This window comes from Phycodurus eques, chromosome 21, assembly GCF_024500275.1.
Source record: "Phycodurus eques isolate BA_2022a chromosome 21, UOR_Pequ_1.1, whole genome shotgun sequence".
In the NCBI taxonomy this organism is placed as follows: domain Eukaryota; kingdom Metazoa; phylum Chordata; class Actinopteri; order Syngnathiformes; family Syngnathidae; genus Phycodurus; species Phycodurus eques.
In genome coordinates, this window is record NC_084545.1 from 6,484,964 (window position 1) to 6,557,052 (window position 72,089).

The following is a 72,089-nucleotide window of genomic DNA, read 5'->3' on the forward strand; positions in this document are numbered from 1 at the left end:
ATGTGCGACATCTGCTCGTGGCAGCGAGAGGCAAGTCGTGGTGAGCAGACAGCAAAGAGGCAAGGGCAGCCAGCGGTGACGTGTCGGCCATTCTGAGCCGAGGGCTGCTGGGTCGCACACTCCCCTGATGGAAGAAGTTTTGTGGACAGCTCAATGCTAATGGGAGCCTGGAGCCTTCATTTAAAAGTCCTACTGTCTATCATCAATGCAATGTGATCCATGATGTTTTGTTTGTGTATGCTAGGTGCTCACTAGGCGACCTCAGTCCTGCTGTACACTAAGCGATTCATCTACCAACACGCTGAAAGAGATAAACTGCATCCCTGTGTTGGATGTTGAGGCTCCACATACAATATTCTGTACAGGATGATTTTTATTGAAGCACAAAAACATGGCGCGATTGTCAAGGAAGAAACAGATGGCTTCAAAGAAAAGGAAATGGGCAAGAATGAAGACAGTCTGTGGATATTTTGGAAGGCTGTTGGCAGTGATCGATCGCCCCATTCACTTTCGACAACAGACTCTTCACACTTTGCTTTCCAGCCACGTGTACATATCGCTGGCATCGGGTCGAAACCTCCTACTCTATGTCCAAATTTGGTCAATTTCATACGTGAGTCTGTTATTTTTACAAGTTATTGACCAAATTAAAGTGTTGGAAATGGCTCGCTTTGACGATGGTAATGGTTCACACACCAAAAAATATGGCCCCAAACAAAATAGGTGAATTTGTGAATAGTAAACTAAACTGTGTTTATGCAGGGGATTACTGTAGAGCAGGGGTGTCCAAACTTTTTGCAAAGAGGGCCAGATTTGGTCAGATGAAAATGTATGGGGGCCGACCATTTGGCCTGACATTCCTCGAACCATTAACATTGTAAATTAACATGTAAATATTTAACTATATCACTTTGCTGTCTGCAGCTAGGTCGATATTGCAAATGAGAATCTGTTTTCAATTGCATTACCAGGATAGTTAAAGGTTAAAATAATAATAAATTAAATACAAATTAACTATTTTATAAAAGTTGACTGAAATTTTTTAGAAACATGTATTTATTGATTGTGTTTTAACAAATCACATCCCAGTGCATTTTGACAAAGAATAGTATAGTGACTATGCAGCTAGTATAGTGATTACAGTATTATTATAATGTATAATATAGTCATCTGATTTGACTATAGTATAGTCAAATCAGATGATATACTATAGTATATCTATAGTATATAGTATATAGTATATATATACTATAGTATATCATCTGATTTGACTATAGTATAGTCAAATCAGATGACAGAAATTTGACAAAACTGTGGATTGATCATCACAAAAAATCAATTCACTGAGACTCGTAGCTCGCCTTTGTAGAATTTTCATTTGAATCACGGGCTCTAGTGAAAAAGCGCTGCTGTGCTATCAAAACAGCTTCCAGTGGCTTCAGTTTTTCAGCGCGTTTGTTCTCCGGTAGCTTGTCGAAGTGAACATGTTTCGTCTGGTAATGCCTCTTAATATTAAATTCTTTGAAAACAGCCACAGCCTCTTGGCAAATTAGGCAGACACAGTTGTTTCGCATGTCAGTGAAGAAATCCACTTGTCCTCGACACTGCGGCCCTCGTTGTCAACTTTCCTCTTTTTAGTTTCAGTTGCCATTTTAGAAATGGGCTAAAAACATACCACAGGGGTAAAAGTTCACAAAGGGGTCACACAACGAGAGTGCGGCCACAGGTCTACTGCCACCCTCTGGTGAAATATAAAATGGCTTTTTTTTTTTTTTGTATGTCTGTATTGTTTACTGTGGTAAACTGTGCTGGCGGGCCACATATTATTGATTTTATGACATGATGCTTCGGGCCGGAGGAAATCTGGACACGGGCCGGATTTGGCCCGCGGGCCGGACTTTGGGCATGCCTGCTGTAGAGCATTCTTGTGTGGCCTTGACGGAGGTCTGCACTCCACTTAGTTGTATTCTAGTCGCCCGTTCTATTGAGGGGCAGAAAACAGCCTGAAAAAATAACACGAGACAGCAGCATGACAGGACGTTCATCGGGTTTGTCATCTATTCTGCTGAAGTGTTAATAATGACAGAGAATAGTTTCTGTCGTGATCTGTGTTTTTGTGGCAAGTGGAGCTATTTCTAATGAGCATGAAGCCGTAATGGCTGATCTGATGGATGGCTTTCATAAAGAAAAGATCTATGCACTTTCGGACATTTCCAAAAGGACAACAGTCGGATGAAAATGTCATAAACGGTTGCTCATATTTCAACGCCGGGTCAGGGAATCAGTCATTTTCCAATAATGATGACAACATGCATAAAGGGGTGTGGAAAACAAAACAAAACACTTAAGTGGGACATATTGTGGGAAATTGGCTTTTTAATGTTTGTACTCCAATAGTTGGGTCTCTTGAGTGTTTGGGAAAAATGCTGTAAAAATATTAAATGTCTATAATTCATGATCCCAGGGGTATTATGGCGAAATAAAATATGCCTGTGAGTATTGCTATATTTGTCTGTCTACATGCGTTGCTCCATTGTTTGTGTTCAAATATCAGATGCTTAAAGAGTTACATTACGACACCGATGCTATTCGTTAGTCCGTCTATGGCATTGTGCATTTTTTTTGTTAGTACTAAGATAAACACACTTATCTAATGCAAAGCTATATGGTTATTTTAAATACACATGTAATTTTCTTTGTTATACGTTTTGTTTGACAGTAAACTGGGAGTGGCAACAAACAGCTTAAAGCTCGTGTGTCGAAAAAAAAAAAGTTGGATCACTCGTTTCTCAAAGCACCACTGTTCCTCAGCTTCCTCCCACAATCCAAAAAGACACGTTAGGTTCATCGAAGATTCTAAATTGTCCATAGGCATAAATGTGAGTGTGAATGTGTGTTTGTCTGTATGTGCCCTGCAATTCAATTAAGTCAGCTGCGATTGGCTAACCGCGAACCTGTGACCCGAATAAAAACAAGAAAATGGAAAAATATTGTAAAATCAGCTTAATTTTGTCACTATACTTGATCTCCTGCAGTTCATTGTGACTATCACATTAATATGCACATTAACATTGATCTGCTTCCTTGCTCTGCACAATGTTCTTTTTTCTGCCAGGGATGTCGAGCGTGGCAATTTGCTGTCAAACAATGTGATGACCGCACGGGTCAGTCCACGCTGATAGTGACTGTTCCAAGCACACAAACAAGAAGACCCGGTTCCCGCCGCGTGTGACGCTAGTAATAAAGCGAGCAGCGGGTCAGCCAGACACCAATCAATGCGGACCCGGCCTCACGCAGCATGGCCTCCGATATCAGAGACGGCCCAGCGCCACCCACAGAGTGCCATCTGCTCTGCATTTCATGTCAAAGCGTCTTAACCGTCTATCTGCCTGTCCTCTGCGCTGTGGGGGGTGGTGGGCAGGAGGCTAAGTTCTGAGGGTCCGACCTACACTTGCCTTCACCGTCCGGCGTCGGTTGCAGGTGAGCATGTTGTGTTGCGTATAACACATGGACCATTTTTCCCCCCTCTGATTTGTATCACTGCCAGTGAAAAACATCACTTTTATAAAGTGTAAGAGTCACACTCTCTGCATGTATTGGAAAATTATTCATACATTTGCCCCGTCCCATATTTTATTCTGCTCACATTTATGTCGACCCATAGTCGCGGCCTCATTAGTACTCCTGTATCCCTTATTAAATTGGGATTTCATTTATTATACTGTTCGCTTTTCATTTTTCATTTTCACATCTATGGAAACTATGTTCTCTATTTTAAAAAAAACAACGTTTTGATTGTCTTTTATGCCTTAAAAAAAAAATGATCATGCTACTGTATACTGCTATAGGAAGGCTACAAGGCTTAGTTAGGACAAACTAGCCTGAGTTAGTGTGGAGAAACTCAACTATGTATGCTCCAAGTTGGTGGCACAGCCCAAATGTCTGTCCTAACTAAGCCTTGTCGCATCAGCTGATGAAGCCTGCGCTGATGAGAGGCGAAACGTCTTCTAAGACAACAAGAACAGTCCAGTTTTGGTGAGGACTGGACGTACAGAATTTGACGGTGTATGTTTGTAGGAATATATACTAATTAATGTAATATACAACCTAAATACATTTTAACCTTGAAATGACTTGGATATCATAATAACTAAGTGAAACACAGTCTGTAACAAAGTAAAGCTGAATCATTGGGAAATTGGGGCGACGAACGGTGATCAGACCATTTCAGAAATGGGTGGAAAAACACTAACAAATAGCTAAAGCTAATACAAAGAAACCCTCAATCCCCCCTACGATATTGCAGCTTTTGGTACAGTCCATTGAACTAAGCACTGCACAGTATAACACAAATCCTCGACTCTTTCCTGGGTTTTCTGGACTCAAACCAGGAAGTGTTTCTCCTACAACCAGGTAAACCTGAAAACAACTTGAATATAACACAAATAAGTAAACTGCACAAAATAATGTCAAACCTGTGGTGAAGGTTGATGAAATTTGGTGAATGTGTTTTATTTGTTGTTTTTTTTTTTTACCGCATTTCAACCCCAAATAATATTCATGGTGTCATTCAATTCAATTTTACTTTATTTATAGAGCACCAATTAGAATACCAATACAGGTTATCCCAAGGCAGGTTAAAAATGGAGCAGGTCTAGAAGCACACTCCTCACATATTCAGAGACCAAATGAAGCTCACATTAGCAAGCTCTTGGCGGCGGAGGCGAGTAAAAACTCACTCTTCCTGGACTTCTGTTCAAAGGTTCTATCGTATAAAACACTTCAAATGCAGGTGCAATTATGGCCCGGCTTGTGGCTAGTGGTATGCTTTGTGGATACAGATGTGATTAGCCCTACAAATATTGAAGCTGTTGTTTTAAAATGTCATTCCATCTGTTATTTTAAATTTTTATTTTTTTTAACATTTTGTTCCCTTACTGTACCAAATACGGCTGATTAGCCTGTCGAGGGTAATCGGTACAATACTCGAGTCTAAAACTATTCGATACTTCCAACCCTGATGCAAACACAATATCACCACAAGTGAGTGTTTTTTTTATTATTATTTTAACATAAGGGAGGACAGTGGACACTCCAACTTTCTGGTGTCGTGCTGCCCCCTTTTGATTCCGACCGAAGCGTGGAATATTCGCTTGTCTAAGTCAAACAAGGAATCCCAATTAAAACAAAGTGCACCCTTGAATGGCATGTTGGATCCGAGGCTCTATCCTGAGCACTTAGTTGTTAGCCTTTTAGCTGAAGCAACCGGATTGAGTCGGCTCTGACGCGCTGACATCACCTACCGTTTGAAACCTCAACAGAGAACACTTTTCTTTTGAATCTCTCCTCGCTCCTACACTCATACCACAGTGAGATATCAAGCTAGAGACAACTTCAAAGGCTACGCTCCCCCATCCCCTCCCAAAAAAAAAAAAAAAAAAAAAAAACACAAAATGAGAGAAGCTAATGTTTGGATCTGAAATCAATCTGCTCTCTTACATTCTATCCATAATGTACACGCCGTCTCAACACTCCATCTCTGTAAGATGTAGGTCTCGTGATGATTTCTTTGTGTGTGTGTGTGTGTGTGTGAGAGCCGTGTAGCTGCTTTTTTAAGAGCATTGATATTTTTCTCTTGTTCCGCCACACCGAGACGCTCGCTCTCGCTCGCATCTATTTTAGATGGATTTAACAGTGTAAATCCAGTCAGAGTGCACAAACAGTTGCAAGACGCACACTTGAAAGTGGCTCTTGAGCTACGTTTCCATTAAGCAGTATAGTTTTGTTTGGTGCAGTTCAGATGATATCATAGCACACTAGCGAGACGGCGTGTAATTCCAAAGAATTAAGCAGAAACCAAGAAACGTCAATCCACCCCTACGATATTGCAACTTTGAGTACAGTCTAACTAAGCACTGCACTACTGCCAGGTTTTGCCAGACTCAAACCAGGAAGTTTTTCTCCTGCACCCAGGCAAACCTAAAACCAACTCAAATAGGACACAAAAATAAGTAAACTACAGTGTGCTGACAGTCAACAACTGCAATGCCCTGGCTTCACCATGTCTAAAGACAAAAGCGTTATTTGTTCACATAAAACATGTAACAGCCTGCTCAAATTTTTTACACACATGCTAAGTTTAGCTTATCCTGTTGATTGTCAACATCAGGGGACACAGATACAGATTTTGACATCTAACTGATTTTTACAATGTGAAAGAGCCACACAGAATTAGAAGAATCTAACTTTTAGCTTACCTGCACACATTGCGTAAATCACATTGCATTTGCCAACTCTTCCCCTTATTATTATTTGGTTGTTGTTGTTGTAAATGACTTGTGAGACATGTTATACCAACACTCAACACATCCAGTTGCTCCACAATTTGTGTTCATCAACAGTGCGATCTTCAGGTCGCTTCCTGAGTGGCTATTGTTCGTTTCGCGTCAAAATCACGGCAGTCCGTAGCTCGGCCCAATTCTGTGTGTGATTAAGGATTTCGTATCGTAAATATTGAACGGGTTTAACATTTACAATTGTCGGCCCTGACCGTTTTTCCCCGATCTGCTCGGGGAGAAAAAAAATAATTACGCATAACAGACATCACGCCACAGGAAAATCGATGAGGATAATCTTCCACAGACATCTGCCAATCTGGCGCCAATTGTAATGAGAGAAAAAAAATCCTCAAATTCAGCTTGATTATCTGTATGTGTGTGCTCAGCTGTACTAATCATTATAATTGGAAAAGCGACCTGGTTGATCTCAGGCTATTTTGGTGCTTCCAAGTGGCCCACTCTTGGGTATCTTTATGAATGAATAAATTCATAATGACACTGCCTCATGGCCAGCCGTTAGTATCGTGATTCACACCGCAGTCTGCCCTCTCAAGCATCCAGACGTCCTTTTATTTTTTTTATATCCCTATTTATGTTTGTCGTTATTTCCCTGAGTCCGCTGAAAGGAACCACGAGAGTGTGAGGATAAATCACATCTGACTTTTTTTTTTTTTTTTTTTAATTTAAGGTGGCGAGTGAGCAGGACGCCACAGGTGAGGAGCAGCATAGGGAAACCGGAAAAGGGGCGGGGGTGTCGTTCCTCACAGAAGCGGACCACAGTGAGTTCATTCAAAACCTCATTGTCCGTAACCGTGGAGGAAAAGGAAAAGTCAGCCTCAAAGCGAGGACGTCGATACGGTTGCGTCTTTCATCATCGTTACGCACGGTCATGAAAAAACGGACGCGAGTGAAATGATTTTTGCAGGAACGCTGACAGAAGTATCATGATTTTTTTTTTTTTTTTTTTTTTTTTTTTTCCTCTTAGAGCTTCTCCTCCTGGGAAAATTTATTACCTCTAACAAATTTGTCTGTAGAAATTACTGTTATATTAAAGTTTTTATGGCAGCAACCTGGCGGAACGGTGGACGACTGGTTAGAGCGTCAGCCTCACAGTTCTGAGGACCCGGGTTCAATCCCCGGCCCCGCCTGTGTGGAGATTGCATGTTCTCCCCGTGCCTGCGTGGGTTTTCTCCGGGCACTCCGGTTTCCTCCCACATCCCAAAAACATGCACGTTAATTGAAAACTCTAAATTGCCCGTAGGTGTGAATGGTTGTTTGTTTGTATGCGCCCTGCGATTGGCTGGCAACCAGTTCAGGGTGTACCCCGCCTCCTGCCCGATGACAGCTGGGATAGGCTCCAGCACGCCCGCGACCCTACTGAGGAGAAGCGGCTCAGAAAATGGATGGATGGATGGATGGATGGCAGCAAACTGTTGGATGGTAAAAATGGAGACAGAAATAATTCAGTATTGCTGCAATTTATCGAACATGATTCTGACTGTCCGTGGCAGAAAATTTGAAATTTGAAGAAATTGGAGCTGTCAATAATTACACATTTTATCCGATATCCTGTGGCCTTTTAATGTTTAGTTTTTTTTCCCCTTAAATATATCTGCAATATTCACCATGTTGTGCTCTTTCTTTACCGCCCTACGATGCCACAAGATGCTGCCAAAGACCTAGCTATTAAGAAAGTAGTCATGGGTGTCAAGGAAGTATGTTGAAGTGATAGAGCTCGACTCTTCTCTGTATCTTTGAATGTCATGACGGAGTTAAGTTTAACCCGGGTTGTTAGCGAAAGTTACTGTTTTGGGTTCATAGTTTATAGTATATTTATGTATACTTGTATGATTATTAATAGTGGTAAAATGTAAAATTTAATCAGTTTGTATCATTGTTTTATTCCAAATTTGATTAATCTCAATGGGAAAATTCGTTGGTATTCAAATAAATCGGAGGGCGACCTGCATCAAAAGCCGGATCACGTTCAATTTTGGATTGGATTGCCCCAACCTGATTTTATACATCACTGTCATTTCATTTCACTAACACGCACATGGCCTTCTGCATAATATCAACCAGGTGATGTGGAACTGCTGAGCGATGAAAATATTGAATTCAAGGCACACTGACAACTTCTGTGCATTGTTTCAATAATTAGTATGCGTTACCTAACTGCAGCCTGACCTTTTACGACAGTGGTGCACAAGAAAGTCTGCAGCCAGACATGATTAATACATGAATTTATTAAAATACACCTTGATATCCAGTAGTTTGAGTGGTGAATAGCGCACTCAATGAACAGGGAATTCTGATTATTTTCATTTCATTCTGAGAGCCTTTGTGGTCTTGGGATTCTTTCTGTATTGTAATAGAAAATGGGTCAGTGTTCCCTTTGTTTCCGCCTGTTGGGTCAATCTGGTTTGATTCTTAAATATAATCAAGCTTGGTAGAAATGTGTGGACTAAAATTCTGCTTGAAGAATAACTGAGGAAAAACAAAACCCTTCAACCATCTTGTCTGATGTTTGAATGTAGGAAAGGTTCTCATATTGCAATTAGAACATGAACGCTGCGACAATGAACAATAATTACATTGCAGGCCAAAGTCGGATCAGTTGCGTGGAAACTGATTGCTGCAAGGCCCCAAGTAACCAATGATTAGCTGCTCTCGAACAGCAACTGATTGGCTGCAAATTGAGTCTGGCCATTCATACCAGACTAATGAGTTCACTGGAGAGAATGTAAGACTGTTTCAAAACTTTGTTCCATGTAATTTTGCATCTTGACTATTCTCTCTTCACGTCCAACAGGTTGTCAGCCTCTATGTGTTGCTATGTTGATCAAATCTGCCCAGGGCCTTCAGAATATGTAGTGCTGTAGTGCAAATGTAACTAAAACTATATTAGTAATGGGACTTTAAAACCTGTCAGATTTCAAATTGACCTCACAGGGCCCATTAGCTAGCCCACAATAACGTTAGCATTTGTTTCCGTCCCCTGATTGGTTGGTCAGGGCACAACCAAGTTCGACTAGCAAAAGATATCTCTGTGGCACCCAGAAATACATTTAATCATGAGCAGAAAGTACTGATTGTGAACTGCTCCAAATGGTGTGCATTTATTTTAACCACATTGTGAGTCTTCTCTGTGGAAAGCGCTCAATAAAATGTATTTACTTAGCCTACCTATTTACCATGTAAAAACATAAAATGTCTATGCATTTTGCCCTTATTTGCACATTGGATCCCTGAAAAGTGACCTTATAGAGGTTTTCTTTTTCTTTTCTTTTTTTAAGCGTGTTAATGGGATCTTTGTTTCATTTACCTTTTATACAGGTCCTTGATTCACCGTTGCTTTTATTGCCCCTTTTACTGAATTACTTTCTTCAGGATTTCAGATTTGATTGAAAATTAAAACCTAAGTAGAATGGCCTCACTATCAGGGGCATGTGCCTGAAGATTTTTGACAGTGGAAATTCATTTTAAAACATAACTAGTCTCATTGAGGCATAGTTTGAATACTTATGATTTTACAGGTAGCATCAATGTAAAAAAAAAAAAAAAAAACATCCTTTAAGCACTTTGTTCCTCTATTATCTTCAAAAGGTATTTTTATTCCAAGGACTGAATCATGCTGGCTTTTTACAGATGACCATTTAGATTTTTTTTTTTAAACTTCTCCCAAAATTGCCTGCTTGGCTGATTATCTTACATTTATGAAGCCATAACAGTTGTGCTTGAGGCTATGTTTGAGGTTACTGGTTTCATTGCACAAAAGCGAGTCGTGCTTTGGGGAGATTGTCTGCCTGCGAAATGCACGGAGGTGAGATCCAACATTTCGGCCGGTGAATACGACCAAAGTGCAAAACTGAAACGTGTTCCTTCTGCTCGCCTACCAACGGAGAACCTCATGCCCTGTATTTTCTTCACTGTGAATGGCAGAAATAATGACTTCCTAATTGGTATGCCTTTTTCTTGCCCCTCTCTGGTGGAACGTTGATTGTTGGGGCTGAGAGAGCCAGTGCACCGCCTCTCCCTTATTATGTCAGCTCTGTCTGTGTTCAGTATCATTTCACATACACAGGCAGGAAAAAATGAGCAAGCCGTTGATGTTAGATTGTCTGACTGAATGGTGAATATCAGGTGCATAATTTGCTTTCCCTGTTGGTGCGTCCCTCTTTTGTAATGTAAAGTGGTTGTGCACCTCAGAGAGAAGCTGCGGTGTTACTTCCGTAAACAACATTTCTCCCAACCGCTTCGAGGTTCTTGGTGGCATGAAACCAAAAAAAAACGAATCTTTGTGATTAAAAAAAATATATTGAACCATTGTTGAATACCGTAGCGCTCCTGAGGAAAAATACACACACACACACACACACACACAAGAATATCTACGGAAAAGCCTCAAGAGTAGGAGTAGGATTCACAGATTGCCTTGCCATTCGATATTGCAATATTTTGCCTGCCAAACAATAATTAAGGCTGAGCCATATTGTATTGCAGTATTATTGTGTATGAACAAGACTGCCAAATTGCAATGTTAACAATAAAACATGTTCCAACGTGTGCGCATGAGCCCAACCATGAGAGGAAGGAAATACAAAGGAAAGTTCCTCCCTGCTGGTGATGTGCGCCACTGCGCCCTGAAAGGTCAACAAATAAGTCAACAGAACATCACTGGAGTACTTCTCAGTCCACATGAAAAGAAGACCAAACAATAAATAACAGATTTTGTCACCTATTGTAGCGCTTCCACAACACAGAGGCTAGGTGACTATAGAGTGTTGACGCTTGGTGCTTTTAATGTTATTTTTAAAAACAATTGAATGAAACAAACTGGTGTTTGCACCGATCTGATCGGCCTGATCGGTATCGGCCGATATTTATCATTTTATGCTGATCGGCTGATCATTTTAATGTCATAATTCGCCGATCATTGATCGGCTCCGCAAAAGACATTTACTCCGTGTCGCCATCGTGCACAGTATATTTGAATCCAAAAGCTAGTTTATTTTTAGCCTTGTCGCATGTCTTTTGATGTAGTACTGTAAATATCTGACAGCCAATAAACGTCGGCGGTGTGTGACAGACAACACGTCTGAGACATGCACGCAACACTAAGATTTACTTATGTAAAGGGGTCTAAGGTTAACAATGGCTTACAGAGTTTCAAAGGTATGCACGCTAACTAGTTTCTGCAGCGGCTTAAGAATATGCTATCACGTATTATTTTTCACATTTTATTTAATTTTTTTACTTGCCTTGAAGTCTTTTGTACAGTAAATATGACTATGGTATTGCCTGAATCAAGGTTATAAGTTATAGCCATCGTAAATCGAAGACACTCTGTACACTGTTTCTCAAAATGTGAATAGGACTGATACATTATGAACAAAATATTACATTCACAAAAGAGAATTCAAGTCTACATTCTTGGACATCAGACAGCCATAATATTGGTAGATATGTCCAGAATATGTCCAAAAATTATAGTAGAGAATGGCTTTAGCTATATTTTATTTCCTCCCCGTACCGCTTTAATTAAACCTTGTGAGCTCTGAGATACTTAACGAATCAGCAAAGATCAATTATGCGCAGCAGAAATTCGAATTATTTCTTAATTATTATATCTCAAATGAACATTGATGTATGATTCAGCGGGAAATATGGCCCAGTGTTCACCCCGTCATCGTTGCAAATCCGGATTTGTAATGCTCAAACAGCAATGTCTGATTTCTTATATTGTTACTGCACAGCAACTTTGCAAGCGGCGGCACTATCATCTCTCCCGTGTTTGTTTTGATGCAACGCCGCTTCCCGCAGCACTTTTGATGAGACTGCAAAATCGAAGTACAGTATGTAAACAGTGGGGAAAAATTGAATACTTACGTTTCCCGTGTAATCTCTCACTGCTAAAGAACGTTCTCTGTATGCTGTACGTTTTTTTTTTTTTAATTATTAGAATTTTTTTAATCAGCAGTTACATTTTTCTCCTATTCTTAGAGTGAGTCATACAAATGCCAATGACTGGGATTCAGGAAGATTTCACTCTGAATACTCTGGTTATCATTAGCTCTAATTAAAAAAAATGTTTGGACGACTGGTTGGAGCGTCAGCCTCACAGTTCTGAGGGCCCGGGTTCAATCCGCGGCCCCGCCTGTGTGGAGTTTGCATGTTCTCCCCGTGCCTGCGTGGGTTTTTTTCCGGGCACTCCGGTTTCCTCCCACATCCCAAAAACATGCATTATTTGGAGACTCTAAATTGCCCGTAGGCATGACTGTGAGTGCGAATGGTTGTTTGTTTGTATGTGTCCTGCGATTGGCTGGCAACCAGTTCAGGGTGTACCCCGCCTCCTGCCCGATGACGGCTGGGATAGGCTCCAGCACGCCTGCGACCCAAGTGAGGAGAAGCGGCTCAGAAAATGGATGGATGGAAATTAAAATTTTAAAAAAAGGCATTTATGGAATCAATTGTATGAATAGTAGTGACATTATTTGCATATACAATATTTTCTTTTTTCTTTGTTTACTTCTAGCGCTCAACAAATTTCCTGTCCCGTGCCGTGTCGTTGCAAATTAGTCCGTCAGTGTCACAGTCATCGGGGTCTCTTAAGACTCTCTGTTTTTAAAGAATGCATTCCGAGCTGTCGTGTGGCTACGACGAGTGACAGTGCATTAAGGATGTTCGGTGCATGATTCATCTCTACTTGCCGTCTGTTAGAAACATACCAAGTAAAATACTCTTTGATGTAGTCCAACGTGAATCCAAAATACCCCACCCCCCAAAGTCCTGTTTAACTGGGTGAAAGGGACCTTGCTTGCCTCCCCGAAAGACGGTCAACCTCATTGCATTCGCAGTGTGATGCGGTGCAAACTGCAACCACAATGAATATAATCAATATATTGTGTACTGTGCAATAATAGCTCCTCATTGGTAAAGAAAATAGTGATCATACAATTGGCTTTTCTCATTGAATACAGTCCTGTGTTCTTTTAAAATTAACATATCAAGGTTTCTCAAGTTTCTGTTCATTATTATGGGATGCCAGCCAAGAAGGCCATAAGTGCTGGCCTTGGAGACTTTTTTGACCATTAAAAAAAATAGAGTTAAGGGTTTTATTTTCCATCAGTGAGTCAATCGTGGACTTAGCTTTGATGGTCATACTATCTGAGGCTAGCGAAACTCCAGAATATCTACCGGGACTCAACACAATTTCCTCCTCATTCACAGATAAACAGATGTAATTGAAAGCCTCAATGGTATTCATATCAACAGTCAACACAGTTTTTAAATTGGCAATATTCTAGGACATTGGCAATATTATCTCCTAATAAAGAGGTTGTCATGGGCATTTATTATTGTTGATGACTGTTGAAAATTGGTAACTGCGTCACCACTTGTTGTCATCTCCATAGCTTTTTTTGTTGTTGTTGTTTGCTGTTCCTGTTGCCTACTCTGGCTGAGATGAATTACTCCTGCAGCCAGCGCTGACAATGGCGCTTATGAAGGGATGAGTGCAGATATGGGTTTGTCTGTTATTGCTTATTTGTTTGGCTCCACCGCAGGAAAATCACACAGGAAGCATGATATAGGGATCGAGATGATGAAAGAGTCTGGCCTAGCGCGTGCAGGAAGTGGAACGTCTCAATCCGTGATCCATCTCCTATATTTCGTTTTGATATCTTTTGCCCTGCTGACGCCAATGATGTTTATTATTATTATTTTGGATTATCTGATGATTAAAATGGATTGCCCCATGAATTCAAGCAGACTTAGACACATATATAGAAAAAGAAAAGTGTCTGAACGGGCTTTACTGCCAACTGGGTTATTTCTACTGTGGTATTGCTTTGCAAAGCTTTTACAAAGACGTTCAAGGACAAATTTCAGCAAGGTAAAATTCAGAAACATCATGTTACTAGCAAACTATTCAGTTCTTTGTCAACGATCAAACAGACGTTCTCTCCAGTTAAGGTAGAATATTCATGTAAAAACATTTTGAAGATGACCTTTGCCCACTGGTGTTGTTGGCACTTCAATTTTAGAAAAGCGTTTCCAAACCTTGATTGAGTCACAGTGCATATTTTACATTGGAAAAATCCACACCACAACAAACAAGAATGATTCAGACAAGTTAATTGTAGCTTCTCGTCGATGTACCCCAAAAACAGTTTTCTTTCATTTCCAATTCATTTTATAACATTACAGGAATTTCTCGTTTTATCGTGGGGGCTAGGTTCTACTCCCGCAGTAGGTGAAATATGTGCAGTAGCGCCATTATTTCGGGAGAGAACGCCGTACTCTCAATAATAAATGGCTTTACAAATGATTTCACTCACTTTTTTCGAAGACCATACCCGAGTTTTTCATTCTGTTTGTTGCTGGGTTAACAAGCAAGACAACAAAAAAATACCTTAACCAATTTCCACAATGTGGGCAAATGAAGAACCAGTACATTTTGGTGTGAATGCGGCGTGTTTCGCTTCCCATGAATCCTAAACACAACATTCAGATACACGCGGGAAGTTAGCATCGTTTGTGCTGATATAAAGGAGGACTGTTCAGCCTTGTCTGAGGGCTGAGCTCTAGTCAGTGCCGTTCTAGTTTCAGGTTGTTGTTTCTTCCCCTGTTGCATGTATCATCTTCGGTGTCCACGTGAGTCAGTGTGCAGCATTCACAAGCTGCTATAATAATATGGCAGCGAAGAGCCTGTGGTGCCACCATAAATCAGACCCAAAGAGGAGCGGAGAGGCAATTCTATCCCTTTGCCACCTGAAGCTGCCTCCCAGGACCACAATGTTGGCAAATAAGCGTCCTCCTCCTCTTGGAGCAATGTGGAAGCCACCTTGAGAAGAATCCCTCACATCCTATTACGCCGCAGGCAACGCTTGGCGTCGCGTCACTGTTTCTGCAGCCATCCATCCATAACATCTCCCTGGTTGCAAAGCCCTTCCTCGACCGTTCATATCTTTTTACTCGCATAGTATCCTCCGGCTGTCTTTAAAGTCTGATGAGTAGTTATCGATCCGACTTCTCCGCCCCTTGTCTTTATTATCTTTTGAATTAACGTGTCGCAGATTGGAAACATGTCACCAAATGAGGCCTCTCCAGATAGTTTGGGGATTAAGGAAACCCAAAGCAAAAGAGAACACGAGTGAGTCCCAAGCGGTTCCTCATGAAAACATTTGTTTACGTTCCAGTTGAAGCTCAGTTGTGATCACGGATTCACTGAAGGCGCAGAAATCCACCCAGGCAGTCACATTCAAACTGTTTGCTGTTTGCCCCTCTCCGGCTCCCCCGTGCCCAACGCTCCCTCATCTCCCCACGACCCCCCTTTCAATCCTCCACTGGCGTTCTTGTACTCAGCTGATGAAAGAGATTGCTTGGGTATTGCACTAATGAATTGGCATTATTATTAAATGATGTTTATAAATTATGACCCAGTTTGCCCCCGATGAATGGAGCAGAAACTTTAAAACCCACATTGTCAATTAGGAAGCTCAGTTATTTGTAGAGTTGAAAGCGGCTTGGGAGTTTGGAAGAACTATTTGCAGCTCGTTGGCGCCTCCTCGTGTGCTACAGAGGAATGAGCGCTCCTGTATTATAGGATTAAACATTAAATGACTGCTTACTTTGAGCAATTACCATGTTTGCTGAAAAATGTTTACTGCACCTGTTGGGCAATCTGATTATCTGAAGCAGGGCCTCTCAGACTCTTTGGGTACAGGTAGCCCTTACATGTGTAATACTACTGCTAATTAAACATAACTACCATGTGCACATCTAAATCCATTAGGATTTATTCCTTCTTTGCAACATTTAAACCTAAATATTATTACCTGTTCAGTAAAGAAGGAACTGAATCAAATTCAGTCGAAATCAATACGTATCCTTCCTCTCTAACTGATGTGCACCGTTTACACTAACATGACTGCGAACAGATTTACAAAAGCACAGTCCGTGTTGACAATTCAGCGACTTTTTCAGCCCCTGAAGCGACAATTACAAAAAAAAAAAAAAAGTGAGTTGCTGCTTTAATTCCTGCTAGCAAAAAGACTACATGATGGCAATCATTTTCAAGAGCGTGAGAGGGCTGGAAATGCTGTGATATGTGTCATACAACGCAATCAGATTAGAGCTTTTAATTGGCCCAAAACTAAATCAGGGATAAGTAATTTGTTCAGTATATTTATTTTATTGTTTGGGCATCGTTCTTTTAAAAAAAAAAAAAAAAAAAAAAAAAAAATATATATATATATATATATATATATATATATATATAATACATGATACCACACTAATTTATTCCAAATTATTTTGCAGACCTCCATGTTACAACTCGCAGACCCCCGGGGGTCCAGGGACCCCAGATTGAGAACCTAAATGTCTGGCCACAAGGGGGCATACTAGCTGCAATACTCACACGGCCCCTTCTCATCTCACTCATCAAATATTTCATTTTCATTTGGAGTTCTGCTTTGTTGTTAATTATATTGACCACAACTTCACACCAAGCTTTTGAAGGCAAACTTGACTGAGTAAATGCTAATTAGACTACCGATTCAAACAATCTTTTTCAAAGCCTTTTTTTTCACGCCATGTTTTTTTTTGAATGTGTGGATTTCTAACATGCACAGGCAAAATTAGAGGGCTATCGAGTTGGTTTATAGGGAAATTTGTCGGCCGAGGATTGAACCCAATTTACTTGGCAGTTTTCACGCACTCATGTTCACACGAAGGCTGGCACCAGGTTTACATTGCTAAGCACACGAGTCATTAGCGTCATCTTATTTCTTTCCTTCACTTAGTTTGGGCAGCTGTGTTGATTCTTTGGGGTTGGAGGGTGCAGACGATGGTACGGCAGCAGGGAAATAATTGTGGCCCCATAAATGACAAGGGCCCTGAATTATGGGTATTTGTCTGCTTTGTTGGAGGGTGAGATCTGGAGGACTTGAAACTGAAACTTTGATAGACTGAATCATTTTTGTTCATTTTCATTGTAATCTGTAAGCAGGTAATACCAGCTATGTTCCATTTTTTCGCATTTGTTAGATGTGCTAAAATGAGGGCTAAAAAGTTGACAGGGTGAAGAGAAACTCCCCTCTCGATCGGTATTGAAAATGGATGTAGGACTTTATATCTAGGATAAGCAACTTTTGACTACCATAGTGTCTAAAAGAATTTCCTGGATGTCCGTAATATCTGATCCGTGGAGAGTGAGGGGATTGTCGCAGTCTCGCAAGATTGGCTGCCGTCCACCTCTGTTCTTCAACGACCAGATGTCTATCCCCCGTGATGACTACATTAGAGGCTCACACGTAGTTTCCAGCCACCTGGAGAGAGCTCCGTCTTGACTGATCGTCAACTAGTGAATCATGCTATGCAGTGCGTGCGTGTGAGTAACTGTGGATGATGTATATCACTTCACGTCATTTCAGTGATATATTCTGTTCTCCGTTCTGTCTCTGTGGGATGGCAGCGGTACTCCATCAGTTCACAGTAGTAACATCACCATTTTGGCATTTAGCTTAATGTTCCATCCGCGCTGGGACATAATGGAGGAAAAACACTCAGTCTGTTTTTGTGGGGCGCAGAGGAGGGCATTACCCTGCAATTTGACAAGGCTGACTTACAGCGCATTTCTGGAACACGCAGTCAAGAAAATCATCATTTTAAAAGGTCTTATTGTTCTTTTGTGCTGCTTTAAGTGTCTTAAGTACCATTAACTACACAACAAATTTCACTGAGAAACCTCTTGTAGATAAACTTTGAGGCTGACTTTCTGCAGATTATTTTCAAAGCCCCACCAAGACTTAAGTTTACGACTGGTGAGGGTGGGTGTGTGTTTAAGGGGGGCTGCATTCCAGACTTACTGTGGCTGACAGGATATGATGTCAGCCCTGCCCAGACTACCGTGACTCATTGTTATGTTCATGCCGTCTTTTCATGTTGGCCCACATTTTGGGGCATGGCCACAGCAGCCAGGAGATGCACTTTTTAAAAAAGAAATTGTTATTATGGGAAAGAAAAAAACCTTTCACTGGTCTAGAAGTCTTTTTGGGTTGCTATGGTTTGATGCGCTGCGATATTTAACTTGAAACGCAGTGGAAAGTAAACACATTCATGCACGATTGCTTGAAATGTTTCAGTGCTTTCCTACTCGTTTGATTGTTGATTGCTTTACCTGGTTACCATTAAACCAAAAACCTGTTTGAACCCTATTTATTTGACACAAATTATTAGAGTATGGATCTTTATGGTTCTTGCACTAGAATCGATCAACAATTCATGGAAAGTTTGAAGAAACTCTGTTGAAAATTGAGTCATGACATCCCGCGCAACATATGTGGTTTATCCTCAACAGTCACTTTCTCCCCTCATTATAAATGTAAATAACCACAAAAGAGATTAATACGCCTTAGGAGATAGTTTACTAAATAGTGTTTGGGTGGCTTGAAAAGGTATCAACAGAGCCTGGGCTATGTCAACAACTGTACATAGTTGGTGGCCACGTGCACGCGTGGCATTTTGACTGCTGCAAGTGAAAATGATCGGAGGTTGTGTGTGACTCACGCGCCGACCACAAACTGACCCCAGTTATTTCAGCTTCAAGACTAAATGAAATTAGTCCCTCGAAAGACTCTCAGGATATTTTTTACCTGGAAAATGTTTTGGCTCCAGGAGTATAGGGGGTACCAGACCCCTTAACAAGGGCTGTTCGATCCCTGTACGACCCATGTCAGAGTTTGGTCCGCATGGCCGGCGGTTTTTCGGATTTCTTTCCAATGAGGGTTGGACTCCGCCAAGGCTGCCCTTTGTCACCGATTTTGTTACTGACCTTAATGTACAGAATTTCTAGGTGCAGCCGAAGTGCTGAGGGGTCTGGTTTGGTGGCCTCAGCATTGCGTTTTTTGCAGATGTGGTTCATCCCAGGGATGACCCGATAAATGCAGAAAATGGATGGATGGATATTTTGATTTATATTACCATTAATGTGCCACAAAATGTCATTGTAAACTGATCTTTGATGCCTCAAGCTTTATTTTGAAGTGTCAGAATAATAGGGCGCTATCGAAAAAAAAAACTTTTCATCAGATTCCTGGGTTCATGTGGCTTAATATTGAGTATTTATATACAGATGCTTGGTTTGCAGTTAACAAGGTTTAGAGCAAATTAAGCCATAGTTCCAAAAGTGGAACCATATGTGTGACGGCATCTCTGATTTCCCTCAATAAATCATAGTTATGGAGGCACTTTGCCATGTAAATAAGTTCAAAGGGCTGCTATCAAAATATCAAAACAACACACAGGACCCCCTACAAACAAGTATGTATTTTAAAAATGTGCACATGTATGTTTGGTCTGTGAGAATCGTGGGTGGTAGAGCTACAGGAAGAAGAGGCTTGATTGAGCAGAGAGAGGGAGAATATTTGAGTTGCAAGCCAGTTTCAAGCTTTGCAATCCTGGGAGGTTGTGTTGCTTGAGAGGGCTGAGGGATTCCTCGTGCATCCTTTTGGTATCTAACCTCTGTAATTAAGTGTATGTGGAGGGAGGAAGTGGGGGAGAGTGCGGGGGTGGTCCTTGGTGCTCCATAATGACCAGCACTTGACTTTGGCACTGTACTCTGCACTTGCGTTCCCATCTTTACCTTCCAAGACTAAAGGTGGTCCCGGAAACCGGGTGAGATCCCACCTGGATATTACACAATGCAGCACCTTGTCGATATACTGCTGTAATTGCAGTGCGTCTCCTGACTCCTGCCATTTCAAACATCATGAAAAAATGCCCAGTGGAGTGATTTTGTAACACGAAGAAAAGTGATTACAATCACACACAAAGGAATTGTCCATTCAACTGTCCTTACAAAATGTACTCAAGGTATAGCCAGTGAATGTGTTCTCATTCAAATATGGCATTGTCTTATGCCTTTCTTGTAGGTGGGCTCTAGAAAGGGCAACCAAGTGCAGCCGGCATTAGCTAATTCAAATACTCTTCAAAGGTGTGACAAGAATCGATGCTCACAAGAAAAACATAATATCACACAAAATCATCAGTTAGGAGACACAACAATACAACAAGAAACATGTCAGGGAATCACTTGTAATTCTTGGTATTTTCTCTATGAATGTGCATTTTGTGTTCTGTCTCTTCCATTCCAAATTTCCCAGGATTCTTATTCAATCAGTCACTGGACGGCAGGATGTCGAGCCGCACCATACTGTACTATAAAAGGTGGGTTAAGGGTTGATTATTGCAGTAGCTGTACCTTCTACCTTGTGAGAAACACAAAAACATCATCATTTGCTTTTTTAAGAATGGGGCTCTGGAACTACGTACAGTAACTTAAGCATTATATAGCCATTGACCATGATCATAAATCATCCCTTCACGACAATCTGCCAAAGTAAAACAAAAAGCAGATACTTGGCAGGATGCCCTTTGTGGCGGAAAACTGGCTCAGCGTCGTGCTACGGACCACAGTGTCCAGCGCGGACGACTTTCTTCAGTAGACGTATCCAACAGAAAAATGCCACACTTGTGGTCTGTCTTAAGTCGGAGCCAGAGTGTCATTGAGGAGGATCAGGGTGGATCACCGGTGGTTTTGTCAAGATGGCTTGCGGTTAACGGATTGCTAGTTTGCCACTGCCGTTCTGGTTCTTTGGACTCCTCAGAGGGCAAAAGGTTCGATGAGAAAAACAACACAAAATAATTAGCCGCCCCTTCTGGGCAATTTCTCTTCAGAATTGGACGGACTTGTGGAAGAAGCGCCATCAGGAGCCAAAGAAGCGGAACGCAAAATTATAATGTAGCAATGAATAAACAGCTCTTCAGACAGAAGCCAATCCAGTGAGATTGTTACGTGGCATCAATGTTGAAACGGGTTCTTGGGTGAACCCTGCACGGACTGCAGCTTATGTGGTAATTTTGGATATTTGTTTGTTGGGAAGTTGAGTTCAATAATCCTTGTAACATTTGTACCCTCTTTCAATGTCACCTTCATTGCTCAGAAGGCTAAACTGGAAAAGCTAGCTGGAAAAATGTCCTGCTTTTGCAATTCCCCTTTTTCAAAGTGTTGAAAAACCCCCACTGTTGTTTGCTGTCAGCTTTCTTTGCTGTCATTTATTTCCAGTTACAGTTGGGGCCCCAGGTTTTCAAATGTCATTGTGTCTGCCAGTGCTGCGATTCCGATCAATCATGGTTTTGCTTAAGCAGTGGTTGACTGGAAAAAACATTCCTTCTGGCCAAACTTCACATTTGAAAGATCTCCACTACCTTCCCATACAGCATCCTAAAATGTCTCAATTTATTTAATCGGACAAAGAGCAAATCCATGTTGGATTATTTATCAAAAACATCAAACCCTAAGATAATGTTGTCTGGTACCATGCATTTGCTGATGAAATTATGTTTTGTCTTGTAATTAGAATCTATTTTTAGAATTAAATAACCTGGTTCCAGAGTGTTTGACTCCAAAATGTCTGTCCCCACCCTGCAGCTTTTTGTTCTCCATTGCTATTTCTATTACCCACACAAAGACCCTCAGACGCCCCCATTCTTTCGTCGGCAGACACGGGAACCAGACAAAACAGACTGAAGGATCATTAAAAGTGTCCAAAATAGCTCTTAAAAAAGCATTCAGTGTCACTAGCATTTTTTTTTTCTTGCTAGCTCTAAACAGAGGTTCTGTGGTTTTGGACAACCCCCATCGTTCCTTCATCCCGTCTTCATAAATCAATATCTGTCTCAGTGGGTGGAGTAGTTGATTAAAGCCGCTGTGTAATTTGACAAAGTAGTACTTTCACCTTTTTTACTGATGGTAAACAGTTTGGCTTGTGGGGATGGAAAAAAAAAAACACAAAAACACAAAAACCTCAGCTATATTTGATCTTGTACACTGTGATTGTGTTCTATCGCAAAGGCTCTCTGAAGACTGATGGGACGGTTATAATAAGTGCGGTTTTACATCACATCCACCGTATCACACGGCACCCATTATATAGTGTATATTTTATTCCCAGCACTAAATATCAATATCATTTACACAAGCCCAATAAAGCTTTCGAAGGAAAAAAATCTTTATGAAGTGTTGGAGTTTCTTCTTCTGCCAAACTCAATATGTTGACGTTAAAAGCATATTCTGGTACTTCACTTACAGCCCCTGTTTTAACATAAAAAAACCAAAAATAAAACTAGAAATGTATTTACAATGCTTTGTCACTGAATACAGGAAACAGCAGAAGGTCTTTGAACATTTTCATTTCATTTAAGGTGTTGAAAACTTAAAATGACTCCTTATAAACCCACATTTCCAAACATATGCAAAATTGACTGAAAGTGTGACGGTGCTCTACATTGTATAAATCTTGCAAATAGCCGTAGTTAGTTTGTAAATTAGGATTGCACCGATATTTCAGACTATGAGTACAAGTATTTCGATTTGCGTAGCCTACTCGTCGATACCGAGTACCAATAGCTGAAACCATTAGGTCTTTCAATTCTGATGACAATGTGTTTTTATTTCGATCAAACACACAACTCGAGCAAGTACAGATGTACAGTATCGCGGCACCAGTAACGGTATTGGTGCATCCCAATTGCTAAGCAACCTGTACTGTAATTGTTGATTTTTAGCAACGGTCTAAATGCGGTACAGATTTTGTGATTTTTATTGGCAACCTTGGTTTATTAGCCGTTCTGTTGTGAAAACATTTACTCAAACACTTCACGGAAAAGCTCGATACTCGTATTAAGCTTTATATTATGAGGAGCCCCCATACTTGACTCAGGTTGACATGTCTCAATTCTCACTCATGGACCACTGAAGATCCCGTTGACGATTATTTCAAGGTTGATATTTTTGCCTACTGTATTCGTGCATTGGTGGATATACTGTAATTGTCTAAGGACAGACATGCCCTTGGGGCAATATCACACATGATTGCATACACTTGATTTAAATCATATGTTTCGTCAGGAGTGTTTACCTCCTCATAGTTAGTGGTGGCCTTAAATCTGCATTGTAGAGAAGCATGTTTGGTTCCCATGGACCCCAGCATAGCTACCAGTTGAGTTTGCAGCCCTCGAAACGTTGACTGTGAAAATATTGTCTCCAGCTGGAGTCTCTGAAGCAAATGATCTCAGCATGCAATCATCTCATTTCAAACACCCGCCTGCTATAACTTAAGCAAGACTATTTCTTACTTGAAAAGCTTTTTTTTTTTTCCTCCTCCGTTTCTGTCGTTTGCTAAAAAGAACCTTGTGAGGATCAGCTAGTTGGGGAGGTACGCAGGTTTTTCTGCGATCAATGTCACCTTTGAGAGTGGCTGGATGCGAGGTATTCTGAGGGAAGTGATGACCACAAAGGGCTCTTTGAGGAAGAGGGAGCTGACCCAATCCTCCCCCTCACTCACCTTACTTAATAGTAGCTACTCATACATTTAGCCTTCAACCAAGGTGGACAAGCAGCTTGTGCTTTAGTACAGGGGGTCCTTGATATGGGCTTCATTGTGGGAGGCCAGTCACTGTAGCCTGATTTGTAAAATGTAACCATAACTGATGGGGAGCTCAGATGATATTTAGTTCATTTCTTGGTGAGCTAATTATATGTAAACTATCCGATAAATTGGATTACGTGTCTATCCAAACAGATCAGATTCCGACATATACATCACAGTGGTCGACCTTCCACCTCTGCCTGCGCAAGCCCCCCTTTCAGTATTCTTCCACTAAGCTTAACATTCCTCGTGTGCAACTTTCACGTGCACACATGCATGTATATAGACTCTTTTCCCCAAGATAAACTGAACTACCGTCGCACTTGTGGAGCTCATCGGTCGACACGTAAACAGTTGCCGCGGTGCTCGAGTCCAAAGGCAAGCATGATTGTTTCTACATGTGACGTTCGCTGAAAGACAGGTTAAAGGAGTTGAAAAGCAAAGTTGATATTGTGAGAAAGCCGTCCATTCCTGACGTACAGCATTATACCTGAAGAAGGCATGTTGCATTATGGGGGAAATCTGAAGTAATGCCTAATTTTCATTCAATACAAATAATAGTCTTAATAATCAATGAAACTCTCAGGGATTTTTTTTTTTTTATTACATTTTGACAATAAATTAAAAAAAAGGCAAGAGTAGCAAAATTCATTCATACAAGGACATTGTTTTCAGATTTTGGTTTCAGGAACGAAGATGAATGTCAATTTTCAAAGAGGCAAGTGACAAACCTTCAAGTAACAGACTCCATTCAAACAAAACTCACAGCGGGTTTTGCTGACCTGTTTGTTTTTCTGTCTGCCGTGCAAAATACAAAAATAGATTATCAAACCAAAAACACCTTGACTCACTTGCATCACCAATTAATAAATTCTGTCTAAAAAGACGGAATGATGATTAGCACCAGTTGATTAAAAAAATAAAATAAAAATAAAAAAAATAAAAAAAGTTCCATTTTTCAAATGTTAACACATCAGATCTGCACAATGTGCACGCTAGCCTGATACAGCTAAAAGCCAAAATGACTTGGAAAATCATGATGAGCTCACTCACTAAATACACCATGGAAGTCTCTTGTTTGTAATAACTGGAATACGTGTACCCAGCTAGCAAAATGCCTCTCCTTTGTGTACCTAAACGTGAGAATTTACTCACGTCCCATTTCCAGTCAACACTCTGTCTGACAGAGATTCGCTTATTTGCAATCACTCATCTTTTTAAAGCAAATAGCTTTAAAAATGCATAACTACAAAAGATCGGGGCACAAAAACACACAAAACAAACACGAGGAGCCAAGATCAGTCAAAAGTTTCAATTACAGTGGAATTAGACAAGTTTTCTTTTTTTTTTTTTTTTTTAGGGGTCGATGAAGGACACCGCGATGTAGCGTGTGCCGTTGGTGGTGGGTAGTCCTTCGTGGAGATGAGTCAGTCGTCCTGGGTGCATGAAGCTCCAGCCTTTCCTGGGCGACTCTATGGAGCAGTTGTAGCGATGGAAACGACAGCCGCCACCCTAAGAGGAGGCAGCGCATGGTCAGATAATGATTCTTAACCACATTATAAGTGTGCCGTGAGAGATGAGCGAGTGTGCTGCGGAAAATGATCCAATCTCACGTATTGGGTCCAAAACCTATTATTTGACAACGAATAATATATCTTTGTTCATCTATTTTATCTATGCCAGCGACGTACAGTGACAGGCGGGACAATTAAATGCTCTTCTTCCATTTAAAATTAACCTGTGTTCAACTAAACAGATTTCATAATTGGTAAGTAAATGTGTGAGTAGATTGAGACAAGATCATTATTTCAGTATTTATACACACACAGTACTTTTTGCGGCATTTTTGTTTGGTGGTATGCCGTGAGATTTAAAAAAAAAAAAGTAAAATACGTGCCTTGGCTCAAAAAAAAGTTGCGAAAAGCCAAGTTTAAAAACAAAGTATCAGCATTTTCTCTTCTTACCTGAAAGTCTATGTCTTTGTTATTAAGAGCAATATTGATAGTGAAGGTGGAGGAGTCATGGTGGGGCCTCAGGTATGATTGCCTCCCGGGAGTGTACTTGACTACGAAGTTCATGACCGCGTAACCCTGCAATGGGATGGAAAATATATCAAGTCAGTTGGCGGCTCTGTCTTCGCATATCCAAATGTCACATAGTGCACATGTAAAGGCACGTTATGTTGACTTGACAAGCTGCTCTGCTCCTGAAGCTGTCGGGATTTGAGATGCAAAGGTGTGTTAGGACCGGTGTCCAAAAAGATTTGAAACCTAAACTCAAAATTTTCCCCTTCAGTGTGAGTCAGACAATCAACTAGCACGTCTACAAAGAGCTCCTGCGGCGTTTGCGTCATCTTTTCTGAGACCAGTCCTAGAACTTTTCTGACACACCTAGTTAGTGGTTGGTTTTCTTCGAGGCTTTACCGACCTTTGTATAGTATCCAGAGAAAACTTTTAGCGTCACAGGCGCGATGAACTCTCGGATAAAGTGAAGCCACTCCTTGTCGAATCCGATTTGCTTCATGTGGATGTCGTCCGTCGGGACTGTCTCGTAGCCGCCGGCGATCCGCTTGTCCTTTTTAACAAGACAAAGTACACGAGTGCTAATTATGAAGCCACCTCGAGTGCGATGGACAGATCATGCAGGTCGTTTCCTAACGCTGCTTTAGTCTCAAAATGTGCTGAGTCGCTAACACGTTCCCAAACTGACAATTTACTCACGAGAGCTTTGGTACTATAATGAGCCACCCTCGTCAGTTTATTGCTTTTCATTGCAATTCTTGCGTATAACACCCTTTCTATTGCTCCCAGTGTTGGGACCTTAATTACCAATGTCTTAAGACATTACAGATGTAATCAACGCAACATCATAACCCATTTTATGACTATATTTATGCCGTGTTGCCAATCGTAATCCTAAAGACAGTCCACTTTCTTTTCACATCTGGTCACTATACCACCCCGCCGCCCCCAGCAGAAAGAGCTTCAAAGTAACGGCTGTCAGACAACAAAGACACAACCTCATAAAAATGTTTTTACAAGTCATCACGAGGGATGCCCCTAATATTTTTTTAACTCTCACTTCTTATTGCTGCCTGGTTTTTATTTATTTACTCATGCAGGCAACACTTCTTTGCAGTGAGGCAAAACCATTGTTTATTTTTGTTGCAAATGAGAATCGCATGGGGTAAAGGGGAAAACTCTAGGCACATGCACCAAGCATTAGCGTACTCTTTATTCTCCGTATGGGCTCACATTTCATATGAGTAGTGTTTGTCTAATCGGGTTGACAGCCAATTGTAAAGTAAAACAAAGCAAATTCCTCTTGGCTCATAATTTTTTGCGACCCATCAGGAAGGGAAAAGTTAAGGAAAAGTCCTGATAGTTTTGTCGCTCTTTAAAATGCAGAACTCTCCCGGGCCCCATGTTCCAAGTCATGCAATTTATCACAAGATTTGTTATTTTTCGGCCAGAGACTCTGGACTGTTTTTGCAATATCTAATTGATCCAACCAAAGATTTATTAGGCTCTTCCTCAAACCATACTATAGCCATTCCACCAAATGCCATAAAAAATTAAAAAATAAACTAGCCGGAGGTCAAATTGTCCAAAACACTAAGGAGTTTGGTTTATTTTGCAACGCTGCTGGCAGACGCGTGTATGAAGAAAAGGCTAGTGTGCGTGTGTATTGACTACAGCGCTGTGTTCAGTGACGCGGCGCTAACAGGACTGACCTCATGTTTGCCTCCAGACCACGAGCCGTGGTTCTCCATCTCCTCCACTAGTTCGTCACAGGCCTTTTCTGTGAAGACCGGAAACCAAAACACATCTGGACAAGGCTGCAGGCCAAACACACAGAGAGACGTATTTTTCAGTCCCACCTTCACCTTGAGTTGTTCGCAGTGCGGTGTGAATTATTCATATGAAAAACAGATGGTGGAATCCATGTACGGCATTCAGTCAAGACTCTGCTTGTCAACAAAAATACAAACAAACCTCTTCCAAGTAGTTTTCAGTGAAGATTTTCATGTAGTTGGGATCAATGTACTTCTCCTTCCAGTCCTGCAGTGAGTAATTCACATTAGAGGCCATTTGCTGGACTATTTTATGACCTGAATTCCAGGCTGCACTAATCCTCTCCCCCCTCTACAAATGGCACGTTAAGGAGTCACATCTCATAACTTCATTCTTTTCATTACGGCTCCGAAGCTTCACACGTGGTTACTCTTTAGCTCTGAAAATGAAAGGTAACGGCAGCAGTGACTTACCAGGGGGTTTTCGAATATCTGCCACAAGTCGCTGTTATAATGAGAAGTGTTATAATTGGCTGCGGAAATGAGCCTTCCAAAGTCGTGGCGGTTTGTTAAGTACATGAAGACTCCCTGCAGCAGACAGGAAAGAGTTAGTTACACACAAGGCCTAAAATGTACTCTTAAAAATGTCTCACAGGAAGGTCCAGCTATACATTATCCATGCTTATACTTCAACATAATTAATGGTTAGCACTCTGATAACACATTAAAATTGTCGTGTTTGTCCGATTGAGGTAGAGCAGGAACAGAAGCCATATAAATAATCTAGGATTATTTATGGGTGATGTAAGAGTGGCTCAGGAGGGGGCGTTCACACGGGCATTGGTGGGGTGGGAAGAGTTCACGGTGGGGGTCGGTGAGGTGAAAGGAAGGGCAGGAGGACAGGGACAGAGGGGGTGCAATCCCAGGAGCAATATTCCCCTCTACAGGGAGGCACGAGGGAGGTTTTGGACTCAAAATCAGACTGGGCCTTGTAAGGATTAAGATGAATTTAGTATTGCTGAAACCCAAATTGCCAAATGTGCATAATAAAAAGAAAAGATGTGATGTTTGTCCAGGTGGATTACAATACATGAAAAGAGCCTAGTCTGATAGCGGTCGGTGTATCGAGATGAAGCAGCTGGTTTTAGGGTCAAGCATCAGGACGGGGGTCTTGAATGTGTGATGATTTTTTTTATTTCACATTCTTCCTCCTCCTTGATTGTTGGGACGGCAGAACAACCTTAACGGCTGTTTTGTCTAACATCAACGCGACAATGACATATTGATGCTCCTGAACAACTGATACAGAATACAAGTGTATCTATGAAATACTTCGGCATCCACCCAAAAATTATGACAAGCCGAAGCTTGGAATGGCTTCTGAGTGCTAACCCGTTGGAAATGGATGTTTCAGATAACAACAATAATCAAAACAAATGGCAACCTTTGGGGGCCTGAGCATATGGAATGATTCCGGAGAAGGGGACTCTTTTTCTCTGTGACTGGTCTAAAAACGAAGGAGAAGCATCATGTAAATACGATAACATAAATTATTTTTTCAGATTAAGACACAGGGTGACAGATCAACATAGGGGGCGGCGAGGAAAATGCGCCTGCATGGGAAAAGAAGCAAGATTCCCTCTGAAGCTGATGTTTTGATAGTGTGGGAGAAACGCATGCAGAGGTCCAAAAGGAATTAGACCTGATGGCATGTTAACAACTTGAAGCAACCATAATAATCAGTTTGTATGTTAAAAAGTAAAAAGGATAACTTGGATCGGGTCATCACCAGCCAGTGGTTAGAAACAAAAAGGGCTCATGTGACCAGGAAAGACAGAAAAGCTGGACTGATGGGATACGACGACAACACAACACAACACAACACAAAAAGCTGACCGTTACATGGACGCAGTACCCGTCATGCCGTCACAACACATAAGAGCCACTTCTAACAAATACTTGCCATTTGTCACCTTCCATTGCACTGTTGACTTTATAGGGTTATGATTCATAGCAGTCTTTTCTCTCAAATGTCTTTGTCGAAACATAAATAGTTACATCAAAAGTCGTTCTTACCAGCTCTCTGGTGTGTTTACACAAAGCCATATCAGGGTCCAGTTTCTCAAGAACAAAGTAGTTCCTTTCTTTCAACTCCTTCCTCAAAACGTCGCTCCGGACCAGGTAGATGTGCGCCATGTAGGGAATGTTCCACACACCTCTGGAAACAACGCAACGTAGAGAAATGAGGCGCTCTTCTCAAATGTGCCTTGCTGGCGTTCGCGTGGAGATTTGTTATTCTAATCCACACGCCACATGTCTAAAGGTGTGTGGTATGGCGGCGTAATGGTTTCATGTTGTTTTCATTTGCATTTCTGAGGTCTAGCTGCCCATTAGCCCGCATGGATGATCTATTTTAATGTCGTAAGGGTGCTGTTTATCCCTTTGCCCCCATCTGGGTGCAGTTATAAATGTATTTTTAGAAACATACAAGTGCTTTCGGCCAGTAAAACGTGGTGGACTTGCCGGTCCTTGGTCAGGATGGAATTCAGTGATTGTTTGCCATTTGCAGCGTACTGTAATTTTTGTATATTTCTCATCAGCAGTTGTTGATGTAGACGTTAAAAGTCATCGTACTTACACTCGTTTTCTCTGCACAATATCGACATAATCTTCCGAGCGGGCGTAATAACCATCCAGACTCAACGCTCCCCAGAAGTTGGACCACAGCTTGTTGTGGCGAGTGACGAGGGGGCCGATGATTTTCCTGAGGCAGAGCGGGTATGTGATATTTTTGTCAGAGGACAGAAAATGGTTTGTGACATCTCAGTGAAATTATACACAAAAATATTGTATGCAACATCAAGATAGAGGTAGAGCACTTCAAAGAGGAAAAGATGCAAAAGTTATGACCAAAAGTGTATCACCCCAAAAAAAATATAGTTTTGGTACTTCTGAAAGTCAGAAGGCTAGCAAAATGATTACCACTTATGGTAATACCAAATTGCTGTATTTCCTTTATGGAATTATTCAATGTCCAAAAGATTGAACCAACCCCTAATTCTAACCCTAAAATCATCAATTTCACCCCCAATTTATTCCCTCCCCCTATTTTACCAAAAGGCAACGCATATGTCCATCCCACTGATTTTAGCCTCAAACCAAACTGCACACATTTTTATAGCATATGACAATAAACCTGACTGTTAATACTCCAGTAATGCCAGATTTATTTTGTTTTTGTTTAGCAACGTCACGGTCAGCAGAGACTTCCCATGCTCCATTGAAATAACCCAGGAAGACTTTTGCTTTGCATGAAACACAAAGCAATGACCACAGTGACTAGATCTAGTTTGTGGGTAGCTGTCATTGTATCTAATGGGCTGCAGTAAGGAGACAGGAGTTTGCATGTTTTTTGTTGTTGTTGTTTTTGTTTTTTTGCGCAATGCAAAGTGGCACTCCGGGGTTAACGCAGTAGACGCTTTCGCCGTTTCCATGTGGTCGGCGAAAACAGGAAGACGGTGGAGATTATTTTTAAATTCTCCGTTGCCCCGCTGAAATGCACCTGTGGTTTTGCCACTGGCAGAATAAATTCAACAGTCCAATGATATTAACAGCAACACGGGAGGTTCCCCCCCCCCAGTTAGTGCCGCACTTACCTGTTCTGCTCAATGAGGAGCTTCAGAGTCTGTGTGTTGGTGAGCATCACGTCTGAGTCTATGCTGAAGTAGAAGTCACATGTGGCATCCTGGCGGCAAAGATCCCTAAAGACAACAAGGCAGCAAAGAAAACAAGTCATTATTTAAATGCGGGGCTAAAGACAGCAAATTAACAGGTCATTACAGAGCCACATTAAAACACACATCAGGTACAAAGCATTGGATGTCAATTTCAATTATGGAGTTGGCCTTTGCTGTTAATCTCCTAGTATCTAATAGATAATTTAGATTTTTGATTAGAGAGTGCTTATGAACCTTAGACTTCATTAAGACTTATTTGCATTATCAATACATTCTCAACGCAAAGGAGTGTAATTTTGTAAGTAAGAAAACACAAAACCACATTTTATGTTACAGCCCACACCCCATAATGAAAACGTCCGATTGATCATTTCTTAGCGAGATCTAAAAATGACTGTAGCTGCTCCTCAGCCAATCTGATGGAGCTTCATAGATGCCCAAAAGCGCAAGTGTAAAACAACATTTACTTCTTCAGTTAAATCTGTACATACATGGCCATGTTTCTGGCCTCTCCTTGGCTGAGAATTTCTTCTGGTCCAACGACCTTCAAGCTGCTGAACACATTCCTATGTTCCTCCCAAAACATCTGCATGTGCCTCTCATGGTAAACCTCCTGACAATTGGACAGGCATTCATAGGTTAGAAGGCTATGCATGGGGAAAGTATTGGGGGGGGGGGGGGGTGATCAGGTGGCAGCGTACTCACATTATTGTGGATGAAAACCTTGAGTTTATCTTTGGGATAATCCAATGTCATCAAACGTTCGAAGAACTCAGGGAGAAAGGGCGTCGGGTGCTCGATGAAGACGCCGACCAGCACGTTGGGGAACTCCTATTGAAATTAAAAAGAGGGAAATTTCAAACATCAGGTCTCGGAAATAGAGCGCTGTTTAGCATCAATCACGGAAACGTTTGACATCTCACATTAGCTTTGTTTGAACTTTGAAGTTGTGACGGATGGCATTGTCATCAGTGGAGCTTTTTGGTTTACTTTGTCACTTAGCTGACATGATTTAAACAATACTGGGTATCCTTTGCGCTGATCGGCATTACGATCTGGTATTGCGTGTGGACATTTTCAACAATAGCTTGTAGGAAAAACATTTATTCTGACACATTGTGCACCAGCTGGGGGAATTATATTTCTCAGTTAAGACCTAATTTCAAAGAAGAAGAAGAAAGACAGGGATGGAATTGCTCAATGTTACAAATCCTACTTATTTCTAGCAGTGTTAAAAGACGTATTCCAACAAAATGTCTCACAGGAGTACACGTTTAAATGTGTCATGATTTTAAGTATGTAACTCGCAACTGAGCAATGTTTATTCCAGAGAAGACATTATACTGTATCAGCGCCTCACAGGCAATACATCAATCAGGAAATAATTTTTTCACACCAAGCAACAGGATCATTAATCAAGTGACGTCCATGAAAAGTCCCCGTTAAGATTTTCATTTCTACTTGCGAGTGCTTTACAAGAACTACTATCCCACATCGCCACGTATAAAGTTATATTCAGAGACAAGCCTGTAAATGCTCAGTTGGGGGGGAATTGAGGAGGAAACATTTTCCCAGGAAACTCTGCTTCAGCCACGAAGGTTCGCCCTGGACTGCAACTCCCTGTGACCAGTTCACAGCGAGGGTCTGGGACAGCGATGAAAAGGGATGCAAGCCGAAGCGTCTAATTTGAAGGTTTGCGATGTCTGGCTTTCAGGCACACGAAGGGAGACTGAATAATTCTGCCAGTGCGCAGGGAGGAAAAAAAAAAAAAAAAAAAAAAAAAAAAGACTGACCCTGGAGCAGACGAGTGTCCACACAGTGTTTTTACACAAAATAAAGCATCGGGATGTGGTTGCCTGGCTTGTTATTGTCTTTGGCGGTAAAACTCAAATTGTATATAACATTTCCCAAGAAAAAGTACACAAAGGTTCAAGCAAGACTTCCGTCTTAACTAGAGCTTGACACTGTGTCCCCAATATCTCCGCATGACATGATCCCCAAACACACAAGACAAGAGACAGTAACAGTTATATGGGAAAATAAGGTCAGTGGGCTTATTTCACTAATAATAGCGTAGAAATGTTCTTACTCTGCGCAAAAGTTCAGTGTATACGTAAAATTACCGTGGGATCCATGACACGTACGCACCAGACAATTTTCCTCTCACCACCTTGCGTATCTTAGATAATCAGCATTCACTTGAATCGAGTTGCTCATGCCCGCGATTTACAGTCCGCATAAATCACACCTCTATTTCTGTTCATATGCTACATCAAAACGATATCGGCCAGGAAGATTTGACGGAGGTTTGAAAGAAGAAATTCTGCAAAGGCAGAAAATGAGGTTATCGTGTCAAAGGTGGAGAGACAAGCAATACCTGGGCCTCTATCGTAGACATTTTTGCACACACGGTGTTTGTGAATGAGGCCCAACAAGAGCTGCTTTGATAAAAGTGAATTGCAGCTGTCTTCAATCGGCTTCAACTATTTAGGGGCATTCGTTCATTTTACTGAGCTCAAAGCCTCGCAGGGCTCCTATAGCAATTAATGTACATCGCCGTTCAGCAGTTTTCTTCACGACCGTTGATACCGGTTAGTGATATACAATTACACTGGATCACTATTGTGCTCCCAAATTTGGCTATCATTAAGCAGACACCCCTGCATAACTTGAGATGTTTCCAAGTTCCTGCCATTCCATCCTTGTGTACGTTGCCAGTCTTCGCTGAACTCTGCAACATTGTTTCCACATGACCACTATAACTGGAGATGGTGGATGAAACCTATACTGAGAAGCCCACAAAAAGGAAGGCTGGTCAGCAGCGACACCCCTTTAAATGAGGTCCTCTGAAAACCACAGAAGCCATATCCTGCCGGGCTTTCTCTTGCCCGAGTAGTATCCCTTGCATTTACGCTTTTTTAAAAGGATCCAAAAGGTCCAGCAGGCACCTAACCTATTATTTTTGTGAAGGGGGTGTGGGGGGCAGCAACAACCAGTCTTATCTGTTGAAATAGGACAATGAGGGCCTGACTCCAACTGTCTAGACCGTCACTGATGGACGGCAGCCGGTGTTTAAACATTTCCTACATTTGCAGGGAGGTGTGCTGAAGATAAACTTTCCACAAGACCAATATAACACAGACTCAAGCAAAGGAAAATGGGACCTACTTTCAACTGAGACATATCCACGACATCATCGTCACAGTGGCTGCAGCCGTGCTCATAGTTCCATGTGTTGGGAACGTAGTTGCCCAAGTAGTTCAAGTACATCTGCGCAGAGAAGAGAATTCAGAGCTGGTTACAGAAGATTAATGTCATCATAAGCAACAATTCAAGCATTTCTTTTCTGATTCAGCAGATCTATTTTAATACGGCTGTATTATCATACCCTAAAATTACACAGTAAACACAAGGATGTTCAGCACACAATTCTCAGTTGCAGAAAATTACAACATTTTGATCATGAATTTGAGCTTGGATCGGTGTAATGTCATCGACCATTTTGACTTTATTCAGCAGATGTTGAAATATCTGGGAAGAATGACTCAACAATTTTGGTTTTTAACCCAGGAAGTCAAGAGAAAATGCCAGAGGATGTTCCAGAAATTGTTATTCCATAGAACAGAGAAAAGACACAGAAGCATTACGGCCTAGTTTGGGTCAGAGCTCTTCCCTCAATGAATAATTGTCAGTGTGACTCATAAATAAGAAGGAACAGTGTGTATATTTCCTCTGTAAGTGCGAAACTCATTAGTAATCTTTGAGGTTGAGCGTCAAGAGAAACTTGTCCGACTCCCTTGTTAATAGATCAGGCCCAACATAAACAGCGCCATCTTTGATGGGATTACTTAATCTAACGCATCATTTGAAGCATGAACTGAGATTACTTAATCTAACGCATCATTTGAAGCATGAACTGAGGTGAAATGGTGTGTTCAAGAGAATCATTTGTTACTTACTTTGGTATTCCCGTTGCCATGGACAACCACTGGCAGAGAGTCGTACGCTGTGTTTCTAACTCTCACGCGGTTGGTTCCAAATTTGAGAAGCACTTCGTCTGCCAAAAGCGGGAACACTCCATTTCAGACCAGGTTATGGAAATGGACATAACGCATGGGCACAAACTGCAATGGTTTATTACTTAAAGAGTAAAGAGCCAAACCTCATACTTGTCTTTACAATACACACAGTCCACAGTCTTTCAGAAGATGGAGTAAGTGTATTTGGTATTTCAATCTTGAAAACTTCAGACATTAACAGGAAACGGAATAAAGGAACTCTCTGGGATTTCTCACCAATTGCGCCATTCAGGTTCTGGAAAATCTGGCACTTGTGGTCTAGTGTCAAGTTGAGAGAGTCCTAACAGATGAGTGGGGACACAGAGTCTTATTTGGCTGAGAAAAAAAACAACATTATTTTCATATTATTATTATTGGAGTTTTTAACAGCACTCACTCTTTGTAGTGGATCCACAAATATTTTAGTGTAGAAGAGCTGGTCGTCGTCATTGTCGTGAAGGTTCCACTGTGAAACGATTCGGTTTATGTATGGGGCATATCCCATTATTCCTGCAAGGGATAAACAGTGTGAAACACATTTCAAGCGTAAAAACATAGGGTGCGAGAGAATTAAAAGGATATATATATATATATATATATATATATATATATATATATATATATATATATATATATATATATATATATATAAGTAGCAACCAGTTGGAGTTAATTATGTCTGCCAGGACCATAAACATAATTGTGACCAATGTTCCCAAGGACTGGCGTTCTTATCCCTAAGGAAATCTGAATGTACTTCACCATACGATTTGAATGTCTGTCAGGAGAGCGTCGAGGACATTGTGATGCTATTAAAACACATCTAAATGTATGTTCTCATGGCGATCTCCACTCCCACTTTCTTCCCGTCTGCTCGTATACCTCAAGGACACTGACCACATGGACTGATTGCAGGGTTTAGACTATATCATTTAGAAAAGCCCACAGGAATTGAAAACACGTAGACATGTTGGTTAATTGCCAAAAAATGAAGATGAGGCTCAAGTCAAATTATGATGCAATTTTTTACTTATTTTATTTTATTTTTTTGCAAATGTTATTTTTGTGTCTGATCCAAGCTTTTGGGCGTAAATGCTGGAAAAGGATTACCTTCTGGGACACTTCCCACTGTAAGAAGAGTCCGACTTTGTGATGGTTTTCTATGCTCATAGTACAGTTAAGCCCCACAAGAACCAATTTAAAGCATTGAGTTTGTTTTTTAGTGACATTGTTGTTGATCTGCTCAAATAAACGCAGGTGCACATCAGCACCAACTGTGTATCTTGATTTCGAAGTCAGGAGGCTAAAACTTTACTTTCAAATGGTCACTTTAGTAGTAGCCATGAGAATGCTTGCAAACCCAGCAATTTCATACAAACTACGGCGCATAAGGCAAGCCAAGACAAAGCCGCATGTCATGTCGGTGAAAACGAAAGCTAAAAGCAGTCTGTGATCAGAGGGAAGGCGGCAAGGCTCCAATATGGGAGGTCTCGCCATGTCGATGACCACTGTAAAAGCAGTAATTAGGCGTCAAAGACACCAATGACCAATGATGTGAAATGATTGTAAGGCAAATCAACTCAACTCTACACTCCATTTGCATCATCCTGTCCGGTCACCCTAATCTCGATTTAAAACAGGAATTCAAAATAAAAAGCAAATTCCTATCATATTTGGAATGTTTTGGAACCCACCTCCTGAGTTGAGGTACCGCTTGCCACTGCGGATCGTGGGATACTTGTCGGCCAGTCGCTTATCTGGCCATATCAGCCCTTCTGCAGCAAAAAGGACTTTGTGATTCGCTTGTTGGAACTTCCTGAGAATCTCCTCTGGTCCTCCGGCAAAGATAAGATCGTAGCTGGAATGGGGAAAGGGGAAGATGAAATACAACAGAGGCAGATTTTCCTTTAAGGTCAGTCTGTCACCGCTTTGGGCCCCTACTTGCTCCAAATCTTTTTTAAAACAAGAAGACATTCTTCACATTGGCGAGCTTTCCTTCAACGACCTTTTGTCAAACCATGTTGATGCTTACGTGGCCTCTAGAATTCTGTGACAGACAGGAGAAATTGTGCCGAAGTGTTTACACAGGAAATCTAGGGAACTCCAAATGTTTCAAGTGCCAAAGCTCTCGGTCAATATACACAAGAAACGCCACCATTAAGCCTGTGAGATGAGACGTCTATTATAGGTGATGAAGCCTGTTTGCTGTACTGTAAATACACGTTCCTACAAATACAGTACCTGTCCATCATAAATCATCACTGATTGTTCTGTGCACAGTGGCCTCTAAAACACGGAGGTGCATTCTTTGATAACGTTATTGACACCAACCTAAGTTTTTTGGTTGTCCCCCCCCCCCCCCCCCCCCGGTATTGCAGCCAAGGATGATGAAACAACAGCAAAAAAAAGCATTGTTGGGATCTCCTGGTAAAAAAATGAATGCATTTTCAGTTGTGTCTCATCACTAGTTAACAATTCTTGACCTTTTTTTTTTGTGTGAGTTTGTGGTTTCTGGCTAACTGGCTTGTGAGAATGTTGAGGACGAGCTTAACTCTTTGTTAAACATAGGAAAAACAAACAAGAAAATTCAAGTTTGCCAGAAAAGAAGCCAAAACACACAGCACCCTAATTAAATCTGGGCTGCAACAGATTACCAGAAACAAAAATATACGAATGTCTCAGACTAGCTCGCATTTCATGTGGACTCGAATTTTGGTGATTTTGACATTTTATCTTTTCCAACAGCGATGAGAGGTTTTGAACTAAATTCATCTTTTTATACCCAAATTTGAGTTGGCTCACAAGGTTATTCTGAGAAGTCAGAAATAAATCAATCTTAACATTCAACCACTTTATCTATTCTGGAATAAAAGTAAATTGCAATAATTAGATTTTTAAGCAAGAAATAATCATGATTTCCGATTTCCTTGTTTTGTAAAACTACGTTAACTTGGATCTCAATAATATTAATATTTTAGCATTAAATAACTCTTGTGGAAAGTATTAACCATGACAGGAACATGAAAAAAATATTTTGGTTATTACCAATTCTGTTAATTTAGGGTGACTACGGCATAAACCTACAATATGTGTTAAACACTGTATACTTAACTATGGAGACTTTCAGAACACTAAAGATGACTCTGTGGGATTACATGTTTCTAACATTTACATTTGAACAGTCTGTGAAGCACAAGCGCAGTTTTTAATGCATTAATTATCATAGTCTAATAACCTGCTCCGAAAGTGAGCCAATTTTTCACAGAAATGATTGACAAGACCATCCACAGACATTTTCACTTTCTGCTCGGACGGCCACACTTGACTCAGAAAGCCGTCATTATTCCAAACCACATTAACGCTGTGAAAATTTCCTTCGGTTTTGGAAAGTCATAAATCATCTAGCAAGCTTTGTGACGCGCTTTACTTTTTTAATAATACCTTTGTTTGAATGAGTGAGGGGGATTTACGAAAATCTGCAGAAAAACCTCTCTCAGGAGCGCTTTTAAAGTAATTAATGCTGTCGGTCTCATTATAGAGCCAGCATGGATTTTAAGAAAAATTAAAGGTGTTCTACTCTTGATATGACAATCTTAAAATGCCACATACCTATCCACAAAGAGGACCACAAGGTCCTCCTGGTCAGCTAGACTTTCCACGGCCTCTTTCAGTAGTCTGACTTTTTGGCCGCCGCCGATAGAGCGGCCAACATCACCGCCCTTCCATTCTTCCCCCATTCCCAACACCTGTGACAGAACACATTGTCAAGTCCAACTGAACAGTAGGATTCATTAAAAAAAATAAAAAATAAAAATAGGCGCATATTTGTTTAACCTTCAGTTAAAGGAGACATTTAGGGTTTTAGAGTGAATTTCCAGAGTAAAACTATGTGATGTCATCACCAATCAACAAGCTGGTCAAACAGCCATTACTTGCCTTTGCCGTGTCTAATGTACATGACTCTTCTACAAAGTATGAATCGGCAACAAAATATTGCATGACGATAACTTTCATTTACCTCAATTGATTTATGCCACTAATCCTTCAGTCTTATTTCTATAAAATGATGGATCCTCACCAAGGAGTTTGTTAAAGTTGTTTTTAGTTTGTGCCCACTTCATTGTTTTCTTTACCAGGCCGAATCAGTCGCTTGCAATGTGTTGTTTACGCAAGTGATCATTTTTAGAACAGGGAAATGACCATCTCTCACCTTCACAGTGTAGTTGAAATAGTTTGCAGATTGTATGAAGCGGCGGAAGCCATCCGTTTCTTCTGTTGCCACTGTTAGCACAAGTAAATCTTCTGGGGGGGAAAACAACAACACATTTCGTCAGCCAGCTATTTTTGAATTCATAACTTAGCAAACAAGTTTTGACACAAAGAGATTTGGCCATATTCTGCTCAAGTGGAGTTTGCGGATGTTTTGCGTTCTCAAACCAAGGGTAATATTTCTGTTTCTGTGAAGCATAACCCAAAAACTGATGACACAAACTGTTTAAAATTGTGTCGAGTCTCAAATAATTAACATTGTAACATTGTCTTCTTTTAATTTGATACCAAAAAAGATGCCTTTCCACATGGATTACTGTCATATTTCACTCCCCAGAACTCCCACAAACCACTGCTGACATTCCTAATGGCTCCCAGTGCTAAATTCTGAGGTTGAGGAAGGGTGAGACCAAACATAAATTAGTGACACTGACCTCGCAGAGAGAGTTGGACTACACCCACTCTGTTGTTGTTAAATATTTTTATTTTTTTGAGAAACCAGCTGATTAATTCACCAAGAAGGTTGCAATCTGAGTGTACAAATTGGAAACAAGTACCACAGAGCTACTCTGTATCACTGTAATGCAGAAGAAGCCAAAATCTCTAAAGTATGCTAAACATAGTTATTGGACTGGGTATTGGGTAGAAAAAAAATAATATATTCAACCCCCTTCCAATCATTCCACCACTACTGACAATGACGGTCTCATTCCATTTCCTGCTCTTCTCTAGTCAAAGATCAGTTACTGAATGGGAATGAGTCCCGGCCTTACACGTAAGAGCTGCAGGTTACACGTAATAAAGGGGTGGGGGAAAAGATGACTTTGAGACAATATGAATTTCATATTCAACACTGCACTGGCCCTTTTGAATCGCAGGCGAATCGGCGATAGCTTAAAATTGTAAAAACTACGTAGCGTAGACAGAGTAGGAAGATACGCTTCTCACATGCATCTGGGAAACGCGTTCTCTGTGCTGTCATGCTGGTCTGGAATATAATGTATATTAATGGCTCTTTGAGGAGCTTACATTCTTTGTATTTGCCTGGAATTTTTCCCCACTGGGGCCGTGCATGTAACTCCTTAAATGTTTTCAACTAAAGTCACAGGAAATGCACTTTCCTGCAGATGATGCAACAAAATCAGTCAATAGTGATCATGTTGATGACCACTTACTCCCCTATGGATCTGTGTTTGCTTGGCCACCGCCTAGTCACAGACTGTCTATGTCCACTGTTCGGAATAAATGAACAGTACGTGTTTTCTGTAAAAACAACTGCCCGCTGCGGCAAAAAGCAACGTTAGCGGGGCAGCGAGAGTGAGCTACCGAGTAAGTTTGAGGACGAGGCAGATAAACAGCGAGCTCCAGAAGGCCCACAGAGAATTGACACAGATGGAAGACAGTAAGCGAGGCCTCCGACACTGAACACTGTCATCTGACCCACTGCCGTCCGCGCTGTTGTGAGAAGATGACCCGAGCAAAAAAGAAAATACTTCAGCATGTTCCAAGAAGAGGTTGGGATCAAGATGTTTGGAAAACTCCGCAACATGGTCTGTTCATGTAATTACAGCCAGATAAGTCAACTGAACCGAATAAAGGGAATTCATTGCCAGTATCTCTGGTTCGCAGCAGTCATCATTCTTTAGTAGCCACATGCTGAAAATGAACTGGCCTATCATGTGAATCAAGAAGAAGTAGGCAGACCTTTTCCACCAGTTATCACTCCAAGAAGTCCAGTTGCCTTCGATTCTACTTTTGTGGATTTCCACGACTGAAGAAACACGCGTTCCTCCGTGTAAACACAAAGGTGAACATGCATGCCAACCCTGTTTTCTCCCGCTTGAACACGTCTTGGTTGTAAAAACAGATGGAACAGACACACTTATTTTTCTTGACAATTGAGACAAGACATTTTTGGAAAGTCTCTCAAATGTTCCATACACACTTTCTGGTGGAAGAAAATTTGGGATTCACAGTGGCCTCGTGCGAACTATGGCCGGAAACCACGTGTCGATATAACATTGTTTCTAGATGAAGCACAAAGTTAACAAGGGGAAGGTGGGATGATGTTATCTTTATTTTGTAGCGTAAACGTTCTGACTGCTAAAGCATGAGTGCCTGATCTAAGTGTTTTTTTTTTTTTTTTTTTTTTTTTTTTTTTTTTATAATCAATGTGATCGTTCCTCCCCACGATTATCAACGATAACCGCAGCCTTGCATATTAAATATCAACCAAACAACTCAAAATAGTCCACAAAGCTAGGAAAGTTGGAGTTAAACTGTTTTTTGTTTTAATGATAACATACATTTGTGGGAGAATAGAATTAAATTATTTTTCTTTTTTTTTTTTTTTTACAAAGTTGTTATTGTCATTGTAATAAAATCGGAGTGCAACTCCATGTTTGCTTACCGAAATAAAAAAAAAACACTTTAAACACTATATACTGTAAAACACTAAGACTAAAATAAAAATATTTAGTGAGTACTGTAAATACCGTAAATAAAAGTAAGGCACAGTGGAATGATTACGCCCGAACTATGTGGCTGTAGCTGAACTTTGGCCTACATTATTAAGCAGAGCGTCACAATCCACTTAGACCGTGATAAAAACTCAATTTATTTATTAATATAACCTCTTTATTTATTACGGAAGCATATTGCATTCACTTGGATTAAAAAAATAATAATTAAAAAAAAACTTTTACATTTTTCTGAAAAACAGGGATAAATTACTTGGGAAAACAGGAAACAAAAATACAGTGGGGGGGGGGGGAATTAGACAGAAAAACTGAGAGAAATAATTAGTAAAAAAAAAAAGCCCTCAAAAAAATTACTCAGAAAAACAATTTTTTTTTTTTTTTTTTTTTTTTAAATCCAAGTGAATGCAATACGCTTCCTTAATTTATGACGCACTGATGTAAGTGTAAATCTTGGGCTTTTGAACAAAGTACTAGAAACGAATCACTTCAGACAGGTCAAAGTACTACTAAAATACTAAAATATGATCCGATCAAATTTCACGCTGCCAATCGACATCTAAAATATTGAAGGGTGCATTTATTAATTCAATCTCTTAGCTTCTTGCGGGACTCTGAAAGGTATATATTAATAGACAAAAAAATTCTAATATTTATCCTATTTGTTTCTAATAGTATAATTTTACTAATTGTAGAATATAGCCATAGGACAGACGGCAAACATTTGAAGGAAAGACATAGCGCTGGCACTTCTTGACAAATGAGTGTTGCGTCAGAGTAAACACGCAGTGTCCACAGAAGGTGTGGAATGTAGCTCCCACTGCTCTCGTCCATGGAAGGAATTGGACTTCGAGTCGCCCACCTGCAAGGCCCCTCTCCCTTTCACCGTATTGCACGGGGTCCATCTGTCGAAAGTCAACGTTCACACTTTGATGCGCAAACGTTTGTGACTCACAGGCTGCCGCGAAACCCACGGGGACAGGAGGAAATGCGTAGCATGGGAATGTCTCCTGGACCTGGACATGAGAATAACAGAACAAAATTTCCTCTTTGACGAGACATCCAGGCTAAAATTCCCTCTGTTTTAATAGGCGAGACGTCTGCATGTTCCCTGTAAAATATATATTTTTTAAATTGCATGTTGGCCAGTTTTAAATGCAAATTTAGCACAATTATGGTAAATTAAAGTTATTCTTAAGCTATATTTTTGTGCTGCTGTTTTAGTTAGCAACACCTATGAGAATGACAGTGCCTCTGAACTAAGATAAATGCATGCATATGATACATTGCACAGTACATATTATAGCTTTCAAATGCTATTCAATCTTTCTAACAAATCTGATATCCAAAAGTCTTAACCCCCTTTCACATGTACTGTTGGTTGAGTACTCCATGTGTTTTTAATTATCTTGGCTTAAGAGACAACAGCATGACTGCTGAACCAGAATGCCGACTGCCTTGATATTGTTTTGGGTGTCCCCTGCGCAAAAAAAATAATGTTTATATTCAAATTAAAATGTCATTGTAATCATTGGAATGACAGCAAGAATGTACCACAAAAGCCATACGGCTGAATTGCAGGGAAATGCTTTTGTGGCAAACTCAGAATGTATTTAGTTGGCTCACATTGCTGTGTTAACTGAAACATTCAATTATCAAGTTGAAGAGTTTTTCAAAATTGGATGCATGTGTGTTCTACATTTGATTATTTCAATTTGTCAGTTCTTCTGTCACCGTTTGGAATGATTTTACCTTTCAAAAATCAGGGGATGATCAGCACCACGAAAGTGAAATCGTACTGAATTGTACAATTTGGTTTTCGACTGAAATTTTCAGAAAATAAATATGCCTCGAAAGTAGCATAACTCTCTAGAGTTGGAACTGCTGTCATTCGTTTGTACGTAAAGAGTGAGCTCGCACTTGCACAACAATTAAGAACGTTTAAATTTTACTTAAAAAATGTCTACACAGTTCACAAAGTTATGTGAGCATAAATCTGGAGGAAATTATTTCTATTCCCATTCCCAATTACTCGAAGTTGATCAGTGTTGTAGTGTGTTCAAGATTCTGTTGTATTGTGGTTATGATTCATATATATATATATATATATATATATATATATATATATATAAATTCAATATTGCAATAATAATGTTTTGTTTTATTCTTGTCTTTGACTAGTACCTATATTGACTTACTGCTCATAATGTGCCCATAAATAGAAAATCAAATATGGAAAGCACAAGAATAGTGGCCACGTTGCCAATTTGGAATGTTTTCAAAGTCCGTTAAAAGGGAGACTTTGCACACTTTCAGTAAAACAAAAACAGCCAAGACAATATAATACATATTTGTCTAACAAAAGGAGGTACTGGACAGATTTTTTTGCATGAACTGCTGGCGGTGTTCTGAGATATGATTACAGGCGATGTCTGCCAAAAGGGTTGTTGGTGTGTTAGACTGGAGCTTGAGACAATTGAGAGTGTGATTATACATTTTGGACGTAGGTGGAGTTTCCGTATCTTCCCTAAAATGACATTACAATTACATTACAGTAGACAAATCCGCACCGTCTAGAAAAAGTCGAGGATTTGGGGAGTTTACAGCAAAGATCTTTTTGACCCAGGAAGTAGGAAGATGTAGGGTCTTTTCTTAAAAATAAAAATTAAAAAATAAATAAATAACAATACCCATGTACAATTGTGAACTTATCCCCAATTTCAGGAATGTGTCGTATGTGGGAATCTATGAGAGATGGGGGGACGGGTGGGGGGCACCTGCTATGCATCGTCTTAATTGGCTGTGATATGGAGAAACGATTTGGAAAAATTGTCAGGGGATATAATTTGAGGCAGAATTGCAATGTATTACTTTAGGTACTGATACCAACTATCAGTATCGGATACTCGTGAAGGCTGCTGATGCAAGCCACCGAAACCGAAGGGAAAAAAAAAATTCTTATAACAAGTAAGTCCTCCTTTCCAGTAGTTGGCGCTATAGTGCGGCCGTTTGACACATTGGCGAATCATTATGTGCATTGTAAAGTAAGGTCTTTGTTCGCAATCATCTGTCATTGTTTTAATTGAAATTAGTATCGGTACGCTCTGTGAGTGAGTACTACTAGAGTAAATACTTGTACTGGTATCGGTCTAAAAAAAACAGGCATTGAGCGTAGCTAATCCTGAGCGATTATCCTATTATTATTTTAAGAAAAATTTTCTCCCCCCCCGGTAGAAAACTGTCGGGCCGACAATTGTAAATGTTATGTTGTAAATGTTGTCATTTCCCATCACTCATCCTAATGTGTAGTCAACACCATTTTCCCACATCCTGCGGCAACACTGACATTTTTAGAATCGGTTAAGATGTTTAAAATCAGTATGTGTGTACACCACTTTACTTACGAATGCGGCACTAACTTGTAGCCCAAAATATTCAATGCAAATATGTGAGAATTAACTAATAGGTTGGTATCTATAGTGATTGCGTCGCATGGTTGGCAGTGTGTCGAGCTATGTACCGCATTCGTAATCAGTGACTATTTCAAGGTGATAATTCAAATTTGGATTGATAGTATTCCACTTTTTTATCGCTTGTTTTTGTTTCTGTCATACTGTAGCTATGTTAAAATTGTTTTAATCCCCAGTATATTCAAATGTGTTCTCATACACTGGGTATGTTGAATCCTGTATATATGCTCAGAAGTGATGTCCACGAGGTCAGTTAAAATCAGTCAAAGGATCCTTTCAGGCAGTCAAACAGCGAGTTGGGGGGGGGGGGGGTCGGTGTTCTCGCAATTTTAGCGTTACTTTCCAAAACGGGACGAGCCAACAGGTGGCCCGACCCGGCAGAATCAACCCCATTGTGCTCGAAGTCATAGAGCGGCAGTGTGCAGGCGAATACTCGCCAAGGTGGCATTTAGCAGACAGCCAAGCGCGCCCTTGCACACTTTGCAGCCAGCGTAATAATATGGAGTTTGGAAGCGGGCTGCCTCGCTTCTTATAATTTAACCCATCGAGGGATCATTAACTGAGCTTTCATAGGCTTCTTATGTTGATTTGGCATCACGTGACACACCTTAACACAGGGGTGAGGAACCTGCGGTTGGTGCGCCATAGACGGCCAGTGAAAGCATTTCATAAGGCCCGCTGTGAAATTCTAAAAAACAAATACAGTGGTGCCTTAACTTCCTGTGGCTATCTCTAATTGTGATTGAGACACGGGATGCCGGGCAGGCGTTCGCTCCCACCATCTAGTAGCAACAATCGGACACAATTCCAGTTTTTTGCTCCCTTTCAATCAAAGGCAGCAAAAGCCCGATTCATGGTTGCCTCTGAAAGAGTATCCCAAATGATTATCCGATTAAGAGTGATGGGTCGTCGTTCCCCCCCCCCCCCCCGATTATTTTCACATCCTGTATGGGCTCCCTCACATTTTAAATGTTGCCGAAGATGTTAAATATCTGGCCTGTGTGTGTCTAGACCCTAAGTCTGAGGGCAGCTCCCAGAAGTAGTGCAAAAGTGTCATGAAAAGAAATGTTGTTTTTATTATGACAAAGCAACTCGCAGCTTTGCCAAAAACACACGAACAAAAACAGGAGCGTCCCTTTTTTGTGGCCAGTTGTGCTCCTTGCGTGTTAATGAGATAATGGTTTTCAAACGGGTTGTTAAATGTTGCTGCCACGGCAGAGCAGGCGCCTGTTGCCACACGTGTCGGTAGCTCGCTAAACTTTCCATCTTAAAATGCGGTTCCTCCCTGGGACACGTTAAAATACCTCATGTATTAGCATAATGTTGACATATTCGTTTCATAAACAAACGGTAAGGCGTCATTGTGTGCCTTCATGACGATTGATACAATAAGTTGTAACATTGTATTACAACAACCAGAAACTTCCGCATCTCGGTCACCGGCTCTTCCAGCTCCTTCCCTCAGGTCGGCGCTACCGATCAATGCAAACTAGAACTAGCAGACATTCCAACAGCTTCTTCCCTCTTGCGATCAACTTCTTAAACACCTAACCTACAATTCCATTACAACATGCTGGCAATTTTTTGACTTGAGTTCGTTGTCACATTTCTGTGGGGCCAATTATATATTACTCGTGCACTTACTGTAGTAGTCTCGCCACGCTGCACTATTTGCATATCTGTTGTTGACCAATACTGGCCACTCATGCCAGAGTAGCATCTGCTCCACTTGCACACTGATTGAGGAGGATCTGCAACATTTGCACAATCAACATTGTCCCAGATTATCTATCGCACTACTTGTCACTTTAAACCGCATGCACTCCTTGAAGTCTCGGCACCCTTTGCACTATGGTCACTGCACGGGACTATTGCAATATTAGTCATTCGAACTGCTCTAAGTGCTCGAGGACTCTGCATCTTTTTGCACAATTGTCAAAAAAAATAATAATAATAATGTACCGGCATTACCAGATAACTAGCAACCCTTTACTGCTCTTTGACTGTTTTTTTTTTGTCAATGTCTTACTGTCCCAAAAGTGTTCTCTGTCAATTGACTGTCTGTTGTCATACTAGAGGGACTCCACCTACCGGAGACAAATTCCTTGTGTGTTTTTTGGACATACTTGGCAAATAAAGATGATTCTGATTAAGTAAAAAGTGACCAATTTTGGGGCCCCAACCCTCAGTTTGGCCAACAATGACACTGCATGTGCTTGTAGCCTTTTGCAGGAGCAATAAAAGTCATAAAAGTGAACTACTTATGCACTTCCACATCACACAAGTGCTTTTGGGCTATCAAACTCATTTGTCTTTCTTGTGCAATTAGTATAAAGTGTGCCCAAAACTTTTGGGTTACATATTGGAGTGTTAACAGTGTTTTTTTGACTTGTTACAGCTCAGAATGCGTGTCAAGAAGCATGCAATTAATAAAACAAGCAGTCTGTGATGTGTTTTGACGTGGTCTATAGACCCCCACGCAGGCATGCAAGCGGCACCCCCCAATGTTGACACTGCGCAAACTTGCATCGCTTGCACAATGCTCCACAAAGAATAAAGAAGGTTCGGTCGTGCAGCTTTTCTTACCATGAGGAATAGGCGCAGGACCCCGGGGTGTGTCAGTGGACACGACCGCGTTTGCACACGTCATCCAGCACCAAAACACAATGCAAAACTTGAGGTACTCCATCGCTGTTAAAGTGCGTGGTTCCCGTTGAGGGTCACTTGAGTGGACGTTACTTTGCCTCCAAGTCCGGCGAGAGGTGGTCCGAATTAGAAGCAAAACCCCGCAGGGTCTTTTTTTTTTTTTTTTTTTTTTTGTGAAAAAAAAGTGAGGCAGGGGGGAGAAAGTTAGCTCCAAGTTTGATATTTTTTTTTTTTTTTTTTTTGGAGGGTGCACCTCCGGTTGTTAATTACTGCTGCAGCGTTGTGCGGTCCAGATGGAGCGAGAGCGTGTTCGGAGGCTTGGATGAGGAGGTAGGGAAGATGGCAGCAGTGCTTGACACGCGGACGTCCGGCGTGAAAGTGTGGCCAAGTGCAGCTGTATTTGAGGCCCCCTTAAAAACCCTCCCCTCCTTCCTCTCTCCAGACTCCACACTTAATTACACCCTCCCCCTCTCCACACCACTCCCTCTTCCACTACACCGTACACATTCAGTGGTGCGTGACATGAGGAGATACTGTACACCATAAAAACCCAATTAAATGTGCTTGTATATTTATAAATATCAAAACAAAACAAAAAAGGAGGCACAGGTGAGTAGATGTTAGCATATCTGCCTAACAGTTCTGAGTTTCAGGGCTCAAATATCAACGAATGTGAATGGTTGTTTGGTTGGCGACCAATCTAGGGTGTACCCCGTTGCTTGCACAAAGTCAGCTGGCATAGACCAGGGGCGTAGCTATGTGGTGGACACGGTTGGCTGCGGCCACCCTATACAGAAAGCTGGTCACCCCGACCGTCAACCACCACGTGTGTGGGGAATCCTCAGGAAATTACCTGGAAGTCACACCCCTCACCCCGTTGACGATCGGGTTTCGGGGGGGGGGTTCGATCTCTTCATACAAAATTTACTGTAATGGTGACTTTACTACTGTGTTAGGATAGGTTAGTGCTAGACTATGCTCAGGTTATATTGCCGCCATAGAAACAGAATTCTGTCAAAACGGGGGGAAAAAAAACATAAAACATAATCCACAACTGTGTAGTGTAGTTTGTATCATGTATTACCATATTAGTTTGAGTCAGGTTTGAAGCAATGTTGTTGTGGTACTATTTGCCTGTACGTCTTTGTCAGTGGAAAGATTTTGTCACTGCAATTATACCAACAACAACTCAACCAGCAGTAATGAGGCTAAGTGTGCAGTAAATGCATTTGGAATAAAAACAGGCAGAAAGGAAGGTGGGGCTCAGATGTAAGGAACAAGTGAACACACTTCTTGCTTCAGCCATACACTTTTTTTTTTTTTTTTGAAAAGCGAACCACCATCCAAACGAAACAATTTAATTTTCATTAAACTGTGACTTAGTATATACAGTGAATGCCTCAAGGCCATGCTGACCTTTGGCTCATTTACTCTCTATGGGTAACAGAATCTCCCCATCTGGCGAATCGTTCCTGTGCGAGGCAAAGCTCAAATTGTTGTGCTTAATGACATCACAAGGCTGCGGTCTGAATGTGGGGCAGCTTAAATTTTAACAAGAGTGATTACTTATCCGATATACCTTAAAATTGTCCAGAGCGACCATGCCAGAAAATTTTACCAGAAATAATTTGACTTCGACTCATTGTTTTTTTACAGTAATTCAACAAGTGCTGGGATGACGTTTGGAAACTATTGTGTCATGACATGACACAGTTACTGCCTGTTGCTGCTCCTCTTGAGTAGAAACACATTCAGATGAATCTGTAATCCTCTCGAATGTCGACCGAACACAAACCGAGCTGACACAAAGCAGACTTGGCAGTTGAGTATCACTTTGATTGCAAACACAAGAAACCCCTTCAATACAGGAGTCTATCATTTCTGGGTAACCAGTTTTTACTAGCTCTTACTAATTCAGTAAGTTACTCAGAAAATACTGTAAATGTTTGTCATGCTGAATCTCTTCTGGATCCTGGGTGCGTGTTAAATAGAAATTTGCTCGCTTGCCTCAGTGCACTGGATCCTGTCTCAGGGGGGAAAAAAGGATCTGAACATTTGGAAAAGCTGGATTTCATTACGCTTTGAGAAAGTGTCCAAGAGTTCTTGGTGCATGTCCAGCCAGAGCCCTCTTTGTGAGATATGACAGATCTCCTCTACCTTTCTAAAGCACTACTGGCCGTGACACTGAAGTTCGAGGTGTGCAAACTTATCAACTTCCCCCCCCAAAAAAAAAAGAATCGAATGATACAAAATACAGAAGCAGGAAAGCCGCTGTGGTAAATGAGGTCGTGTGAATCCCAGATGTAGAGCAACACCTGCATTTAATCGTTCACGGTCTGTCTACTTGGCCACGAGGAGACTTGAGAAGCAGAGTACAGAACAGGTGGCAAGTTCTTGGCGCTGCACTTTCTTTAAAGCTCCTTTGGGTGTCACAAAGCCCCAAACATCCAGACTTTGCTGTCCTTCGCATGAGCTCAAGCGCTAAACAGTGCGGCGGCTTCCTGACTACATGGAACGTCCTCTATTCCTTGCACCGTCGCGGAGACTGCCTTAACAGGCCGAGTTTGTATTTAATCAACTGAAAGAAGAAGCAGATGATGCACCAGGCTGCCAAGTAGATGTCTCCGTGAAGATGAATGAGAAAACCTCGTTGAGGGAAGCGAAATGCGGAACAAGAAAAGGGACAAACCAGGTGGAATGAAGTGCTTCCTTAAAAGGTGGGTCCCATCAACATTGTTGGACCTCATTTGAATAATAAAAAGTCTGTCTGTTCTTGTGAATGATCTGCTAAATGCAGCATCTGAGCCACGCAACTGTCTGTGGTTTGGTGATACTTTGAGTATGACGTTACTCTTCTTTGGTGGTATATCTGGCTGCTTTAGCAATTGCATTGGCAAGTCACATATCCTGGACACTCGGTCCCCTCCTCTTTGCCTGAAAAGCCACAATTGCACCATGACCGTAAAAGAATAGCTTTTCTTATTTTCTTTTTTAGACCTTTGATCACACCGCAAGTGCAGTTACTTCCCACCAGATCAATGGAAAGTTCCGCATCTTCCAGTCAGTCGGTTTTCACGGACTGTTCGTCTTTGCATCAGTTCCGTCCACGTTGGTTGCACTTAAAGAGGCCTGTGTGGTGCCTGAGGGTGTGGTTCAAAAGTGGTGGTGCCAATCCAGAGTGGACAAGGGAAGGGTTTACTGTCAACGACGTGTTTAATCTATGACCAAAATACTTTTGCAAGTCCACTTTTATTTATATTTATGTCTTGCATCCACATGATTATTTATAAAATGAAATGGCGGTGGACCACATAAAAACTATTTTGCAATTGGAATTTGGAACTGAGTCATTTCCAACTGGTGGCACAATAACCCCTAATGGGAAAGTTTTCTGGAATCTAAGATTACACAAAATGGCTTCAAATCCCCGAATGATAGGAAAGTAATAATTGGTGTCAAGGAAGTATTGTTGAAGTGATACAACTGGACTGATAGACTAAGATCTAAGATAAGTTTAGTCTGGGTTGTGAGTGGAAGTTATGGAGAGTCTTCGCCGCATATGTCCGGATACATGCGTACTTCCGATGCATCTTTTTCTAAATCATCTCTAAAACACTTCCTTTTAAGGCTAATGTTGTCAAATTAGTTTGAAATTATAAGAAAAATATTTTGGGATTAGAGTTATTTGTGCGTTTAGGTTTAAATTATTGAATGTAGGCAGTTATAAACCTTTGGGGGGGGGCATCAAGTTGTTTCGCTAGTATGCTGCAGGGTTTGGCCCCTATATGTACTGTACTAATGAATATTGCACTGGACAATAAAGTTAATGTCTGTTGAAGGGAGGTGCAGGACGGTTGAAGCAAATCTGAGTGTCAGAGTTATTCCGTTGATCCATTTCTGGTAATAGCGGGCACATTTGAAACACTTCCTGAGGGCGTCTTCAACACACTTGCCATTAAGACATTTTTTTTCAGACCTGGTAGAGTTATTAGACTTTCTACTTTTATGGCGAGTCATCAAATTTCTCTGCCATGCTCTGAGCACACGCAATGATGCCACTGTTCCCGATTAATTGTCGCCGTTCTGTCATGCATGTTTTTCACATTTAGTCGCAATCGGATAAAATAGTATTTGAAGAACACCTGGAAACTGGAAATGACCAGTCAAAGCAAAATGTTGGTTTTAATGTTTGTTCTAACGTATCGTTTTCTTAGACAAGTTGTCTGCTCACGATTGACATGTCTACCAAATTTCATGTTCCTAAGTCATTTATTTGGCCTAAGAATAACTATGACGAAACTAAGCAATTTCAAGGCATGGACGCTAATCGTAAAAAGGGCCCTGTGATGTCATACTCTTGGTGACAAGCCACAACAAACACATTTTCTCGTCGTGACGCTCATCGCCTGTTGCTTAAATTGAGCTTTCCGTAAAGTCAGTTTCTAGTGACTTTAAAAGTTTCCTTGAGGACAAAACATAGAGAAAAAGATTGCCGCTTCGTGTGGACATGGCGTTGAAGAAAGTGAGACAATTCCCATGAAGACTTGAGCTGCAAATGACTTTAAATTCGCAGATAGAAATGGATTCCCAGACTGGTTACCAAGTTTAGGGATTTGGGGACAATGTGCCTCCTAAAATTACAAAGGATGAGCTCCCTTATTTGAATCTCATCTTTGTTTATACTGCAGGGCTGCATAAACATTACAAGAAGAACAGAATTCTGGATTGCGTCAGTCCGGTCTGCTGCCTGGATTCTCATAAAAGAAATGAGCATTTCCGTTACAAGGGTGACATTTTTTTTTAGATATATATATTACCCAGAAGTCAGAGGGCCGAGCTCAGGGTGGGGGAGTTTGGATTCTTAATATAGTGGTCTACATTTCTTAAACACATGCTAAAGTTGGCATGTTAGTCATATTTTGTGACAATTAATTTGGTTGACTTTCAGATCAAAATGTCCAATTGAGAGCCACTACAGTTGGAATTTATCATAAAATCGTGAACTGTACAAGCAATGTTTGAAGTGACATTTTAAGATTTGCAATTAAAGTATAAGCAGTAAGTTTAACATAAAATCCAAAATAGCGGGCACTGTTGGTGGGCGTTTTGCGCCTGATTTACTCATCTAGATTGCGATTTACTACTAAGATCCCAAATAGCGGGCGTTAAATTGTCTGTGCACTCATTCTAAATGATGTGCACTATTGGCAACAGTTGTAAAAGTGGTGGAAACCATACTATATAAAAGAGGATTTTGTGCCTTACGTAGCTCTGATGGTTTTCACCACAGAAAATTTGGGAGAGCACGGCAAACGCAAAATGAAGTTTTATGTGTTGGAATTGGAAGTGTAAGTGGTATAGGCAAGCAAACAAAATATTACTGAGTTACAGAAAAGAAATCCATGGCGATCATTTTGGGGAAGTTGGCAACCACTTAAAGGCCATGATTTGTTTAACTCGCTGCAATTGCCTAGAAATAGGATCTTACAAGTATGTGCCCATCCTGTGTAACATTGTTTAATAAAAAAAATGAAGAGTTTACAATGCTAAATCAGCCATCGTAATTCATCATAGACTTGTCCCATTGTGCATGCTAAATTCATCTATTTGCATGTAGTCCTCCCAGAACTTATCTGACAATTCTGGTTGTGCCTGGGTTAGAAGATCAGCTTTCACTTCTATTTGCGTATCTACTCTATTAAGGGGTCGGTATTGTTTTATTCTGCATGATTTCTGTCTCTCTAAATGCAAATAACCATCCCCCATTTTATATCCTGCAGCTGTTGTCACTATCCCAATTATGCGTACATGGTGTTGTCCTTTTTCTGTTTGCACAGATGTTGCTTAGGCCATTTGTTTATCATGCTGGGTTGCGATACGGATACCACAGATTCCAGGCAGTCTATGCTGCTGGTAGCGACAATTTTAGTGTCAGTGCACAACAGAGAAATTGTATTTACTGTTAAAACTTGGTCTTTTCTGGCGAGCTGCTGGCTCAACCATGTAGTTGTCTGATTTGTATCACTGTGGAAAAGTGACTTTTCCATACCATGTGCTACATTTGCAAGTCATTCAGGTATTGCAGTTTTAAATAGTTTATTGGAAACGAAAGTGTGGTGTCCTTGCATTAGTTTGACATCCGGGAGGCAGTCCGCACCAAAGCAAAATGTTATAAGAACAATTATGTGGTTCTGCACAATCATTCACAAGACCTGATTCCAAAGAATCTTTATTGACATTTCCATTGACTGTTTGCGCTATTTAAAAGTGTATTCACATTAATTGGTAATTCCATTGTTTCTGTGCGCTCAGTGTTTCTCCAAAACAGATTAGTACTTTCAATTTGTGACATTTTCAGAGTATTTTACCCACAAAGTAGGTTTTAACACAAAGCCTGAAGGTTCCGTAGCATCTATTATCCACCACGAGACATAAATAATGCTAGTCACACATTTCTATAAATTATTCCACCAACTATTTGACATGAAATTGTAACAGACAGCAAAACTCACCCACAATATCAATAAAATATACTTGACAAAAATTGTTTTTTGCAAAATAAAAACATTTCCACATAAATAAAGAAAGCTATTGTTAAACTCAACTCACTTTTTTTTTTTTTTTCAACCAAGGCAAACAAAAATATCAACAACCGACACAATTGACTCATAAAAAGACTCATATCAGTCATTACTTTTGTAACTTATACTTGGAGTTCTTGCTCCAATACATGTACTATACAGTGAACCAAATGTTGACTCAACATATAAAATATAACTATTGAGAAGAAAACAAGATGTTCTTGTTTTTTGTGTGTACAATCCATCGTCAGTTGCAAGTGAGTGGGCAGTCACTGACACTAAATTCAAGTAGCATGCATTTCAAACCTGAGTTTGTCCGAAAAATATTCACTGGTCTCGCAATAAAAACATGGCACAAAGCAGATTTAGTGGTCATTGCGAATGTGCCTTACATGAAAATCTAGCGACCTCATGTGGACCAGGACGAAACATACGCTTTAAATCCTTATTACTCTTTTGATTGTTTCAAATCATTGTATTTAAATTCCACTTAACCGTTCACTTAAATCACACACATATAAAGCTGTGCAGAAAGACATTGCGCTGTTGAAAATAAACATTGGAATCACAAACTACACACTTAAGTCCTTTTTTTTTTTTAATGTTAAAACATGTAGTTTGCTATTGGAATTAACATCTGTATCAATAGGACCTTGCCACATAAAGCTATGCAGTCTTACTAAAGCATTAAAGAAAAAAAAAAAAAAAGAAAATTCCAGTGATTTCCAGCATAACTGAGGCGTCCCAATGTGAGCACAAGCCAAAAAAGTAAAAAAAAAAAAAAAAAAAAAGTAGTACCGAAAGACTAAAACAAACCTTGTTGTCTCCGCATCCATGCATCTTCACGGCGTACTTTCTTAGAACTTTAAACATTCTTTTCCTTACACGATTCGTTGGTGGACAGTCGTGACAAATTATGGCATTGGGGTCAGCTCACTTTGCGGGACTTCGTGGCCTCATTCCTTCCAGCAGCGTTGCATGATAGCATTTTGTAAAACTCCTTAGTTAGTCGTCTCAAAAAACATGAAATCCTGCATGAAAACGAGAACAACGAATGTTAAGGGAAAACACAGCAAAGTGACGATGATGCAACGCGAAACTGAAGTTGAAATGTCTGCAATGTCCTCGAAATTAACTGTGAAATCTGTTCTGACATTTTCGCTTCGGAACAAATATGGCTGGCAGATGTGTGTGTGTGTGTGTGAGAGAGAGAGAGATTTGAAAATCTGTTTTGAGTTCACGGTGGATGCGCTTGGTTTCATGTCACACTTCCACACTAAATGTAAACTAAGCGCTACAAAGAGTGGTCACTACGGGAACATTTGTGACAGCCAGCTAAGGGAAGCATCTGAGAGAAACGGCGTGTTCTTTGAGGACTTTACGACTTTAATTGGACACACAACAGACCTTTTGCGTACCTTACCTGAAAGGAATGATAACTAGTAATGCATTGTTGGATACAACCAAATAAAAGATGTCTGTGAATCCTTAATAAGGCACAACTTTTATTTGACTATACTTGAAAACGTCCCATTGCCTGCCACCAGCACACAGAACGGAATGAGCAGAACAACAGACAATCATTTTGGTATTTTATTTCTTTATAGGTTTATTTATGCGCGTAAAGCAATTTAGAACAGGATCTCATTTGCAATGCCGACTTGGTTGCGGACAGCAAGAGAAAAACAAAATGTACAATGTATGGTTATCATAAATGGTGTAGCAAAATTGATTTAAAATGGCTTCTGGTTATATACAGTAATAGTGAGCCTTCATTGCCCATCCCAATGGTCATATTAAGGGAATGAGAGGACTTAAATCTTGCTTTCTTAAACCTGGAGAGACCCTTATATCCTTCCAGACATGTTCTAGATGTTCTGGTAAAACTCCTCTTAGACAGATTCTTTGACAAAAGTGTCATAAATTTGGCAAAATTGAAGAAAGGAGTATCATGCTGAGAGCTCAAAGCACTGTTATAATCCTAAAAATATCTGGAGAGGCAGATGAGTGACCGTAAATCCATCGTGTCGCAGTGGGATACTTACAATGAGAAAACATGCCCCGATCATGACTGCTTTCATCCTCACGTCCAGGTCCATCGGAAACTGGATTCCGAAGTTGTCGGAATCGGTGAACACTTCCCGAAGGAGGCCTGTCCATTGCTTGCTGATTTTCCCAATCTTGCTGACCTCATCCATGGTCAGGATCTGGAAGAAGAGTCATATACGATATAAACTGCTGACATCTGGATCTTTAAGACACACAAATGTTGGACTTGTTGGTTTCTAAACCATGGCAGAATTCCCATTCATTTCCAGGCTCCCTGCCCGCTGGCCCACTGACTCGAGTTTTGTCTCTCTTAAAGGCAGCAAGGGAAAACAGAGGATTGTGATATTACGCTTACTTCTAGCTCTGTATCAACCAGCTCGAATCCCTGCTTAGCTCAATCAAATACAACGAGCTGAGCCGTGGAATAAAGACCAACTTGCAGCGCTGATCGGAACCACATTCCTTACCTCGGAGCACCGGGAGAAATCCTGAACATCTCAAGAAATGCCCTTGACGGAACGGTGTTTGGACAACTTTAACGGACTGCTGCTGTGTTTGCCTTGACCCACCTCGAAGTCCACATCTGGGAGGCAGCTCCATCCGCAGAAGGGCCCGTGGATCTTGAGGACGGGCTCTGCGTGTTCATTAGCAACGATGAATTTCGGGGAGAAGGGGTGCCACTGTTGCACCACGTAGCCCACCGTGTTGCCTGGGGGGGCCTGCACCTCCAACTGCACAAAGGATTGTGTTTGAAAGTTACGTGCAGGATATAATAAAATGTATACTTCAGTGGTACTTTGCAGACCACAATACTTCGATTCAGTCAACTTTTAAAGGAGAAAGAAAGAATCAAAATGGTCTTGAATATTGAAATGAGGTCAGAATCGGCCTTGTGAAAAAAAATTTCCCATGTGTTTAATGAGTCTGTATAACGTTAGTAAATAAAGAAATACTAGGGATGCACCGATACGAATACTGTACGTCGGTACTCGGCCTCGTTGACACGCTCCCATAGTATGACACTGATACCATGTCACCGGCCTGACATATACCTTCCTCGTAGGAACCATGTGAGCCATGTGGAGCTACTACAAGGTGGACATGAATGACAACACTTTTAGCAGACGACAAATTATGCGTCGCAAAATGAATGGATGAAGTCTGCCTGGGTGGCGATGGAGAGAGATCCTGCTCATCACGTTTTTAAAAACAGCATCCAGATTAGAACACATTCACTGCCATTGACGGCTCGAGAAGTGAAATATCCATGTTAACTGGGGAGGCTGGCAGTGAATGAGTTTTAAAAAGAAGTAGTGATGGTGTGATAAAGTATCATTTCAGATGTCTTGTCAGTTTGATTTTATAACTAAATGTCTTTGTGTTGTTACAGGCTAAATTAGGGTGAAATGTGTGGCTGTTAGTCAATTACAGTTCAAATATGACTTGGGCAAACATGCTATTAGGCTAACGGTAATGAGTTTCATGTTTTGAATTGAACTACTGAAATAAAATAATGTTTTCTACAATATTCCCATTTATTGGGATCCTCGTTGAGATGGAATGAAAAAGCTCCCCCCCACTCACAAAATATCCCACGTTCTATGTTGACAAAAAACTGCTCCAAATCAGCCGGCATAGGCTCCAGCCCACCATCGACTCTGAAGACAAGGATCGACGGATTTTGGTTCAACTCCAAATTGTACAACTTATGGTGCATTGGAACTTTAAGCTATCACAGTATTTTATTACCAGGGATGGATCACCTGACTTCAGTAATAGGTAGAGTATTAGAACTTCACCTCTTGTAGACAGCACGGGAAGAAGCAGGACATGCACTTGAGCGGGCGGGTGACTGTGATGATCTCCTGTCCAAAGTTGTCCAGCACGTGGATGGAGAAGGGGCGCATAGGACCGCAGCACTGTCGACTCAGGCAGTCGTTCTCCTCGACGGCATAAAACACGTTCTGGCCCAGAGCGTTGCGCACCTCGTACTTGTTGTTGCTCTCGAATCCGACGAGCGCTGCGAGGACCGACGATACGCCTCAACTCAACATGTATATTTAGGCTTCAGAACTGACAAACATGATTGTGTCTTGCCTCCTACCTTCAACCAGCTCTACCTTCTGTTTGATGAGCAGCTGGTCCACCTAAAAAAAAAAAAAAAACAGACGGTGAAAATATTGCTATAAATCTGCAGGACGGTGAACCCTCACTATTCATGGGGGATAGGAACTCAGCCTGGCTAATGAATTACTTAAGACAAGCAGTGACGAGAATAGCCGAACCGCTCTCTGAATGTTCTGGACTCCTGTTTCAATGCATACTTTTACCGGAGACTTTTTTTTTTTTTTTTTTTAATATCTATGTGTACTTCGACTTGAGTAGGCTGCAGAGTTTGACAACTTTTTCAAGCTCTGTATATTGGTCGCCATATACTGCTCCTTTGGACAAAACTAAATGTGCAGTACATAAAGTAATAGAATATGTCACTTTTACCTGAGTTAGGTATTCCAATCCAGCTGGACAGCCTGGTATTCCCGGGCTGGGAGCCTCGTACATGTTCATGTCTTCTCAACCTGTTGAGGAAGGACAGTCAACACTGACATCTGGCGCCCTCTTCAGTTCATTTGAGGGAGGACAGTCATAAACAAACGGAGATTAATCCGCGGCAGGTGATCTTTAATCACGCCATGCCTGGATGAATAGTACGTTTATGAGGACCAACAAGTGACGTATGAGCCCCCCCCCCCCCCCCCCAATCCACCAGCCTACCCACCATAAATTATCATTACATTCAATAATCATTTGTTTCCACGTACACAACGACGCTCAAACGAGACCCAGGTCCACAATATTGCGCGTTTCTCGGCCAATAAGTGGGTGAAACGTGACGAAGACGTCCGACGTCACGTCAGGCGGCGAGAGGAGCGTCCGCACGCGCGCGCGCTCCACTTGTCACTGTCACGCGTGTCAGAGAAGCGCCACGACTCACCGATTTTCGGCCAGCGACTCGCATCAATAACGGGCCACTCCGGAACTAAACCCTTGGAATAAACGTGTAATCCCATTGGGCGACGTCACATCACTTCCGGTCCGCCGCAGCCAATCACGAGGCGACCATTGAACATACTACATCGAGAGAGTGTAGATTACGCAATCAAATAACAATACGTTAAAAAAATGACTGATCAATATCTATATATACAAACCCAATTTTACCGACTACACTATTGTATTATTACTACGTTTTCAATTTAATACGTATTCTAAATATTTTTCTCGTCAACTACTTATATCATAGGCTATTTTACATACGTGTGTGTGTGTCACACACACATTAATTAGTATATGAATATTTCAATTGTATCTATATTTTTATAATTCAATATGAGTCTGTGATTGTGATCTATCCTTTGTGAATGCCAAGTGGTACTAATAAATATTATTGTCATTTTTCTCCACTAGAGGACAGTATTGAGCTAGCAATGCACAACCTCACGGTCACCACTGAGTCTAATGCACAAATGGCCTTTTTCCATTTTTCCAAACAACAATATTCCCACATATCAAAGACAGACACAATACAGGGACACATACACAGGGAGATGTGCACCGTGCCTGTGTGACAAATTGCGTGACGCCAGCGGGTCGACTTTCCCCATTTGCGAGTAAAAAATCACCGGATTCCCTCAAGCAGTGCTGATTTCTTCCAGAGAAACGCTAATGAGAACAAATGATGACTCGGGCGCAGATCTGCTGACACTTCAGCTGGTTTCCGACGGCTAAAACCTTCTTTTAATTGATTCGAGTAACACAAATTGCCCGAGTGACCCGCCGTAACCCAGAAAACAATGCCTGCACCATCGCTAGCGTGTTGCCGTAGCATGACAAATGTGGGTGTGGAAATACAACATGCCTTTTTTTTCGACTTTAGCCATGTTTTTGATTAAGACTTCACATCACGAGCCGCGACATTAGAAGGCCTGTGCATGCTAATGAGGTCTAACACAAGAACTGAAAGAACAATTCTGTGTGGATACATTTCTACATTTCATGAAAAGAAAAGAAAACAGAGAAATTATGGGAGTAAGGTTGATTTCTGTGACGTGCTTTCTCAGGAACGCGCTAAAACCTTAACTTTATTGCCTTGCCGACAAAACATGACATTTTCTTGAAATGTCTTGGGCTCGGGGGAAGTTTGGAAAATTGGAAGACTTACCAAGAAAAACATGCAGGCCAGGCTACATTTTGCAAAAGGACACTTGATCTCTCGCGAAGGCACGTGAGAAGCTGGATTGTGGTCCGATGAAATCAAAGTTGAACTTTTTGGCCGTCATGCCAAAAGGTATGTTTGGCACAAACAAAACACTGTTTATCACCAAAAGAACATTATACACATGAAGCATGGAGGTTGCAGCATCATGCTTTGAGGGTATTTCTCCAAATTTCTCCAAAAATGTCCAGAGAAGTACCACTGAACAGCTGAACTTTATTTGGGGTTAATCAGAGGCACGTTAAACGGTGACAGGTGTGTACTACTGACTGACTGACATGAGTTTATGCGATTGGTGAACTCTGAACATGTGGCCACGTCCCCAGTGGGTGCACGGACACTTGTGCAACCACGTTAGCGCACTTGTTTTTAATTCATTTCACCCCCCCCAATTCAGTTGTAAAGGTTGAAGGCCACGTTAATGGTGGCAACAGTTTTGAAATGCTTGATATTTGTATTATTATATCACAAAAACCTGGCATTTCAACACGGATGTTTCGAATCTTTAAGCTCCTATTGTGATGACTTTATTTATGTAAGATTTCACATTTTTATTTCTCGTGATATTATGACGTTATTCCTGTAAAATTCTGCAATTTCCCTCCGATATTCCAACTATTAATCTTATGTAATTTATTTTAATTTCATGAAATATTTTTTTCTCATTTTTTAAACTTTATCTCTCATAATGACTTTATTCCTGTAAATGTTTTTCCTCCTCATAATATTACAACTCTCCTATGTTGTATAATTTTTTTGTTTGTTTATCTCCAAATACTATACTAATAAAGTTCTGTTTTTATTCTCGTAATCTTACAATTTAATGGCTCGATTGCTTTGCATTCAAACAGTAAATTGTAAGTAGACATTAAGAGGAATTTATTCATGTTACATTATCATATTTTAAAAATGATCTTTGTATAGTTTTTATTTATTTTTAAATACTGGTCAGGTGTTAGATCCCATTCCATTGTGCTTAATGTCCCGGCTAAGCTATCAAACATGTAAAGAGCAATAACACAAAAAAGACAGAAGTCTTGCACCATCAAGGGAGCATTTTATCACCTGATGTTCTTCATCAGTGAGATCAAAACAAAGTAGTACAAGGCCGGCCTTCTCTGCTCCCATCTGAATAAACACAGTGGATAGTCAGGGGGTCTTTGAAAGCCGCTCAGATTGTCTTTCTGACTCTAAGAGCCCAGTTCCACCCACCGGGGGTTTCTCGCGCTCTCTTTGTGTGTGCGCTCGTCACATTCCTACCTGTTTTACAATCCGTCTGTTGTGTCTGTTTGTGTTTGCGCCGTGCTCTTTAGCGGCGCGGGTAATCTTTCGTGCACTCCTAACGAGCTTGTCGCGTCGGCCGCATAATGAGGATGCGACCGAGATGGATGTGGAAAAAGGCCTCCATTTTACGCCGCTTTCGTCTTGTTGTTCATTAGGTTAGCGTAAGGTTACAATACATTACGCCCGGTCCCAGCGTTCCCAGCTCAAAATTGCAAGTGTCACAAGGGAGGCTGGATAGTACTTCACGCTGATGTTTTTGTTTTTATTTTGTTCACTGCACTGTCAAAATTAGGGGTAGAGTCAGAGTCCATTTCTATTACACTAATGTACCCCACGGGGCTAATTATTAAACTAACTTCTTGCAGCTTTTCCAGAAAAAAGGTACAGGCATGTTCTGAAGATGGTACCTTTATAGTGACAATCTATATAAGGTTTTCTATTTTGGCCAACAAGTGCTTTCCATACAAATGTTTACTGTAAATACGACTCTACTCGGGCAGCATGGCGGATAAGTGGTTAAGTTGGCAGTGCAGAAAATCTCACAAACAGGTTGCTGCGTGAACATCCCAGAGTTCTTCAAGTAATTAATTGTGATTAAAAAAAAAAAAAACTACTAAAACTTGGGGTCAAGTATATTTATAATAGGCCATGAATCAACACATACTGTACAAATGTGTGCTTTTTGTCATCCTCTGTCATCCTTTGTGTGCCTGTAACCTCAACAGTCGCGCTGTGAATCTATTGACAAAACAATTACATTCTCACTCTGGACCTCTTATGCATTCCATCTCGATCTTACAGATAAGACTTTCAATTATGAAAGCATTCTAAGAAGTTAAAACACTTCATTTCAAAACGCACCTCTTAGTTCATCATGCTTGTGACTTCATGACACTACAAGAATGTCATGTACAAAACATATAAATGAATAAAAATACAAAATCAGGAATAAACAAAAGTGAAAAATTTATTTTTATGATTCATGTATTGTTTTGACAATTAACAGCCGAGTGCTGCTCTAAACTGCATTTCCACAGATGTCCACTGGGTGGGAAAACAAATCCTTACATTATTGGCGCAATAATATTTTCTAAATATTTGTGAACATTGTCACGGAGTTGTAACACTCAAAATTATCCTGAGTTTGGCTAGCATAGCATGAAATTGTGCAAATATATGTGCCACCTACTCGCACTGAAAGAGTCAGGACTTGATTGTTATTGGTTAATCACGATCCAATCGTTAACCAGCAGCCATGACGTCATCCAAATTCAGCGTATTCATTGGTTTAGAGATTCAAATATGTCATGCCATGAGAGAAGCCTTTGTGTCCACTGCTGCGTGCGACGCACCATCTGTGACTGATTTCATAATCGCGCGACACAACGAATCGATAATGAAATACGTTGCCAACAATTTTTTTTATCGATCTGTTTTCGCAGCTCTAGTTAGATGCAGTGGATCTAAAAAGTCTACACACCCCTGTTCAAACGCCAGGTTTTCGACACTGTGTTTCCATTATATCTTATGGGAAAAACTGTTTATGTGCAGTGTTATTTTGGTTTTTTTCCGAGTTATTTGTGCACTATACACTTTCTTGTGATGTCATTGCGTCATCCATGGATGTCCGAGCTTTTGTCTCTTCACCTCAGCCCATCCCTCCTGCTTTTCAGGCCACCCCCCCCCCCCAACCCCATCCCCACCCCCCACCCGCCACCTCGCCAACCCCCGTCAAGTGCTTTTGTGCAACCGTGACTTTCCAACGGGGGTTATCTGAGCGGAGACAGTATGCCTCGCTCTGGCACGGGACCTCAGTTTCCACGGCAACTTTATAATTGTTTTGGACGGGGTCCAAGCGCGGCTGGACGCCTCGGCGTTATTGATGTCAAAAGAAACATGTATGAAATGAGGAGACATGGAGGGCGCCCATATGGTTCCGTGCGCGCTCTCACGCAAAGCAGTTTCACTCATATTCTATGGGAGGTTCTCTCCCTCTCTCTCTCTTTTTTTTTTTTTTTTTTTTTTTTTTTTTAGCAATAACGTCCATACATCACTTTATACTGTAATTCCAAAATATGGATCATTCTGCATCCCAGCATGCTAACCCTCCCACCCCGTTTGGTTGCAATACCCCCCCTCACTCATCCGGGTCACGAGGTCATCGTCGTAAGTCTGGGAGGAGTATGGCGGCCTTATTGAGGACAATGTGCGTCCATCACGGTGCGTTACAAATGTGAATAAGTACGGCGGCACCCGAAAGCGTTCCATCATGCATCTTTTCATTCAAAGTCACGTCATTGTTGTCTTTGTTTTGACGAGGGTCGTCATCCCGGTGCTTGTCACTGTAACCATATTATGATACACACCACCTATTATATGCTGCAATACTTGGTAAAACCACTGTGTCAAACCCGAGGCCCAGGGGCCAGATCTGGACCGCCAAATCAAGTGTCTACTTCATGTTTCTTGTTAAATGGGTTTTTTTCTTTTTATTTAGGCAGGAAATCTGTCCAAAAATTGCAACCTTTGTCACTTTTTAGAGCAATTACTAGTTTTTTTTCCCACCAAATCCCTTCTGAACATAAATTGTACAAGACCTTTTATATTTCGTTGTCACTACTTTCCATGACTTTCACACTTAGTTTGTTTAAATATGTTAAATGCAGGGGAAATTGTGTGTACATAATAATATTATATTATTATTATTATCCATTTGTATGGTTTTCGCTGTCATAGCGGCCAGCTGAGGGGAAACCATAACTACGATGAGGACCACCATGAAAATGATTTTGACACCCCTGCATTAAACTATGTCATAATATAAACTTTCCCGTCACCGTGCAGTGGTCAAGAGCTTTGTGCTGATTTGATTTTTAAAACAAACACATTTTCCCTTGACACTATTATTCAATGACATACATTTTAAAAAGTGACTATATTTTAACTCATTTTAGTAAGAAAAAAAAAAAAAAAAAAAGACTAATGCAACAAACATTGTTTATTTGCCCACCCCTGCCATAGTGGATAACCCCAAATGCAATTCCCGAATCTAATGATTTGCTTTTGCGTTCGATCCACTACAGTGCTGCTTCTCTCACCCGCGTTTGAAACATCAACCATCGTAGCGTATATGATATTTTTCCTTAATCCGAGCGCTCCCCCCGCCCACCTCCACGCCCTTCCCTCGCCCCCTCCCTGACCTATTTTATGACCTGCGAGGCAGCGACTGTGGAGTGAGAAGTGAGTGAGACCGGTGTGAAAGCCCTGAATGGAGCAGTGCCAACAGGCCTTCCAAAACAACCGGGAAAAAAAAAAAAAAAAACGAGGCACCACAGCTGTTTTGGAGGCAAACCCGACGTCACGTCTTGTGCGGCCATTTCGCCCTCTGACTGGCACTCACGCTGACTTTATTATGTAAACGCGAGCGCCATATTACATTTACAGCTACAGAAACCTTACCGGATGTGAAATTAGAAGGCTTAGCAAGCCGAATAGAATCTCAAATGTCAAGAATACTTTGCTGCTATGGTGGCCTCAGTCTTCCTTACTGTGGTCAACAGCCACACGCTGAAAAAAAAATGTAGGAGGCCCTTCTTGTCCTCTGTTGTTGCGAGTTAGCATTCTGCCCTCAGTCTCCTCTTGAATGAAATATGTTTCCACTTCCAGGACAAAATCCCAAAAAGCAAACTCAGCAAAGTTGTTTACGCACTGAGGAATGCAATGACCTCTACATCGGCGAGACTAAGCAGCCGCTGTTCAGGCGCGTGGCGCAGCGTCGACAGGAGGGTTCTATGGGTCCAGAATCAGCGGTTCATTTGCATTTCAAGAAGAACGGACGTTCCTTGGAGGACAACAACGTCCAAATTTTGCATAGAGAGGACCCACTAGTTGGAAAGAGGTGTACAAGAAGCCATCTATGTTAAACGAGAAAAGCCATCTCTAAACAGAGGAGGAGGTTTGAGACATCATCTATCATCTTCCAAAACAATGCCCTGACATCTCTCCCGCTCAAAGATCACGAGTGGCCCTAACAAGCTGTTTTGAACCACTGATTGGAATGTAGGATGATAATTTCACTAACCACACTCACTGGACAACAACAACAACAACAACACCCTATTTTTGACCACGCCCAGTGAACACAATCACTGAGGCGATATTTAGGACTGAAGAAGCATTGTGGATTAAAAGTGGAAGGTATTCAACAAACAAGAACAATCCAGATTCTTTGAGTCAGTCTTTGCGGCTTGCCATGAACTGGATGACTGAGAATCTACACAGACGAACATAGGAGACGCTCGTTCTCCTGGAAAAGCACCACAAACCGTGGCCAGTTGAGTCGTTTTGGAAAAGCACCAAGAGACTCATCGGAGTTTACGTCACACACTGTTGGCAATCGACTAGAACAAAAATGTTATACAATCTTTTATTTCTTCAGGACAAACCCCTGCCTGTTGTGCTTTCATGCTACAAGCTAGCGACGCGCTATGACTCGAGTGGACCTTAAGAATGATTTGTAGCTATACTTTAATTTATGATGTTTGATGGATTACCAAGGCTAATTCCACAGATTCCTTTATATTCGTCCATCTTGAGTGGTTTATAGTCTGAAACAAAACCACGTTTCAGTGTTCCGATCCCTTATCAACCAAAGAGCCACAGCCGTCTTGAAACAGTGATTCTCAACTTAATCTGTAAAAGAAAATTGATAACTAGAACTATTTAATCCAAATTTGGTGTTAAAAAATTGTTTTGAAAATCTTTTTTTTTTTTTTTTTTAATGCTTGCACCAGAAGCATGCAGCTAGTCTGATGTCTTTAATACAAGTGTGAACTGTGGACTGTGGATAAAAAGTGGGAGAGAGGCTTGTGGGGCCTTCACTTATGAATTTCATTTGGTCTGTGATCACGCTCGTAACTCAAAACAGTCATATCTCGAATCATCTTTTCTCATTGAAATGAATGGCAAGACACCAACAAAAACGTTTAACTGTTTGTTGTTTTGTTTTTTAATGAGAAAAATACCGCCTATAGTATTGTACTTTATAAAAACATACAGTCATAACTAATTTAAATAGAGGGACAAGAATCAAACAGTTTGTGCGTGGTGATAATTCAGTGGGCATTGTGCTGCTCCCTCTGGTGTCTGCTTCTTAGCCACTGGGGGGCAATATAATAAACGATTACAGATATACTCGAAGATGATATTAATGAATGATATTTAATTGTTTTTATTTTACTTCAATACCAGAATACATCACATCATTCTGCTGATTTTGGGGGGCACATTTTTAGTTTTTTTGGAACTTTAAATCCCAAAAGTCCAAAAGAAAACGTCCTCCTCCTTTCCTATCCACTTTTTTTTTTTTTTTTTGCGAGTGTTCCACGGCCATCTGCAGACCACAATCCGTCCTCAAGCTGCGGAGATCACGAAGGTGTTATTTTTCAAAGCCGGCCCAGCGTGCACCTCCTGCCGAGGGCTGGCGGTCGTAGTTCAAGGGAAGGTTCTGGGAAAAGGGGGGAGGTGGGTTCTTCTGAGGCCCACCTCATAGCCCTCCCTGCTCGTACCCCAGCCTCCTTACCTTTTGATGGTGTCATAACGGCGGCCTGTATAACGTTGCTTACTGATGATGGCGCTCAGTTACACTTGATGGGGCCTCCACCCGCCTCTTAGTAATTTCCACATGCATTTTGCCTTCCGGAATGTAGAGGTTGCTCCAAGTCCATGTTTCAGAAGCAGAGGGAAAGAACCCTCCTCTTTATCCACCAGCAAGTGAAATCTGTGCGTTGCGTTTCTGCAGGAATATGAAATAATAAGAAACAAATGCAAAGCTGCAGAACATGCGGCTGGTGTGTATGCATGAATGTACATGTGCATGTGTGTGATTCTGTGTGTTGATGTTAAAATAGGACTGTGAGGAGGTAATAGCACGAGAACGATCCCCTGCACCTGGTACTCACCTCTCGGGCGGACAAGACGCCATGCTGGCACGCCGTAAAACTCCATTGTGGAAAAAACACCATCACGCTGCGACTGATAAAAAAGGGAAAATAGGATTGCTTGTGAGTGTGCGCGTGCGTGTGCATGCACGTGTGTGTGTGTGTGTGTGTGTGTGTGTGTGAGAGACAGAATAGAAGAATAGATCATTTTTGGGTACATTTGTACTTTTTTTTTTAAACCATACAACAGAAACCTTTGATTAAAACATTTAAGAAAGGAAAAAGAAAACAATCAAACGACCGAGGGTTAGTTTAAAGAAAATATTCAGAACAATATATTTTTAATTTTCAAAGGTAATTTAAAAAAATATATTCACAGTAATGTATTTATCATTTTCAAAAGTATAATTTTAAAACTGTTCAGAATCATGTATTTATTTTCAAATGTATAGTTAAGAAAAGAAAATCTGAATTAATGCAACTAGTTTTTTAAGGTATAGTTTAAAAAATATTCAGATCAATTTAAGTATAATTTTCAAAGTTGGAAAAAAATCAGGATCACATCCAGTAGTTATTATTTCTAAAGGTATACATAAAAAAATCCAAATGTAATATTACAATTAATAGTACAGTTTAAAAAGATTAAGAATAATGTAATTATTACTTTTAAATGTATACTGTACTTTAAATATATTCTGAATAATGTAATACATAATTAAAGGCAAAATTATTTTATTTACACATTATTGTGAAAATATTTGTAAATTCTGTATGTATTTTACAATACCTTGTGGATTTGTGTTTGGATAGCATTTGTTTTCTTAAATCAAATCACAATTTAAACAACATATATACTGCCTTTGTTTGAATGATTTACTTCTCATCTTCTCTCATGTTGAAAATGTAATGTAGATGTTTTTACCAAATAAAAATATACATATATAGATGTACATGTGAATAGAATCATATATAATTAAATTGTCAGTCCTATTTCTTTTCCAATTTATTTAAATATATATGTATTTAATTTTAAATAAATAGTATTGTTGGCAAATATCCTATTTGGTAATGTGCATGCCCATAGTTTGTCTTTCTCATGTCTGTTGAACCTGGACTGCCCGGACACACACACACACACACACACACACACACACGCACACGGACGGCGCCCTGCTTGCGTCAGTGTCGGCGTGGGGGTCAAGGTTCACAGCGCTTTGGGACTTCCTCCCTAGGCCGCCGTCGGCTAAACGTGAGCCGCGGTAGCATGTGGACGACACGCTTGCGGTGCGCACAATGCGCCTCTGTTCTTGGTGCTGTATGTTCCTCACACACACATACACATACACACACATACACACGTTTTCTTTTTTTTATTTTATCCAGAATGTTTAAGAATACCTCACATGTTTCTGCTTCTGTTATTATTAGAGTGTGCTTTTATGTGGTGCCGGGCTGTCCAGAAATCGTCATAAAAAAAAAAAAATCGACTTTATTTGTGAACATTCTGCAATGCGAGCATCATATCCTGCCAAAATATTGACTACAAGGCCAGCCGCTCATAGCACAGTCATTTGTAATGCTTTCAAATGCCCTCAATAGCTGATACGCAGCTGTTTGTGTTAAATGGTCACATACAATACCGCTGCCTATTCTTGCTGCTTTTTGTTTACTTTCACATCTGCAGGTTGTACAGCTGTCACTGCTGAGAGGTGAAAGAAACAAATACATTATTTATTTTTATTGTTTGATGTACAGCATTTTTGTTACATACAACTCTGCTGACTATTCTTGCTGCTTTTCACTTCTGCTTCTATAGTATCCGTTTAGCCATTCAATGCCTAAATGTGGACTGTTTATTGATATGTATAGTTTTTTATTCTTGCTGCTCTTCCCAATCAATATAGTATCTAGTCATTCATGTAGTTTCCTGCTCACTGCTTATACAGTATATGAAGAAGGCCTGCAACTTTTCCCTGAAACTCAACAAGCTGTAAATTCAATTAATTAAACCGAGACCTCAAATCGATCAAATCTGAAACATAGCCGTTGATCAAAAATGTCAAAATCAGTGAGTGCAGGAAGTGGAATGCATGAAGAATGTTGAGCTCGATCCCTCTGCAGCGTTGACGTCCGGCATCCATCTAGCGCTAATGTCCTTTAATCGGATTCACTTGGCCGCACAGTTGCCTGTTGGAGCGCCATCGCGCGTGATGGATGCTCTTGTCAGAAACGCCAAGGTCGATATGTTACAAAAAAAAAAAAAAAAGAAAATCCAGAAATTGAGAATTGCTTCCCATGAATCATCATCCCTGCAATCTGACCTTGCTTTTTCTCTGTAATAACATTCCAAGGAGGGACCACTGCTGGGTGCAGGCGTTGATCTCTCCGATGGGTCATGCCATCGGCCTGGAGAGGCCCGTGTCACTCCCTCGTGGCCATATTGCTTTCCACCGACACCCACTTGGGGAAAAAGTGAGTGGGTGCAATGGGAGGAGGGAGGGGGGGCAATTACGTCTTAATTTAAGCGTCTCAACTGGAGGGGGTCGCCGTCGAGCGAGCTGACGGAGACGCATTAGTGTGTCATTATGTAAAGCAGCTGTAATGTAAACTCACATACAGAGACAGTTTGTCACTTTGATGGACAATGTCAGCTTGAATTCTTGTCAATTGCCTTGTTATTTGTCTTAAGTGGAATGTACATGGAATTGTTTGACCCCACACATAATGAGCAAAAGTGTGAACTTTACGTGACCAACACAGCACACCACACACGTGACGATATCTCGATCGACAATCACTAACTAGGTGGCTGTCGTAGCATCAAGACTGTGTGTTGTGTTGGATTTGCGATTGTAGATATTGGACAGTTTTAACAGTTAATGTTTCTGAGCAGATCGGGGAGGAAAGATCACTCGCACACGCACACACACACAAACACACCACACCACAGGGTAAACGCTCATGATAAACTTTCGGGGGCATCCAAGAATTAGACTTTTACTTCAGTCGATCCCAAGGGAGGAAAAAATGTGTGTCCATAAGTGTGTTGCCTGCTTTAACCATTTTTTTTAAAAATGGGAAATATTGGCAAGTGTGTGCTTTCTACTCGTATCGTTGGTGATTTAATCGAGATGACCAACACAAAACATCACACACACAACAATATCTCCTCCCCCAAACCAGATTTCTGTTGGAAAACCAAGACTGTTTGTTGTTGACCACATACGTAAGGATTTGTGATTATAACTATTCAGCCGATTTAACATTTACGATTTCTGAGTGGATCGTGGGGGTGGGGGCGATCTCTCACACACATCCCACATCACAGGATAAACTCTCAGAATAATCCTTCAGACATCCAATAATCGTGTTTTTCCTGACTTTGAACACAAAGGGGCAAATGCTCAAATTTGGCCCGATTATCAGTATGTGTGTACCCTGCTTTAATCAGTCAACATGTCTCATGATTAGATCACATGCCTCAAAACCACCAAACAACATATCAAGTTGTGGATCTACATTCTCTCTTTTCAAAGGTATTTATGTTGAAACCGTAACGTGTCATTGGAATTATTGGAATTTTCTTTTCTTACGGTTTCCTAAACCAACCCCTAAATATAAATATTAAAAAAAAAAAAAAAAAAAAAACTATGCAGCTGTCCACATTGTAATTTTTGCAA

At 40.9% G+C, this 72,089-nt stretch overlaps 2 protein-coding genes across 5 annotated transcripts; both read right to left on the bottom strand.

Moving 5' to 3' along the window:
- Positions 1 to 24,470: 24,470 nt before the first annotated feature.
- On the bottom strand, positions 24,471 to 48,660 carry plod2 (procollagen-lysine, 2-oxoglutarate 5-dioxygenase 2). Of its 3 annotated transcripts, none has more exons than XM_061666103.1 (20): positions 48,224 to 48,660; positions 39,632 to 39,720; positions 39,031 to 39,167; positions 37,116 to 37,279; positions 35,819 to 35,931; positions 35,659 to 35,722; positions 35,323 to 35,420; positions 34,532 to 34,633; positions 32,069 to 32,194; positions 31,855 to 31,976; positions 31,283 to 31,387; positions 30,265 to 30,390; positions 29,703 to 29,844; positions 29,071 to 29,133; positions 28,101 to 28,214; positions 27,829 to 27,894; positions 27,567 to 27,719; positions 26,261 to 26,407; positions 25,798 to 25,923; positions 24,471 to 25,345 (listed from the first exon to the last, which is right to left on the bottom strand). In XM_061666103.1, the coding sequence occupies exons 1-20, from the start codon at positions 48,324 to 48,326 to the stop codon at positions 25,190 to 25,192; spliced, it is 2,316 nt and encodes a 771-aa protein (XP_061522087.1). In that variant the 5' UTR covers positions 48,327 to 48,660; the 3' UTR covers positions 24,471 to 25,189. The 3 variants fall into 3 exon arrangements, with proteins under 3 accessions (XP_061522087.1, XP_061522088.1, XP_061522086.1); XM_061666104.1 differs by having other exon boundaries at positions 27,567 to 27,671; positions 39,632 to 39,723; XM_061666102.1 differs by having other exon boundaries at positions 39,632 to 39,723.
- A 5,791-nt stretch (positions 48,661 to 54,451) lies between these two features.
- On the bottom strand, positions 54,452 to 59,945 carry si:ch73-206p6.1 (phospholipid scramblase 2). Of its 2 annotated transcripts, none has more exons than XM_061666282.1 (7): positions 59,733 to 59,859; positions 59,410 to 59,489; positions 59,018 to 59,060; positions 58,713 to 58,933; positions 57,483 to 57,644; positions 56,910 to 57,071; positions 54,452 to 55,895 (listed from the first exon to the last, which is right to left on the bottom strand). In XM_061666282.1, exons 2-7 carry the CDS (start codon positions 59,476 to 59,478, stop codon positions 55,866 to 55,868), a joined length of 687 nt encoding a protein of 228 aa, XP_061522266.1. In that variant the 5' UTR covers positions 59,479 to 59,489; positions 59,733 to 59,859; the 3' UTR covers positions 54,452 to 55,865. The 2 variants fall into 2 exon arrangements, with proteins under 2 accessions (XP_061522266.1, XP_061522265.1); XM_061666281.1 differs by lacking the exon at positions 59,733 to 59,859 and adding an exon at positions 59,906 to 59,945 and having other exon boundaries at positions 54,453 to 55,895.
- Positions 59,946 to 72,089: the final 12,144 nt, after the last annotated feature.

Bases quoted from the DNA above. Each gene is read 5' to 3' on its own strand.
- plod2 (XM_061666102.1), bottom strand. From the start codon at position 48,326: ATGGAGTACCTCAAGTTTTGCATTGTGTTTTGGTGCTGGATGACGTGT. The intron at 35,932-37,115 runs GTGGGTTCCAAA...TATCCCTTGCAG, and splicing joins GCGGTACCTCAACTCAGGAG to GAATAATGGGATATGCCCCA. The intron at 34,634-35,322 runs GTAAGTAACAAA...TTCTCTGCGCAG, and splicing joins ATGGCAACGGGAATACCAAA to ATGTACTTGAACTACTTGGG.
- si:ch73-206p6.1 (XM_061666282.1), bottom strand. From the start codon at position 59,478: ATGAACATGTACGAGGCTCCCAGCCCGGGAATACCAGGCTGTCCAGCT. The intron at 57,645-58,712 runs GTGAAGTTCTAA...TCCTTTGTGCAG, and splicing joins TCCCGTGCTGTCTACAAGAG to TTGGAGGTGCAGGCCCCCCC. The intron at 57,072-57,482 runs GTGGGTCAAGGC...CTCTTCTTCCAG, and splicing joins TCCCAGATGTGGACTTCGAG to ATCCTGACCATGGATGAGGT.